The sequence below is a fragment of the Nicotiana tomentosiformis genome, chromosome 6 (assembly GCF_000390325.3).
Source record: "Nicotiana tomentosiformis chromosome 6, ASM39032v3, whole genome shotgun sequence".
Classification (NCBI taxonomy): domain Eukaryota; kingdom Viridiplantae; phylum Streptophyta; class Magnoliopsida; order Solanales; family Solanaceae; genus Nicotiana; species Nicotiana tomentosiformis.
This window is the reverse complement of record NC_090817.1, coordinates 98,238,164-98,295,030: the sequence shown is the minus strand read 5'-3', so window position 1 is coordinate 98,295,030 and position 56,867 is coordinate 98,238,164. Positions and strand designations below refer to the sequence as shown.

At 37.2% G+C, this 56,867-nt stretch overlaps 3 protein-coding genes across 5 annotated transcripts; all 3 read right to left on the bottom strand.

Moving 5' to 3' along the window:
- Positions 1-4,166: 4,166 nt before the first annotated feature.
- LOC104086581 (F-box protein SKIP16) lies at positions 4,167-10,082 on the bottom strand. Its single transcript, XM_009590889.4, has 5 exons — positions 9,737-10,082; positions 7,364-8,086; positions 7,041-7,259; positions 5,846-5,949; positions 4,167-4,609 (listed from the first exon to the last, which is right to left on the bottom strand). The coding sequence occupies exons 1-5, from the start codon at positions 9,938-9,940 to the stop codon at positions 4,531-4,533; spliced, it is 1,329 nt and encodes a 442-aa protein (XP_009589184.1). The 5' UTR covers positions 9,941-10,082; the 3' UTR covers positions 4,167-4,530.
- Positions 10,083-12,871: 2,789 nt separating this feature from the next.
- Positions 12,872-25,910, bottom strand: LOC104086582 (flowering time control protein FPA). Of its 3 annotated transcripts, none has more exons than XM_009590890.4 (6): positions 25,445-25,910; positions 22,124-22,369; positions 21,014-21,154; positions 19,487-20,355; positions 17,584-18,974; positions 12,872-13,133 (listed from the first exon to the last, which is right to left on the bottom strand). In XM_009590890.4, exons 1-5 carry the CDS (start codon positions 25,688-25,690, stop codon positions 17,603-17,605), a joined length of 2,874 nt encoding a protein of 957 aa, XP_009589185.1. In that variant the 5' UTR covers positions 25,691-25,910; the 3' UTR covers positions 12,872-13,133; positions 17,584-17,602. The 3 variants fall into 3 exon arrangements, with proteins under 3 accessions (XP_009589185.1, XP_009589187.1, XP_009589186.1); XM_009590891.4 differs by having other exon boundaries at positions 13,059-14,137; XM_009590892.4 differs by lacking the exon at positions 21,014-21,154.
- Positions 25,911-26,506: 596 nt separating this feature from the next.
- LOC104086584 (probable hydroxyacylglutathione hydrolase 2, chloroplastic) lies at positions 26,507-33,103 on the bottom strand. The gene is made up of 8 exons (XM_009590893.4): positions 32,944-33,103; positions 32,088-32,270; positions 30,000-30,203; positions 29,304-29,427; positions 28,039-28,139; positions 27,426-27,500; positions 27,237-27,335; positions 26,507-26,958 (listed from the first exon to the last, which is right to left on the bottom strand). The coding sequence occupies exons 1-8, from the start codon at positions 32,998-33,000 to the stop codon at positions 26,812-26,814; spliced, it is 990 nt and encodes a 329-aa protein (XP_009589188.1). The 5' UTR covers positions 33,001-33,103; the 3' UTR covers positions 26,507-26,811.
- Between the last annotated feature and the right edge of the window lie 23,764 nt (positions 33,104-56,867).

Below are 56,867 nucleotides of genomic sequence, written 5' to 3'. Positions count from 1 at the left end.
CCTTAATGGATACAAAGGCGTTCGAACTCTTGAACAAATCCTTTATTTTATGCAAAGGCATTACGAAACAAAGGGTCTCGATAATATTGAACCTTTAAAATCCTAATGGGTACGGAATCGTTCGAATTCTCGAGCAAATCCTTTATTTCGTGTTAAGGCACAAAAGAATTTATAAACTTTTCAAGCCGTAAAAGGGAGAAAGCCATTCTTTTTGCCATGGCCATATCGGCCTAATTCAAGAGACTAAAGGGCCAGTTTATTTTTGAGTTTGAAGAAATCATCCTCACTCAATTAAAACCTAAGGGTCACCTTATTCCGAGTTCGAGCAAGTACTCACTCGATTATAAAAACTACACTAGTTCGGTTTCGATCAAAATGCCTAAGCCTCGAACTTATGAACAAAACTTTCACAAGGCATAATAAAAATAATGACAAGTCGGGAAGGAAATAGATTTTTATATATATATATATATATATATATATATATATATATATATATATGAATATTTACAAGGTCCGATCAGGATCCTATACAAAAAATCAAAAGTGAAAAATCCTAAGGTTACAGATCTCCTCCGGGGGCAGCTACTTCTACATCGAGGTCCTCCCCACTCTCGGACCCGCTCTTGCTGCCATCATCACCATCATCATCGGAAGTGGCCAGCGCTCCAGCTTCGGCTTCATGCTCTCTAGCTTCTGCTATCTCGTTGGTAAGATCGAAACCTCGATCGTGAATCTCCTCGAGGGTTTCTCTCCGAGATTGGCATTTGGCAAGTTCAGCAATCCAATATGATCAAGTGTGAGCGGTCTCGGACGCCTCTCTCGCTTGGACTTGAGTGGCTTCGGCATCGGCCCGATAGACGGCCATGATCGCATCCGCCTCGGCCTTTGCATTTCAGCTTCAGATTTGGCCTTGGCAAGTTCGGAAGCCAACCGAGCCTCGAGCTCCTCTATTTTCCTTGCTTGAGTCGAGATCTTCTCCTTCATGCCTTGAAGTTGAGTTTCGACCGATGATAATTGGGCTCGAGCACCCTCTTTTTCTGCAGTAAAGCGGTCCATACCTTCTTTCCACCCCAAAGACTCTGCCTTTATCATGTCGACCTCCTCACAGAACTGCTCGATCTCTCGATCTTCTGCTGCAACTGTGAGATTGAAATGTTAGCCACCATTCCCGAATCGAGCCCATGAACTTTTAAGATTTTCATTACCTGCTCGATCAGGTCTGTTTGATCTTGGTGAGCCTTGGCCAACTCGGCTCGAAGATCTTTGATCTCTTCCTCTTTCTACCCACTAAGAAGTTTGAGGGCATTTCTCTCCTCCGAAAGCCCTCGGAAGTCAGCCTCATATCGGCTCAGCTCTGCCCGAGACTTGGAAAATGCCTCCTGATGAAGAGCTAAAGCCTATATGAAAAACAAAAAAATTTTAGGCAGAAAATGGAAGAATATGACATCAATGAAGGGAATCGAGACTTACCCGATTCAGGGCTCATTGAGCCCTGAAGAAAAGACCCGATGCGTCACTAGGGCCGGCAGCATCCTCGATACCTCTAAACAAATCACGGAAGGGGTCCTTTCCCTCGTGAGCTCCGTCTACCTCGAGGGTCCCCAAAGCCCAGGCTTCCCGAATCGCCCCTTCGGAAAAAGTAGGGAGAGTGGGCGAGTCTCCGATTACTATTGCCCCAAGTGAGTCACTTGGGGCGTTCTCCTCAGTTCGAAGAGCTTCAGGGCCGGTCCCTTCAAATATACCCACCATTTGTTCACTTCGGTGGGAGGCATCATCGATCCAACTGTCTTTGGGGCATCGATGGTTTTCATCGCTCGGGTCACCAGTATGGAGCCGTCATTTTCTTCATCTTCATCTTCATCCCTTAGACGTCGAACATATTCTTCGGTCAGAAGGATGATGTTCTTCCTCGGCTTATGAGCCGTCCTTGTCTTAAGTTCTGGGTCCTCGGGAGCCGAGGCCCTTTTTCTCTTATTGTCCTTCGCTGATTTCGGAACCGGGGCCGAAGTCTCTTCCTCACCAGACGGGGGCCTTATGACCGCATCTTTGCCAAGGCCTACACGCAAGAAAAATTGGTTAAGTATAAGAAAGACATTTTGATCGAATCATCAAAGACATGGGAAAGGGGCTTACCATGAGTTTTGGCCTCCCACCGGCCCTTTGATAAATCGCGCCATGAGCGCTCAACGTACGAAGAAGTCGAGGCCAGGTCCTGAACCCAGCTCTTGAGGTTAGGAATCGCACCGGGCATCCAAGCGACCACTACAGTATGGAAAAGGATATCGATAAGAAGAAGCAAAGGGGCAAAACAATAAATAAGAACTAACATTGGGATTATACTTATGCTTCTTAATCCATTTCTGAGGAAATGGCATCTTCTCGGCCGGGATTAGGTCGGAAGTTCTCACTCGAACGAACCGGCCCATCCAACCTCGGTCCTTGTCCTCGTCTATGCTCGAGAACAACACTTTGGTGGCCCGATGTTGGAGTTTTATTAACCCGCCTCGATAGAGGCGGGGCTGTATAACCTGATGAGGTGGTCGAGGGTGAAAGGCATCCCTTCGATTTTGCTCACGAAGAATCAGAGCAGAATAACAATTCGCTAAAAAGAATGATGGATTTGGCCTAGGGTTATTTGGTACTGACGACAAAAATCAACGACGACGGGGTCGAGGGGGCCCGGCGTGAAAGGGTAAGTATAAACACTTAAAAATCCTTCCATATGGGTGGTAATGTCTTCTTCCGGAGTCGGGATCACCATTTCTTTGCCTTTCCAGTTGCAGTCTTTCCTTACCTGCTTAAGGTACCCTTCAGTTATCGAGCATATGTACCTCGACACTGGCTCGCATCGACCAGGAATCAATGAGGCTTTATCAGTTTTGAAGTCAGAAGTGATAACACACCCCTCGGGAACACACTCTTCAGGTCGTGACTCCACCGGTGTTTTGTCGCCGACCGGCCGTGATGAAGAAGCATTTTCCTTTTGAGGAACAATCTTTGATGTTTTTGCCATTTTTGTATGGATTTGAAGTTAAAAATAAATGAAGATGTTAATATTCGGTGTTTTGAGAAGATGGTAGCAATAAAAATCGTGGATTTGAAGATGAAGAAGTTAGAAGATATAAAAAGCTTTGGAGATTAGGAATCTAAAAGTAAAAGTTCGAAATGGTGGAGAGAGGGGCTATTTATAAATTTCACAACGACGTTTCAATATTGGCGGTGGCCGACCATCGACTGACGCACATTTAATGCCTAGGAAACTGTACAGACGGGGCGCTTCAGTCACTTCCGTCACTTACGTCACAAGGATGACGTCATGACAGGACGATGTATAAAATCGAAGGCTCAATTCGTTTCTTGTCATTATACTCAAAAAAATGAGGGGACTATCTTTATGCGATTAAAATCGGGCCCACTCAATTTTACTGTATGACCGAGACCGGGGAGTGCATCGAAGGACGACTCCGAAGTGGATCGGATCGAGATACGAAGACAAGGTATCGAGATCGAAATTCGAGGCACCTGCCAAGATTGAGGCCAGCAGCAATCGAGACCAAACAAGACAGTCATCGAGCAATACCGAAGATAGCGTAATAACGGAAAAGCGAGTTATCCGCGACTGGTCGAAGATCATGGCAGAAATCTCGGAACGGATCGAATCAAGAACGGTTGTTTAGTTAATCATGAGATTTCCTTCTGTAATTAGAATTGTACTATATATAGAATTCATCTACTATATAAAAGGGGGTTCTAACCATTTGTAGGGCACGAAGAAAAAAATAATATAATTTTCTTTCTCGCTCACGCTCTTGTTCTTCAGCTTATCGTATTTTTATTGTCCTTGCATCCACCAGTTCGAGTTCGAGGGTATTACAACTCAAGGGCTGAGTTCTACTCAAACACTGATTTGATTTGCTTTATAATTCAATTCTGTCTTTAATCTTCATATTTATCAATTGGTATTAAGTGAAATCACGTCTCTTAAAATTCACATTATAAGTTTAATTATTATCCAATTTCGAGGGTAAACAGTATCGAATAAGGAGATTTGTTGCTTTGATTGAACTTATCTTGCCAACTGTTTCTTTCATTTGTCATGTTATAGCCAGTTCATGCTTGATGCACTATTAAATTTATCCAATATAGTCGTCTGCCAGCCAAAACAAGACAAGGAGCTCTAAAATTAGATTTTAAGGAACTTAAAATCCACTAGTCTTTGACAGTATAGTCAAAAATAATTTTCTGCACAAAAAGGAACATAACAGTAAACCAAAGAAGCACTCAAACAATATCACAACCTAAAGGGGACAAAAAGCTAAATCCCCCATGAGAAGAAAAAAGATCACATTAACAACAAAGAGTAGGATAGTACTTATTCACTATAGAAAACTGCATAACTTAAAAGAAGCCATGGCTCTCCCTCTCAAATTCTGGACATTCCTCGGCGACTTGCTGAGAGCTTAACGACAACTTCCATTCCTGGCCCAGAAGGAAAAAGACGAAAGCATTCCCTTTGACTGAGTTCCATCAGAAGATATACTCTGGCACCAACAGGGGAAATCTTGCCACCTCTGCTTCAAACGCACTACCTTTTGGATCTGCTAATCTGCAGAGAAAGAAATACAAACATGTTTTACTAGCCAGCCAAGAACAAAAGTTATCCAACTCTTCCAAATCACTGAAGTACTCTATACAGCAAAAGGCATCGCAAAGTAACAATTGATTAAATGCAAAAAGTAAATATGAAGTGATAAAATTGACAAACTATTGGACTGACATTTCCTGTTCCTTCATAGACTCAGATGTATACCAACCTGAACATCTACAAAATGGAGCTTAGAGATTCCATATACCTGTATAATGATGCACCTAGCCTTTGGGTAAAACTCAATGAAGAAGTACAATAAAAATTCTGTTGTCTTCATCTATTATTTATTCATTAAATCATTGTGACCAAGTGTTGAGGCAGAAAACAGCAGATCCGGTTTTCCTAGTTCAAATCTGACTACTGCCTTCAGTCAAATGAAAAAAAAAAATGGCCACGTTCTCTTATTTTCTTCTGTTATAAAATATAACTATTAGACGACTATATCATATGGGACATTCTCTTTTGAGAGTGAAATCTCACCACATAAAAGAATGGACAAACTCTTGTTGCAGTGGAATAAAAAGCCTTAAATATCTTTTTTTTCCTTTTATAACTGTAGTGTCTGGACCAGCTTGTGCACACCTCGACTAATTTCACAAGATACCTGCTACCTCCCACTAGCAACAGGTAACAGGTAACTCTATCCACCAAGGCTTGAATAGATGGGAAGAAATCACTTAGTGTTTTTGTCTGCGCTAGAATTTTAACATGAGACCTCAGGTTCTCAACCCACTAATATCTTGTTCAACTAATCGTATCTATCCTGCTCGGACGCTCTCTGACTATGTCGAAAGACTGGCTTTGCCCTACCACTTAAAAGCCTACCAAATGCTCACCTGATTATTTAGGTCAAAACATGTCACTCCAAGGACACATATTTGAAGCTGCTGTTTGACCACATCACTCCAGTGAATTGCCAAACTTTGAATTGCTTCAAGCAATGTTTTCTATGAAGCTAAAAACCTAGTAAGGCTGCAAAACTGTTGTTTCACTTCAAGATCAAAATAAGACCATATCGGATTAGGATCTACAAGTTGGCCCTGTAAAATGGGTGTATGCATGAAAGAACTGCAATTACCATCCACTACAGAGTACAGAGTGAATGTGAAGGTGTAATAACTAATAATAAACTCATTTCAAACGAACAGATAGAACTTCATCCTGATGGTGTAGCAATTGCAGTATGTGACATACCTCCCTGGTACAAAAGTAAAAGCTCCTTCAATTGAGCCTGGTGAAGATGACTGTGCCGTGCAACTTTCATAGACAAATTCCTCACCTGGTTGCAGTAGTGGAAACTGCAAATATGAGAAGAAGTGCAAAAAATGAGATGATCTCAGCACAAATGGAGGCTGGGGCCAATTGGTCCAATATTGCCCAATACAAATAGAAAGAAAATGCAGCAGCTCCCATAGTTAACCTTTGTATCTCTGGGAAAAAGGACTATGCATGTCGCTCAAAAAAGAGGCCACTGGTGCAACTAAAGGAGAAAACAGAAATTCAACAAGTGCGGTAAATGAGCTTAAGGAAATCTGCTTGTTCTTTCATTTTTTAACAATAAACAAACATGTTCCCTCAAAATCTACTATTTCTGTTTCTCATCTATCTTCCTTTTTTTTTGGTTGAGAAATCAAATATTATTTCAACAATATCACCACCAAGATGGGATCAAAAACTATTTACAACAAAAGAGTGTTTCCACCACCATTTCATACAAATAATCCCACCCACTACATTGTGTTCTTTTTTTCTATTACATGCTGATTTCATCTCAATTCTCAAACACTCTTTTGATTTAGTGTTGAAATTATTCAGGTTAGCTGAATATAGATCACCAACCTTGGTTTGGGTGGGGGAAGGGGGAAGGAAAAGAGACTGCTGCTGTTAATTCAAGGTTGAGTTCTTTGATATCTAAGGTAATTTTTTTTGCAAAAGTCTGACAGAAATATGAGAGTTTTGAGACGTCCAAAAAACTTTTGCGAAACTTCAGATTTTAGTCCATAAAAGTAAATAGCTGACAGCCTAAAATGCCTTTCCCTCTCTCCTTCGAATTAAATGAATAATCTAGTATTTCTCCATATCTCTTATACACATTAACCCCATAAAAGATCAACGTAAAGATACTTCACAACTGACTAGAGCACTAACATATTCATAATGAACTTAAAGAAAAAACATGAAAGAACCCAAGTTCATTCATCTCTGACGAACATGTCCCCTTCTTTCTTTTCCAAAGAAAATAAAAGCATCTTATGACACACGAGAAAGGTGCCCACGATGATTTTACTAGATAAAGCTGACAGTTGAAAGTATAAAGAACAACAGTAAGCTTCGACATTTTAATTACTAGGGATTATTTCCTCATCAAACAACTTCATTAAAATGATACCTTTCCTATCACTGCTTCTCCATTTACATCATCTACAATTCTGTTATTGCAGCGGATGATCCAACGTCTCCAATATAGCTGGCAAGAGCTGAAGGTCATTCCATTCATTTTGCATCCTTCAGGTGAAAGAGACATGCGGATAGAATAAGCAAACAAGAACTTCTCAGAATCATCTTGAAGGTTACTGAACTCTGGGACAAACACAGAAGAAGCACGAACCTGACATGATTTAACTATTAGTCTTCAGGATGAAAATTAAAACCCTAAAACAACTGACAAGAGCAATGTCTATTTGGTTTGCTTCATGGTGTCAGAACAATTACCTTTACACCATTTGTTACAGCAAGAGAACAAATTGAAGGTTCTTCTGGAAAAAGACTGATACTTCTGACTTTTCCTTCTTTACGGACTTTGATCATGCCATTTTGCAAACGGCGGCCATGTTCCTCTAGCCACAAGAGCATGGCATCTTGTTGTTGACTGCCTTTTACATCATGAACCGAACTTATCAAGACATTCGGTACACAAGGGAGCATTTCTCCATCAGTTGAGAGATTCCTAGTACCGACATAAAGTTGACCATTGGAACAGTTGAGGAAGAAAATCTTTTCATCGTAACCGCAAGAGGCTGCTACAACGACGTACTTAGATCGTTTGCCAAATCCGAGATGTCTGATAATTTCTTTAGTTTCTATTATCATCTGATGTAAAGGCAGCAAAGATACATTCACTAGATGGTCATAAAAGGAGTAGCCTCCTATGAGGCCCAACAAATTCCCAGGCGCGCTTCCACTGAACTCCTCACTTGTTAGTTCTTGACCATCACAGAATCGGTAGAGAACCCTAGTAGGAAGAGGCAACTTCACTTTTAAACTCTTCTCCAACTCCTGTATTTCTTCCTCAGATGCACCTTTACGCAATGTAGAGGAAACTTCAGGGAAATTTATTGCTAGCCAGTCTCTTAGTCCGCCCCAACATCTTTTAACTCGAGTGACCAAAGGCCATGGGTAAAGATTAAAACACTCCCGCCACGTTTGATAAGATGCCTAAGTAAACAATATAAACATGACAAGATGTCAGAAGTGTTTCAGGAATGCAAACTAATGGCGCATATGTCTGAATGCATGCAAATGCAAGCTGTGAGGGAACATTTACACAGAATGTACATTTACACAAGCAGTGCAGGGTTAATGTATTAACAAGATCAAAATAGACAAGAAGCTGTTAAAAATGGCACATCAGAGATTAGTCTCAACCTAGAATAACCGGACACTTGGATAACACGTATTGCCAGACAAATGTTTCACCTCCTCATTCTCCAACATCATAAAGTAGGTAACACATGAAAATTAATCTTACAACAACAACAACCCAGTAAAATCCCACTAGTGGGGTCTGGGGAGGGTAGTGTGTACGCAGACCTTACCCCTACCCTGGGGTAGAGAGGCTGTTTCCAAATGACCCTCGGCATCCTTCCCTCCAAGAACTCCCCACCTTGCTCTTGGGGTGACTCGAACTCACAACCTCTTGGTTGGAAGAAAAAAAAAACTGAACAGAAGCATCCCCATTTCCTTTCTTTGCAAAGCTTAAATCATAAAATCTAGTGAGCGTGCATAACAGAGCAAAATGAAATTCACAAAATAGTCTGTCTCTTTCAATCAAGAGGAGAAAAGGCAGATACTCTTATTCAATTGTATTTCTCAAATTTTCTACTTTGCATAGAAGAACATAAAAAAAGGCAAACATTGTATCACTTGTCCAAATACTGAGCCTACATTTGATGTAGAGGTCTAGATTACTTTTCTTCTTTTATAGATTGCAGATAGATCAGGTATACATTATTCCTGCAATGTTTTATGAGTAGAAATGGAGAAATACTATTCTTGTGTAATATTCAGCATTTGGTTGAGCATAGATGCATATTATAATATGAGGATAGAGTTGATAGTTGTTGATAATCTAAAAGCAAAGGGAGAAACAATGTTTAAGCATCCGTTGGAGCAATGTAATAGCAGCACAAGGCGTTCATATTAACAAAAAAACTAACTCAGTAAGAGAATTTAGTTTAAAAAGTTTCTATCTTGAAAACATTTTAACACTACCAAACACCTAAGAATACGAAGTACATTATAACATACAATCAAACCCAAGTTAGAAGTTAATTTGCTTTAATCCAATCCCTATTCCACGATCTTTTGTGTTCTCAATCATCACATTTAAAGATGTTTACAATGAATTGCTCTTCTAAGTTTTTCCTTTGTTTATGTTTTTCTTGTGGGGTTCTTTATTTTTATTGATATAAACTAGTACTCCCTCCGTCCCAATTTACCCTTAAATGAATTAATTTAAGGCCACACAAATAACATTGGTTTATTTTAGATCAAAAGTTTCAAAAGTCTTGTTTTCTTTCTTAAACTCCATGTCGAGTCAAACACCGCCACATAAATTGGGATAGAGGGAGTACAACGAAATTATTAGCTCAAGGAAGAAACAATCAACAATCACTACAAAAGAATGCTTCAATCACTTGTAATTATGTTACTCCCTATATCCCTGTACCAGTACTAATTTCAAATAACAAATATTAAGATACGTCTAAATTCACACCAAATATCAAATATTTCATTTTTTAGGACTAAAAGATTACTACTTTAGAATAAAACCTCAGTTAAATGCGTAAAATTGAGCAGCTATACCTTGAAAGAAGGCATGGGATTGTCAAGTGGGTCAAGCGGGGAAGAAAGGTCAAGATCATCAGCACAAAATCTGGACCAAAGCAAATCATCAGAAGCCCAATTCCTAAACCTCTTACTAACACAAGCTACTGATGCAGCATCTTGAGGTGCTAATTTGGATATGATTATATGCATCGTTAACCCACCCAAGCTTTCTAGATCCATCTTTTTCTCCTCCGTAATCCGCCGCCGGAGATTATTACAGCACCGCCACTGAAAGATAATACAGAACCGCTGCTTTGCTATTGCACTTACGTAGAGCTCTTTTGTCGGAATTAAAGCGATCGTTGCTTTGTCATATGCTATATGTTAGGTTGGAATAGAAAATGAAAGGGGGTCAATTAATAAATAATCATTTCAGTGAAAAACGATTTACAATAATTATCTCACATTTTTCTTTTTCTTTTTTTGAGAAGGATCTTACTTTTCTTTATTCGTAAAATAATGTGAAAAAAAATTAAAAATTTAAGTTTAATGAATTTAACTATTAATTATTTTTTAATATTGACACATTATATTTTAAAATTAGAAATTTAAATTTAATATATTTTGTAATTGTTATATATAAATATATAAAATTAATATTCCATATTAAAAGTATTGGACATTTTCCCCTTAAAACCAGTGATTATTCTCTTTTGTCCAGCTTGGTAGTCTTGCTAGTTAGTATACCGACTATTCTATTTTGTCCGTTTGCCGTCCCATCCCCTACTTCTTCCACGTGTTCAAAGTTCAAAGACACAACTCATTTCATCAAAATAATACTTCTATCTATAAGAAAATTGGAACAAGTCAATAATCAGTGTTCAGTTGAGAGGGACAGTTAAAAGTGACTAATCAGGTACTACTACAAAATAAGAAAGAAGTATCCCGACTTGACCGAGACAAAATCGAAATATCACCATTACTTTTACTTTTTTAGGCGACGTACGCGAGCAAATAATTTTTGATTATATTTTAATTTTTATTATTTTTTATTATGTAATATTTTTCAAATTTTAATATATATTTTTTAGCTTTGTTACACTTATATATATATAGGGTGAAAATTAATAATAATTTAAGAGTTCACTTATTACTATTAGTATTATTTTTATTTTTATCTTTATTTTAAAATAAAATAAATTAAAAAATCAAAAAAAAAATTAAATATTTTTTTAAAAAATTGGATGGAAATAAAAACAAAAATAGGAAAAGTAGAAATATAGAATTAAAAAAGTAAAAGTAAAAGTAGGTGAAAATTGTTTAATAAAAAAAGTAAAAAAAAGTGAAAAATTTTAAAAAAAATAAAAGTAAAAGAATGTGAAAATTTAAAAAAATAAAAAGTAAATAAAAGTTAGAATTAAAAAATAAAAGTAAAGGTAGCTGAAAATTTTAGAAAAAAGTAAAAGTAAGTAAAAATTAAAAAAAAGAAAAAAAAATTTTATTCGTGTCATTCTTTCGAAAAAACAAGCAGCTTCACCCCCCAAAGCCACCAGCCCTTGACCACTTTTGAACCATCATTAACCCCGAGAAAAAACTCCAAAAATAGCCACTAAATCATCGGTTTTGCAAGGTCGATTGAGGTTGCAAGTTGAGATTTTCCGCTCGAATTTTCTGCGGTCCGAAGGGTCCAATTGAGAGCTATCCAATCATTGAGTGGTTGTAATTTAAATCAATAATAATCAATACAAAAGTTAACTTCTCTCTCTATTTTATTTTTTCCCTTCTTCTTCACCTGAAATTGCAACACAGCAGCAGCAGCAATGGAGTAATCCTAAAGCTTTAAAGCTTTAATATCTTCTCATACTAATTGAGAGAAACTTTTCAGCTCAAAACAAAATCTTTTTTTCATTCTCCACCGTTTATTTCTAATTTTTTTCCTGCTTTCTTGTTCACATTTTTGTATTCAATTACAAGTTTTTGAGCAATAAATGTGGAAATATCAACAATCCTCATCTTCTTCATTGTAGAAACCAAGTTTTGGTTTTTCTGGGCGTTGTTGTCGGTCGTCTTCTTCACCAACGAAGCCAAAATGCCATTACTCCCTCTACAACCTCAATATACTGAAGAACTCCATTTCTTTATCCTCAAAATTCGGCCACAATCGAATTTGGAATACCAAATCGGCATCTACTTACAGAACCCCAATTTGCGAAGTCCCATAAAACTAAATTAAATGTTGAATTGCAAAATAATATAAGAAAAATAAGAGAACATCTTTTATCTACTACCAACATAATGTACCTAGGCTTGTAACAATGGATGACTGCACTCACAAGTGCACATACTTCTGATCCTTTCACCAGTAAAGCTTGATATTGACAGGAGAAGAAGATGTGAAAATTAAGTGGGCCCACATTATTTTAGGAAAAGAAAAAGAAAAAACTTAATTTTAAGTACTCAACTCGCGTCTCAGAGTGTATTTCACGAGATGGGACTGACATGGTCGGGTGTTTAATTGATCTTCAAGTGTCTTGCTGAAAATAACCTCAGGTTAAGGTGTTCAGTTGATCGTTGAAGACAACTTAAAGGAGCTTTATGTATTTCGTCACTTTTCTATGTCGAAATATCCTTAAGAATATTAACCGACATACATGTCGAAACCTGAGTATCTGAAATTAAAATGAGTGCGGGTATTTTCACCCCAATATTTCCCTGCTTTTTTATTCTCCTATTTTTATTGGCAAAATAGATCCAAAACAATTTTTTCTAAATAAACTATATGTCCAAACACAACTTCAACTTAAAAAAATTATTTTTTAACACTATTATAAAAACTATTTTTTTAAATTTCAATCAAATTTATGTCCAATAGCTAGTTAGATCTCTAGTTGGGAGAAAACTCTTTCTTTAAGTAATTAAATGTTTGTGTGAATGATTCGAAACCAACTTGATTGTCAACAAAAACAATTTTTGTTTGCCAAAAAACAACTACAACGATCTTGATAATAAGATTAAGGAAACATCTCATTAATTTCTACGAACTGTCAAACACTTTTCCATGTTTTGGTCAAATTCATCTGTTCCGATGGATATGCCTTTAATCTGGCCTTTTAAACAAACACTGCACTTAAATGTCTAACAAGAAATTGAAACACAGAAAGAGAGAGAAGAGGAAGTTAAACCACCAAAAATTGAATTTCTGAACGGTGTTTTCGCCCTTTTTCTTTCGTAAACAGAAAAGAAAAAAAAAAGAGAGAGGAGGAAAGGTAAAAAAAGAACAAATACCTAACAAAAAGAAAACAAAAAGGCAAAACACAGAACATAACTAAAAGACCAGTCGGCATATTGAAGGTTGAACTATCGCAAGCAACTATATATTCCATTTCTTGTGCCTTTTGTCCTGAAATCTTGGTAACGATGACACGCCAGCTACCTACCACACCAAAGAGGAAAGAAAATTTTAAGTTAGTTTATAACTTTGTATATATCTCGAAGAAACAAAAATTAGAAAAGTAATACTTGACAAATTTTAATTTTCAACCATAAGACTTGTAGCCGATTGACAAGGGAAAATGTACAAGTATTATCAGTTAAACGAGGTACAAATTCCAATTTTTTCCTGAGTACTGCTGGCTTGTTAGACATTTTCACGAAGTAAATTTTTAATTTTTTTTTTCTATCAGTATCTCTTATTTTGTGGAATATAAAATTAAAAAGCCAGCTCAAATCAACTTCACTCTTATGCTCTGTCTTCACATTCTGCCTTCTTCAAAAATAAATTATTTTTAGCTTTTGGGTCCCACATGAAAGAGTCAACGCAACAACACCCAAATGACTCAAAATTTAGCACGTTATTGCTCCAAAAATCCCAACTCATTGCCTAAATATCGGAGTATCCAATGATTGTCAGCACTATATGCGATACTACCAATAATAGAACCCACCCAACTGCTATAACTGCAGATTCAGTCATTCAGATAAGATTGATGTGAATATTTCCAGCTAGGTTTTCGCATATGTCAAAAGTGTTCCAAGTACGTACAATAACCCCGTAAAAAAATGTATCCATTTGGCACTGCGATTCGAAATAGTCTAAGTGGTAAAAAGTGAAAGCAGAAGGCAACACTACTTGTTTGTTTGATTCGTTCAATTGGACCTTTAGACAAATCCAAGCTGAAAGTGAAAGTAGAAGGCATTACTACTCTCATTCATTTGATTAGTTCAATTCAATTGGCCCTTAAGACAGAATCCTACGGTGAAAAACGTTTAACACAAACGAGGAGGTTGATGCATGGTTGCTTAGACTACAGTGTATATACGACGTTTTACAATCTTCATTTGACAGGATCATTCTCATCCACTGCACGGAAGAAAAGGACGGTAAAAATTGATGCCTGGGTTGCTTGAAGCGAACAAGTTTGTAATCAGTCCCCTAATCTGTGGTTATCAATAAATTGTAACGTAGGTGAGAATTCCATATTTCGCCAACTTCCTTGTCACAGTTTGATGAAGAGGAATATAATTTTTTTTTTTAAAAAGGAAAATATCAGGAGATAACCATTTCTTTCGAGAACAAGAGCTCGGGTTGGAACGTGGTTCCGCTCGTAGTTTATGAAGCTTTCTGTTTCATGTTTAAATCATTTTGCTAACTTGTAACAATCTTTTCTGAAATCAATGATTTAGCTAAGACCATGTTTCTCATTGCAAAAGTTTCTTCTGTTCAGTAATATTAAGATTATATGGTGAGAGAAGGTACTGTTAGAAGATAAATATAGTAGTACTTTTAGTAGCTCCTCCAGGCTTTCGTATTCCAGACAAGCAATCAAAGGCTGAATTCAACTTCACAGCATATATTGTGCTGATCAGGACACTCTCACCCTAGCTCCAGGGGTAAATCTAAATAGCCAGATTAACCTAAAGTTTCTACTGGAGAGATATAAAGGGAAAAATTACAGGTTGAGGGTAAACATACAGTTCCTGACAACACTCATTCAAGAAATCATTAGGTCCAGTAAATGTTGCATTCTGAAGCAAGAAGATCCATCATTTTAAACTATTTAGGTAAAGATATGCTAGATACCAGAGCCCCTAAAGTATAAGTTAAGTAAGGCTCTGCAGACCATACAAGTGCACGTCGAACCAAAGGAAAGGTTTTGTTAGGATATGGCAGAATCTATACAATGGTTTAAACTAACATATCATCCAATTTTTCTTCTAAATAGTCCACACTAACAATTCATTCTTCCTCTTCAAAGAGCGATTTTCTTGGGAAACGAAATTGGAGATTTTTGGAAAATGGGAGGACTATTGTATTCGCAACAGCAGAATAAAATTTCTGCCGAACGAACATGGGAAAGAAGCACTAGGAGACCTCACCTATTTGGCTATTTGACTGAAAGACATCAATTGTAAATCAACAAGCCATATTATTAAGTTGGTATTGGAAACCAGTTTGTTCAGGAATACATTTACGTACTACTCCAATAGCGAGTCATAATCTAGAAAAGATATTAAGCAGGTACGTTTAGATTGAATGATCTTTTTATATTTCAAGCGAGTTCTGGTCATTTATTTTTAGCTCCTATCCTTCCATTTTTTTGAAGGTAGAAAAGTTCAAAGGTTTCCATTTATCCACATCTCTTTGGCTATTTTGCTTTACTATGAAAGAAAGTTAAAACTTACCTCGACTCTTTTGCCTACCACAAACTTGAGTTTCACGTGGTTATTAGAGCAAGCTAAGTTATAGACACCCATTGAACATCCAAAATCCTCCAAAGGGGCCCGAATCTGGAGAAAGAGTCTCAATTACTTAAGAACTCACTTAGCTTCTAGCCTATCCAGCTTTAATAATGATCTCGTTTGCTAAACTCAATCACATTGTCGAATTGGTGCATCAACTGTTGTTATTGACTATATAGTTTGTCTTTTTTTCCTTATAGTGGTGGGTGAAGCTTAAAAAGCTACTAATTTGAGAGGACATTAGGTGATTGGAGTTAGATAGCCATTATTCCCTTGGAAGATAACATTTTAAGTCCGCGTGCATGTTTTGCAGAGCCAACCAGCTATATCAAATTATTCATTTTTTTTTAAAATGGAGCTGTATCAATTTATTCATGTAGTGTAAAAGATGTATTCATTTACTTTATAACGATGCCCAGAGGTAAGAAACGACTTAGCGGAATGCTTCTTAAATGTGCAGGAAAAGCTGACAGCAAGAGTACTCCGTCCCTCTTCTTTTATTTCCGTGGTTTCTCTCCTATAGGTAAAGGGAACTATATCTGACTTTTATAGGGATATAGAGAATTCTATTACTGAAAACATGAATATCAAATTTTGCTAGTGCTCTAGCGCAGAGTTTTGGATAGTTTTAATGAGTTGGTATCTCATATATCTTAGTATATTCCTAAAATATATATTGACGAGAAGGCATATTTAGAATGCAGGAATATAGGTTTCAGGAATCAGTAAAATTATAGGTCCATAAAGCCAATTTACAACTCGATCCAAATAAAGGTTCCTTACAGGTTCTACAAATAGCAAATATATATCAACTACAGACGAAATACCAAATCTCATCAGATCTCAAAGTGAGCTACATTATCATGAGTATAAACAATGCAATCCTAACTAATGCATATACCCAATATGAAACAGAAATAAAAGTAGCAACAAAAATATGATGATAAAATAAGCACTAACAAATTATGCGAGAAATTGGGGTAATCACACATGCAAAAATGAGAAGGCTCTCACTAAACCAATAATAATGAACTATAAGAGACAAATAAGATGATAGCATATTTAACTAATAATATTATGTTAGCTTGGAGCACAAGAAGGCGAAGATCCAGAAAAATAAAGTATAATAAGCATGGGAACAACAATCAATAGAAATAAATGGTCATATTGAGAAAGAGATCTGCCTCACAAAAAGCAATGTCACAGGAAAAGAGAGAGGATCAATACTGAGGTTCACCTGATTTACAGAATTTCAGTGTAAGAAAGGAAAGCCAATAGCTCCAGAATACAACTGCTTCCCCACCACTAAAGCTCAACCTAAAGTCGAAGGTATGGTGCAAAAGGTACATGCTAGACATCTAATAGGGACCCTCATAAATTTAGGATGCTACGAGAACAGGAAAGAGCGCACTAGCAAGATCAAGCTTAATTGTTTCCTTTTGCTTTCACTTTGGTGCATACCGGAATTTAGTGAAGATGCTGACAGCATCATAGAATTTATTAGCTACCATAAGGAAGAGGGTTCAATGAATTCCCCCGTTAGAATTTATGGCTCCCTTCAAAATTACGGATGTATTTCTTTGCTTTTTGCTGTACATATTCAGCACGATCTTATTGCTGAATTATACCTTTACTGAACTAAAAATGACTCCTGGAAAATTTGTCACAACACTAAGGAGGCTACAGGACTAGAGAAATAATTCCAATAATTACCAATTTCACAAGCAATTGCATTCCAACTTTTCACGGTTTTTTTCTACAACTATTCAAGCTTTTCACCTCAAGCAAAACTTTCTCAAATGCCGAACTTTACACCAAAACCATCAAGAGTCTAGATTTTCACTTCTCATCCAGGCCTCTAGATACTGAAGGTTTCATGAAATGGGAAAAGTCCAAATCATAATTCTCTTCCAAAAAGAATTACTAGCTAGCACATTGATCCTCTCTCTTTCCCTTGGACAATGGTAGTTCTTTTTTTCAAAAAAAAAAAGGGGGGGGGGGGGGGGGGGGGCAAAGGCGATGGACTAAGCACCGAAACCAATTAAGAAGTTGGAAAGACAGGAGAGCACGTTATGCACAAAAATTGCTCAAAATGGAATTTTTTTTAAAGAACAATCCGCATGAATCAAGAGTTGAGCAGTTACCTAGCTTAAGGAGATCTTCTCAATGATTGCCTGACCCTTGCCCACTTTGACTACTTGGCTTCTGCTTGTGTATCTGAGAGAGTAGATTAGCTGCAAATAATAGAGTTGCCTGGTAGCGTTCATTCTTGTCAACCTCTGATTCTGGTCCCTCCTGTACTGATCCATAAAGTGCAGATTGCAACTGATGCATTTGAGTTGCGAGCCCCATCCCAGAGGTAACAGGCATGCCAGCCTGTGGCTGAGGAACATTAGCACCATGAGTTTGGTTGGGCAATGAAGCAAGATTTGTTGGTTGCTGAGAGACAGATGAACCATACAGTCCTAAGGCATCAGCGCTATGAGTCCCAGAACCACTCACAGCATCCTGATGTGTTCCAAGCTGACGGTGGCGATCAACATGGGGCTGAGCTGAGAGCTGTGTACTTTGAGAAATCATGGTCGATGTCAATGTCTGGGGAGGACCACCTTGTGCTCGCAAGTTTAGGCTATGCTCTTGCATTTGGCTAAAACCAGTGGCCCCTTGAGAATAATGGTTAGGTGTGTTCAAGCCTGCTGGATGAGCTTGAAGCTGTGGTAAAACTTGCGTATGGTTGTTAAACTGGCTACCAAACTGTGCCATGTGATCGGCAGCTTGACCAGGAGCTTGAAGTTCATATCTCCAAGATTGTTGCTGCACTTTACCAGGTGCAACAGCAACATCTGATGCAGGCATCCCGGCAGATGCTCCGGCAGGCACGGTTGCCCCTTCCACACTTGATAACTTGTTAGCTGGTAGCATCTTTGCTAGGGTTGCAATAAGTTCAGGTGTTAAAGTGACCCCTGCTTGGGTTGACGCTGAAGTATTGCTTTGATGCACAGGATTCACAGGGTATGCTGCAGTATTACTTGGCTGCGCAGGATTTGCGGGGTGCGCATCAGTTAGAGAACTGACGTCTTTTGAAGGCAGCTTCAGATCTTCTCGGGTAACCTGATTATAGTTCATCTGTGAAACCCTTTCCATGGATGGTATTGCATCATACGCAGGTTGAGAGGATGTTATCCGTGGTGCATCTACATATTGAGGTTGATTGGACTCTGGTGGCAAAGATGTGTTACCAGGTATATGATGTGCAAACTTTAAAACCACCCCATAAAGACGCTCTGGACCAACAACTTTCAGAACTTTCGTAAGGAAGTCAGAAGGTGGCACCAAGAACATGGTGGTCCCATCACCAAATTTTGCAACCCCAGCACGATCTTTTGAACCCAGGTACCTCAAAAACTCTGTATACGAAGCAAAATCCTCTTCGCTATCCGGCAAGAAATAAACAATATTGAACCCAACAGCATCTGCGTAGTGTTTAGTTAGCATGTCTAATCCTGTTCTGGCGGAGCAATTGACTACCTCAGGACTGCAGAAAATAACATTTCATCACTTGACTGTTCCTTATTTATTTTGTGGTGGCATTTGAGTGCTATATCACAGGACTTAAGTATATTAAACCTATTAGAAGTAATAGGGTGCATGCAACTGAATGAAGAAAAAATAATAAAAGTCGTACACATTAGTTCCAAGTTAGTGGTACCACGCAAGACCATAAATATTATTTAAGAAAAATTTCAAGTAGCCAAAGAAGAATCATGCACATGCCAATGCTAGCAGCAAGTTATCTTGATAACCTTTTCTCGAACATATTTCAGATTAAGTTTCACAATAATTCTGTGAAGAAACCCGCACCCCCCACCCCCAAAAAAAAAAATCCAACAAAAGGTTAGAAATCACTGTAGCGATCAATTGAAAAGCAAATTTGGAAAGATGAAAAGTGACCCCCATCAACAAGCTGAGAAATCTGTACAGTGTTGAATCAGTGAGGCAATTCAAAAACCTGATCTTTAGCAAACAAGAAAAATACAAAATACTTACATCTCCGATTCTATCCTTTCCCCAATAGGCACACAGCGAGCATGACAAACAGGTGTTCCACCCTTGGCGATAACGCCGCGCCATATATAGTCATGACCAGGAGCTCGACCATCTGTTCTTTTAGGAGGGAGAGAACTATCATATGGCAAAGCCCCATCAATCCTTGATCTTTTAGTTTCCCTCTGATGTTGGCTAGAATCGAAAACATCCCAGCCACCAAGGGCAGATCTATTAGGTGGTTTCTGCTCACCTGAAGGAGAAGAAAGCACCACCGGTGTTGGAGATGACTGCTTCCAATTTGGACCTCCAATCACAGTATGAGGACTTGTGTCTCGCAATTTCCGAAGCACTGGCGAATCAGTAAATTCTGGGCCTGAAATAACAGGGTCAAACCTGCCTTGCGTACCCAAAGGCCTTGCTGGGACATCAGGACCATGAATACCATAAGGTGGCAAATGCCCAGGTACATTAGAAGCCAACATAGGGCGACTATGGCCAAATAAGCCCATCTGTGCTTGTTGGAATGGGTTTTCATTGGGATAAAAATCAGGTGCTGGGCCCATAATTGAAGGATGATACTCCAAGAAATCTCTGCCAGGTGCAGGACCACTGCTTGAATATTCTATTGTGATTCTGGGATCATTGAAAAGCTTGCCCTGCAACCCCTCTTTAGCACGCTGGGCTTCCTCTATGCTTCTAAATTCAACCAATGAGTAATTTCTATCATAAAATGTTTTTATTCCATCAATCTCACCAAACAAAATCATAGCATTGTGTAGCATGTCTTCATCAACATGGACAGAGGGTGGATAACTTATACACAAAACTTTACTAGGTTGTCCACTTTGTCCCGCTGGCAACTGGAATGGCTGCGCAAAAGAAGATGCTCGAGGTGAAAATTAGGACTAACAAGCATATATTTCATTCAACATAAAACAATCTTAACCACCCAATGTTCTAAATTCTAATGGAATATCTATACTAATCATAACCACTGGTCAACCACCTAGTTTTCTAATGTCATATCTATACTAACCACTAGCTTCAGCATTTGGCACACACCACACCAAACTTTGGCAAATTGATGCAAACAAGTAACAGTACTAACAGGTAGTTTGGTTGGACACATTAAGGAGAGTTAATCCCAGCATAAAATTTCCACATAATTTGCAACATAAAACTCTGTATTACAAATGTAATCTACAATTTTTGGTTTCGGCATAAAATTCTACAAAACTATTGGCGCCTTTGGTTGGTAGTATTACCTGAAAAAGTGTATCTAAAGACAGAAATGCCCTTAAAGTAGGCAATCTCTATTAAACAATCCCTGTATTATCATTCACAACAAATCTTACATCATTTTTCACCACATAACAAATCCTACAATTCACCAAAAAACCCTACATTATCATTCACCACACAAAAAATCATATTATCATTTACCAGATAACAATCCATGTGTATAATCCCATTAACCAAACCACTCTTTAAAAAGATGGAAATCTTTCAAGGAAAAAGGAGCATTACATGTTGCCTTTTGAAGCCAGCATGCATAGGATCAGAGTAGTTCCTGACAAAATCTTGAGGCATAACCCGAGTGTCAGGATGGCCAATGCTCCTATTGGGATATTGTACATCCCTCATCTCCCGAAACTCCGGTCCTTGCTCCTAAAAGATTTAAGAACTCATTTTTTTATGAGGAATGATTTTAAAAAATTAAGAAACCACAAATCAACCAGAAGATTACAGGATGAACCTAAAAGTTGTGTTAGCAAGAAACAATCAATCAATCAATCAACTAAACTTCCACCCAAACTAGTTGGTTTCAGTTATATGAGTCTTAAACATTCTATCCAATCTATTTAGGAACGCATGCTAGGTAGGCATGCACCAAAGAACTCAGCATTCAGAAAGTTTATCATAATCAAACTATTTCTACATTTGTTGTCAATCTACCCACGACCCTCTTCCTTTATTCAGACTTTGGACCCACTATGCTTTGCTAAGCTCACATACGCAGAATTTACCACACCTTGGCTACACCAAACACTAAGACTATATTTTCCTCTTCAACTCAAACTTTGATTCTTAATGTTAAGTTCCACATTGGTTGAGGAGATTGATTGTGTCCTCCTTATATGGTCTTGGGCAACCCTCCCTCAAGAGCTAGCTTTTGGGGTTTAGGCACAAGGTTTATTTCTCACATGGTATCACAGCCAGGCCTATCGATCCATATTGTTATATTTCTCAATGTTGGGCCCCAGTGTCATATTATTCATGCTCCAATTATCTAATCCTGTGTGCGGGGATGTTAAGTCCCAAATAGGTTGAGAATGGATTGTAATCTCGCTATGTGACCTTGGGCAATCCTTCCCTCAAGAGCTAGCTTTTGGATTTGAGTTACAATTTACAAATTGGATTCTATATGCCTTGTACCAGCAAGGTGACTGTCGCGCAAAATTCTTTCTATAGAGTATAGACACCAAAACTCATTTACGAAAGCTAAAATCAACATCCTTCAGGTTGACAACTACTTCCATGATCATAGTATATTTTCCTCTACAAAATCTACTACTCCAGAAAACGAATCAAATCTCTACAGTAAGAGTAAACCATGCTGTAGAGAAAATAACTTACTCTTCTAGCAGGTTGTGACCTGAGATAATCCACGCGGATCTGTTCACCGCCAACTTTTTTGCCATTCATGTTCTTCAGTGCTTCTGATGCATCTTCCAGTCTAGTAAAATCAATATATGCGGTATTGCGATCCCTGATGAACTTAAATTCTTGAATTTTACCAAATCCCTTGAACTGATCTTCCAATTCTTCTTTTGGCACGGACTTGCTAATCCCAGCTACCCACAAACTTTTGCATGGCTTAGCCTGCAAACCAGACAGCATAACTGTTGTTAGACTAACTACCTGACACAGTGCAATGCATAATGAGAACCACAGCAGAACAAATAACAGACAGGTAACCTAATGTCTGTAAGACAAAATCATGCCGGGCAAATAAACCAGCACTTGGACAACTATAACAAAATCTAAAATGTTTTCAGTCATCAAAGAATAGGAGTTGAGATACCCATAGCGTTAAAGGAACTCCACAAACATACAACACAACAATAATGGCATAGTGTTGCCACGTGAGCACAAAATACAGAGTGCACATTAACCATCAGTAAAGACGATCAAGTCGTTAAATACAGGTGGGGCTTCACAGAATAATCTCCAAGTCAATTTAGCATTCACATAAAAGTTTGTAACATTCTTTAATGAGCATATCCCGAAACAATACTATGCCATATATACTGGCCAAAATCTCAGTCCCAACAAAAAAATGAACTCAAGTTAAGAGTGACATTGAAGAACCAGACAGACAATGTGAGGCTAAGTACCAAATGCCCATATAGTAGACATGATTGTATGTGGTTAACAAATTCTAATGCATTGAGGTCAACATAAGGAGGAAAAAGTCAAGCTTCGGAGCAATTTATTGAATATTTCTTTTTCCTATAAGTAATTAACCTTCAATTCTCATGATAATGTCCAAACGTCAAGATGAAAGGGGAAAATCATTTCAAGAGGTAGAGCCGGTGAATAGTTTGTAGCAACGGACATGTCCTGTTTTTGTCTATCCCAAGTATTGTATCCATGACGTGTATACTTCAATTTGACTTCCCCCCAAACTACCCCTATGTGTATACATCTTCTACCAACCAATTCAATTAATAAACACATCACTTGAGGATCCCAAAGGGACCAGCTACCTCTGAGGTGGCATGCATGTAGCATGTATGATAATCAAGAAGTACATGAAGATTCACGCCAAATTTATAATAGCTTGGAAAAGATATGATACCCTCCTTTGATGAATAAACATATCATTATTTTGAAGAGAGAGCTAGCTCAAGCCATCAGAAGTGTATGTAATCCAACAAAAGTTGTAGTTTGCTGACTATCCGGGGCATTTTTTAGTGCTTGGATGTTCATTCTTCCTATCTGCTTACCAACTATCTGCTCTTTCTAATGGTTTATAACCTTCACTTATAATATCCAGCTATACCTTTAGCAACTAGAGTTGTAAAATATGTATCACCAGACACCCACTACATCCAAACTTAACAACCCTTTAATCCCAAAAGTAAATACAGGGAGTCACCATATATGCATATCATTTGTTTTTGTTTTATACCAAACACGTTTGTATAATAGAATATCTTAACTTTCCTTCAGCTAGGCTGTTTTCCTGTAAGGACTGGTTCTCTTGTATTCCCTAGAAAGTATCTCCAATAGGTGGTAAACCAGGGTTATTTTCAGAAAGTATTATCAAGTCTTAGCCATACTTGTGAAAGGTGAAAAGAATCTCCTGAACTTCATTTCCAGAGGGATGCTTATATAAGTACTAATTCTTTTCATAGATTTACATAATAACGCCTAAACATTCACATATTGATTCTTCTCTTTTCTTCTATTTGGTGGAGACATAACAGTCGATGCACTGATAAGTGAAATTTACTTTATACCCATCTATATTGGACTTCGTTGACATATAGATATTCCTTATTGAGAGTAAACATTCGTTTCTAAAGGTTGTTCCATTTACTTTCATTTACTAAACTTTTAACAAGTAATCAGTGTTAGATAGAATGAAACTTCATCAAACATTTTCAAAAGACTTGAAATATTAAAGACAATTTGAGTTACTAGATACCCATATTTTGGAGCGATGGCTAAACTACTACTCAACTAATTAGCATTTGTTGTATAATTAATTAATTACACGTATCAATTGATCTCAATATCTATTAAAATGTTACGGGAATTGCATTTGGAGGATAAAGCATCTGAGAACCCTTGAGAAAGGACGTGGACACAAAAAAGTCCAGAAATCTCCATCAGTTAGAATGGATATATACAAATAAAACGGAATCTATATAACATATATAGTACGTGGTTAACATTTACGTCGCAATTGATTTGCATTTTTGATGGTATTGCAGCTGGGCGATTAACGTTCTGGTTTTTTTCTACAAAAATCTGTTTCAAGGCAATCTAGTTTCGAACAACAAATAGTGCCTATTGCAGATCGTGCTCGTGGTCTTGGATGTGTGAAGCGATCCGTACCGTTCCAGTATATAATGAAATATGCTCTCTTTTTTCTATTTTGGTTACCTTTATGCTACACAACATATTGGTGGAACTTGGTATAAACTTCGAATAAAAATCCTAAAGCTTTGCAAATTTGAGCAGCTTTTGAAGTCTAATTCAACTTTAATTCAGTTGCGCAGTATTCAGAAAACTCCATAAAGGTTATTTGCCTGGTCTAATTTTGTTCGGTTCATAAGTTCAATGTACCAATCACCGATTTCGCAGCTGATAAAAATATTTCCTCTTCAACACAGATTGGTAAATGTTTGGGAGGGAACTGCAAATAGATGTTGGCCAGATCTCCTAATTGCAGAAATTTGATTTCAACGATTTCGGCCGAATTTACGATACATTGCTTCTCTAATAGCGTATTCGCATTAGAACAAAATCGGCATATTTCAATTACTAAAATAATAACATCCATAAAGTGAAAAAATGTCTCTCTACCCGTTAGATATCCAACCCTCCCCAGATCCAAGTTGTTGTTGACTTGTTGTTGTTGTCATAGGTAAAAATACTTGTTGTTGTTGTCATAGGTAAAAAAATACTTTTTTTCTTCCTATATTGTTCATCTATTTCCTTTTTCTATTTTCTACGCATCTACTTATCTCCGGCGTAGATCTCGTTTGGCTAGTCATTTTATCTTTTGTTTTGATTTTTGAGTGAGGGAAAAGGCTTAAGGGCTTCCTGTAGATGATCGGGAACACACAAACGTTGACGACAAATACTAACAAAAATAAATTTATAAACATCGATGAAAAAACAACAAAAATCCATCTGATTGAACATAAAAACAAAAAAACAAACCGGTTTTGCGAACTCAATCCTAAGTGGATTGCCGTGAAAGAAAGATCCTTGAAGCGCGTCCTTAGCCTCTTTAGCGTCGTTGATGTTCTTGAAATAGAGAAAAGCGAAACCACGAGCCGAATATGAGGTTACGCTATCAACCGGCCCGTACTTCTGGAACAGACCCGTTAGATCGGCTTCCGTTACGTCGGGGGTTAGATTACCAACCCATAGATTATTAGACGGCATCTCTCCCGGCGGCGCCATTATCGAACCCTAAAAAACTAGTTTAACACGAAAAAAAAACTAGAAAAAATTATTAGATTGAGATTTGGAAAACCGAGAAAAGAGAGAAGAGAAAATTTTGATAGCAATAGAAAATCAGAAAATAATTATATGTATTTGAGAAAGGCGTTTTTCGCTTTCGGTTTGCTTAGAAGAGAGAAGAAGAAAAGAAGAAGAAGAGGAGGCGCCGATAAGAAAGAGGGAATTATGTGAATCCAATGCTATAAGAAGTCACATCTTTTTCGGTTGTATTTGTAAATGGACAACTTTAACCCTCTTGTTTGTATTATTTCCTTGGCAAGTTATCCTTCCTTCCATTTGTCCTTGTGGGGACACGGCGAAGAAACATCGAGAAGTCTAACCAAATTAAAATGAAAAATCAAAATGTGCACATTTTATTAAATTTGGTTTTGGTGATTAATAATATTCTTTTGGAACTAAACTTTTGTATTAATCCCAAGCAATAATCTTTACAAAGCCATAGTTAACTTGAATCAGAAATCTATCTATAAAATTTAAAACTATGTCTCAGACTTCTAATTCCGTACATAGTAAATAAAAAATCAAAAGAAATTGGTATTGTGTATATGCATAAGAAAGATAATGCAAAAGTTAATTTCCTCTATGAAGAAATCAAGTTTTACTCTGACATCAATTGTTTCAATTAACACCTGGAAAGTATTTTCATAATGAACTAATGAAATTCGGGGAAAACATAAAAGCAGTGTCCAGTTAGGATTCTGGTCATGTTCTCTCTTTCCTCGTCCTTTTCAGAATTCAAACTGCAAAATGCTACGATTGAAAGAAATGGTACACACATTCATTATAAAATGAAAAAGTAAATTTCAAACTTGATCCATAAAATAAATACAGTAGTAACTAAAAAGCATTTCTTACTGTAACAACTCTGTCGGGTCAAATTTAAGCGTATGTGATATGTTATCAGAAAGACAGAGAGTCCAAGGCAGAATCTGGACTCTCCAAGTTAAGAGAAACATGAACAGGAATCAGGTATTCCTTGTCTGTTTTCTCACTTGTAGATGTACTTTCCCTATACAAAAATTGTATCTAACACATTGTCTGGGTCATTTATAGGCGAATTCCTAAAAGTTATCCTTGGCACGACGAATGGCTCCCAAGGCTTCTGTGTCATCAGCAGTGGGTGGAATGTTTAGCAACTTCCGGATTTCTGTACTTGAAGTTCGAAGAAATGGATTGCATAGCTTCTCTGCTTTGAGCGTTGTTGGAATCTAAAGCATCAAAAGATATACTTAGCAAACACTGACAGTTAGCAGATAAATATTCCCAAAAAATAGAGGGGAAGATATACACATACTTTTACCTATTACGCATAGTTTTTTTTGTGTAAAAATCAAAAATGCAACATAGATATTACTGGATTCCTCAACCTAGGAAGGTAAGACACCTAGGAAGAAATTCATGAATCATTCGAATCATCCCAAAATATTTACAATTTAGCTAAACCGCTAGATTGTTCTCATTAGAGTTTTCAGGAAAAGAAGCTTACCGTTGGCAAGCCCTTCTTGCGGAGATTGACAACTTGTGCGGCATATGACTGCAATTCTTCATTACCAGGTTCTACAGAAAGTGCGAACTTTGAATTGCTCTGTTAGAACATGTCAAATAGTCAGGTCAGAAGCAGCTGTCAACGCTATCTAAGTTATCACCGAACAATAATGTTCAAAAGTTAATTTACCAATGTATACTCGTGGCCACAGTAAACATTTGTATCGTCTGGTAAGGACATGATCTTCCTCAATGAAGAGAGCATCTGTAACATAAAGATTATCTTTTTTAGTAGTATTTATTATTTACGGTCGGCAAGTGCCCTCACGAAAGTCTTTCTGCACAGCGGACCTAGCTCTGTTAAGATAGGTGATGCATCATTCATTCACATTCCAATTTCAGATTATATAGCAGACAGTTTTAGTTCTTGTTCCACCCAAACCAAAGCAATAAGCATAGTATTTAACACCGGGGTATGATAGGTAAGAGATATTTCTTCCTATACTACCACATTTTAAACTTGGCTAGCTCACTCCAAAAACTTTTATGGTTTTGATAGATTATATAATTTTTCCTGGCAACCCCAACCACCGAAACCCCCTTCCGTTGGGCCAACAGTGGCTTTTTCTATTTTTTACTACTAGTTTTACTTATGCTACTTAATCGGTCTGACTTACTTGCTAGTTGAGAACCATCAACATCTGAAGCCAAATAGAAAAGAACATACAGAAGCTCAATAAAAGAAAAATAAAATGCAAGACAAACTAGATGCATACGGCCCACAAAATAGAACTCTACTTTACCTGCTGAGGAGTGCCTTCGAAAAGCTTACCACAAGACAAGCTGAATAGTGTATCTCCTGTGAAAATTGTCTTTGACCTCGGGAAGTAAAAACTGATATGCCCTGTCATGCATTTTTTCGTATTAGTAATGTTGAGGAGATATTTCAAGCAAATAAAAACACATAAGATCAAAAAGATAACACAGTTTAGATCAGCAGTAATCCCCACTTTGCCCTCAATATAAATTTCTCGTCAGAGATCAGTGAAAAGAATAAACAGTTGTAGTGAAGAGCGAAGGGACTACATCTCTCCCAATTTTAAATGACACTATCTCTATTTTGGAACATGCCAAAATGTTTGACATCATTCTATTCATAATATCAACTTTCAAAAGTTTCTCAATTCGCATCTATTTTAACTAATTATTTAAAGTTTTGATGGTTATCTCTTTCAAATAAACTTCTCAAATACTACACTAATATATTCATCCAATACCAGTCATATATGTATTTACTAGTCAAACTAATCTTTTAAATTTCGTATCCAATCAAATAGTGTGACATAAAAAGAACACGCCCAATCAAATGGTTTTACATGAAAGTGGAGCACGTGGAGAGATTAATTAAGCGTTTGAATTATTATACAGCTCTATTTAGTGGAATACATTTCTGATAAAAATACCTCTTTCCTTGATCTATCATCTCTCTCCTTAATCTCCCATGAGTAATTGGACATAGGACAATAATTATCGTGGTAAAATGTCAAATCTCTCATTTGTAAGATGTTATTATACTAATGGATAAGAATTTTCTCAATGTGGATGTACTGGTTAACCTACTCCCAACCGGACTTAGTAAACCTACACTAGATGGATATTTCCCACAGCACATGACCAGCAAGTAAAAAAAGGGCAGCCGGGTGCACAAAGCTTCCAGCATTCACACATGGTCCGAGGAAGTTCCGCACCCCAAAGGGAATGATGTAGACAACCTACCCTAATGCAAGCACACATGACGAGCAAGTAATATGAAGGATTAGTAACTACCTAAAACCACTCATAGAATGAGAAAATCTACACAAAAATGGTTCTCTGCTCCCAAAATGGAATTGATATTTAACCATAAAGGGAAGCAGGAAAAGAAAGACGGAAAACCAAAAGACAAGAACCGTGCTATTTGACAGGGAAATAGATGTCTGTTCTGTCATATAGCCTCAAGAGCAAAAAAAAAAGGACTATCAGACAGTTCAAGGAAATCTTCAAATGATATCAGGCACTAATATACAACCTCGCGTATGACCAGGAGTCTCCATGACAAGCACCTCATGGCCTGCGAACATCCATTGGTCCCCATCATTTAGGGCTATATCAATACCAGGTATTCTATCACTGTCTACTCCAGATCCAATTACCTACAAAATCACGTAAAAAATGAAAGCCTTTTTGACAAAATTTCAGCTGACACAAATATATTGACCCTTAATCTGCTAATCAAAGAGAAATTGCCTGTTATAGTTATACAGGATTTTTTAAGTGTAAGTTTAAGTTAATTCTAATTTCTACCCAGTTCTAAAACCAAAATCATTGAGCTTGAAGGAAAATAGTTTTTGGTATTTTAGTTGTCTTTTTGGATTTCATTCTAGATTCGGTAATCTAAACCAGTCCCCCCAGCAATGCCTGGCAAAGATACTAACAGAGAAAATTGTACAAACAGCACTTAAAGTATTTCACGAGATTTATGGCAACAGAAATGAAGCGCTAAAGCAACTGTACATTCCTTCTTTTCAAGATCACTCTGTTGAACCAAAACCTGTAACCGGATAAAATCCAACCCCCGTCCTAAAAAGGAGGGGAAAAAAGAACCAAAAGAAAAACATTGAAAATGGAAACAAAAAATGAACCAATCGAAGTACTCAGAAAATACTAGATTTATGTTAATAGCTGCAATTCAAATCACTGCGCCAAGAGGAAAACCTCATCATACCTTTGCCCCATACCTTGCTTTTAACTCCATGTTGCCACCAGTGTGATCATAGTGATGATGTGTGTTCAAAATGTAAGTCAAATTGCGGTTGTTTCTACTAAGTGCATCTATAACAGGAACAGCTTCAGAAGGATCCACAACACCAACTGTTCCAGTATCCACATCGTGCAATAGATATGCATAATTATCCTGGAGACATGGTATCTGGCAATAGACAACAGAAAAGATGAGCAAAACCTATCAGGGTTTCTCAACATAGAGATGGAAAGCTTTGTTACACTATAAAGTCAAGATGTAGATTTCCTATTTGTGCTTTCTTGTTCAGAAATAGAAAGCAGAAACACATAGGGAAAGAAAGTGGAAGAAAAGCAAGAAATTATATTATTTTTTCTCAGCTAGTAAATCTGCTTCCTGAAAATAAAAAAGCACGAAATTTCCCATCTTTCCCACCCAAAATGAAAGTAGCACACTACCATTTCTGTGAGCTGAGACTTAGATATTTGATTATTTTGTACTAGCAACACTAGTGTAAGAGCATTATGCCTTTCTTATGGTAAAATTTATACAAAAAAGATATTACCCAGTAAGAAATAGACGAACACGTCTGCATATCAGAGAATATAAGGCGCTAAAGAAAGGAATCCCATTCAAGAAGTTCATCGAATTGTTCATACAAGTTGGAATGTCATGAGCACGCCAAATAGATTCAGTCTTCAGTTCAGTCCCTACAGCTATTGTTAATGCCCTTGATAGATCTTCCGTTTCAGTCTTCAGTTCACTCACTATATATATATATATATATGTTCTTTTTTTTATAACCGTGGTGTCCGGACCAGCTTGCCTCTCGAGTAATTCCACGGGATACCTGCCACCTCCCACACAGGTACTAGTTAACTCTATCCACCAAGGCTCGGATAAATGGGACAAATTACTTAGCATTTTTTGCCTCCACTGGGATTTGAACCGGAGACCTCATGGTTTTCACCCACTTCATTGACCACTAGGCCACACCCTTGGGTGCGTTCAATCACTATATTATAGCCCACATTTTACAGCATACTGGACAACTACCCAACTCCTCCTATTCAGGCCTCTAGAATTTCAATAATTAACCAGTTGTGCAGCAGTTACTTCAGAAACGGTGGGTAAAAAACGCCCATCATATTCCAAAGATGTTGAACATCAAGATCCATCCTTTGAAGCTATCTCCCACGGAGCAGGTGAACATATGATAGACAAGCAGCTTTGCTATGGCAACTTTCGAGATGTCACTTAGTTATACAGATAACTCTCAGGAGGATCTGTTAATTAACTCTAACAGCTGACTATCATCAATTACGGTGATCTCAGGGGTATACAAAGGCCATTAATACCAAATTGCAACACTACCCGTCACACTTGGCGTCTTCATATAAAGTAATCATTTTTGCACATTACCACGCAATAGGAAGGTGTGGAGGTCGAGTATTAGGGTTGTGGGTTGACAGGTAGTCGAGAGTTTCTCCTAGTCTCACCAGCAGTATTAGTACTAGTTTTAGTTTACTATTCCTAATTCCTTGTTTGTACACCGTGTGTCATTCTTACCGGTAGTATCAGAACTATTCTTGTATTTTCCTATTCCTAAATCTTTGTTATTACATGGTCATTTGCTTTCATTGTCCTATTACATTGTTATTGCTATTGTTTGTTTATTGCTCCCTTTTCTGTTCTTGAGCCGAGGTTCTACCGGAAACAGCCTCTCTACCCTCATAGGATAGGGGTAAGTTCTGCATATAAACTACCCTCCCCACACCTCCACTTGTGGGATTTCACTGGGTTTGTTGTTGTTGTTGTTACCACGAAAATATGCTCTTCTTACTGGTCTGCTCGAACAATTTTAAACCCCTCTAGCATCAGTACTTTCTATCTCAATCACTTGTTCGAGATAAACTTACAAAAGAAAGAAAGGACATTCAGCAATGTTCTAAAGCCACTAATGGGTGAAATATTTTTCCATTGAGAGGAAAGAATAATTAAATGTCTCCAACACTAAAATGACACAACAAATAACATTATACGCACATAAAATGCATGTTAATGAGGACTCACCAGTTCGATTTGCAAACTAGAAGACGTACTGGTAATGCTACAGAGATTAGAAACTCCAAGCGTCCGACTAACTCCACGTATGGTCTTAAACGGCATTGAGAAAAGCTGCATAAATCCATAGAGGAGATTCTTCCTAAGAGAAAGCTGTCTCAAGCCAGGCCATACACAAACCCCTGTCTGAGTCTAAGAAAACCAACAAAAAGAATTAAGTCAAAATGCAAGCCAAAAGATTAAAATCTAAATACTAATAAAAGCAGCACATGTAACTAAGCCACCACCCCACCCCAACCCCAACCCCAACCCCCAAAAAAAAAAAAAAAATTATGAAGCAGAATAACAAAAAGAGTCCCACAAGAAGATCAGATAGAATCAGTAAATAACTGACGGAGAAGCAATTCTTGTAAAACCTTAAACCTTAAAATCTCAGACCAACATAGGAATTATCAAAAGCTAATTAAGGATACAATAAAAAGTGAAAAAGATCCCAACTTTAATACAAATCACTCATACATTTATATATATCGGTACTCAAATTACACAGTTGGTGAAGACTTCACAGTAAATTCATAACTAGCAAGGAAACATGAATTCAATTTAGGGAGAGCAAAAAACACACGGGCGAAATAAATTCATCATTTCTCCAATTCACTTCAACTATTTTCAGAAACCGCAGAATACTTCAATTCATCCACGCCAAATAAAAAATAACCATAGTCTTCCAGACACATAACAAAGCTGTACTGTAAGTCGTAGTTTTAGAATACTCTACAAATTACCAAAAATATTTAAAGAGAGCTATGTACACAAATTAAAGGGGCGGAAGATAGAAAGGGAAAAAAAAAAAAAAAAAAAGAACCTTAGAACAAGGGAAGGAGGCCATGGCGGAGGGTGCAATTCTACAGAAGGTTTGCATAATTTCGTATTTGCAATAAAAAAGTTGTGTAGAGGAAGGCAACGGTGGGGCTGTCGCACGCTTTCACACACCCACTTTGTTTTTCGGCTTTTCGGAATACTTTATATCAAATTGCTAATTACTTACAAGGCATACAAAAATCTTCTTAGAATATGCTCCCTTTTCTATTCTTTAAAAAAATATTTTACTTAATCTTATTTTGTTATTCCCACCATATATACTCTCTTTGGGATACCGATTAATTCATATTCAAGTCCTATACAACAATCACCACATAGTGAGTTACCACATGGCTTAATTCCTAAGTACCACGGGTTGAGATTTGAAAGATTCTATACATTTTATCATGACGTCAATAATAAAAAATTTCGTTAATATTAGTTAGTTAGTGCAAGTTAATAGAACTAGAAATCAAGTACTTTTACACTAGAAAAAAATTATTCTATGGCTTTGATTAACTCAACTTATTACTTCATTTATCCAAAAGAATGTTTTTCTTCTTCTTCTTGAGCTTAAAATTAAGTTTTTGACCAACATTTTAAAAGTCAACTTACTGCCTATTTGGTATTAACGAAATGCATTTTTTTTTCTTTGGTGACACATAACTCTGAAGTTGTAAGTGGAGGTACTGAGCAATCCATCTCGTCAACATGGGCGGAGCCAGAATTTAAAATTTATGGGTTCAGGTTTCTAAATTTTTTAAGTTACTGGGTTCTAAATTAATAATTTATACATGTATAATAAATTTTTTAAAACAAATACATAATTTGAACGAAAGCTATTGGGTTTGATCGAACCCGCAAGTTATACTCTCCCTCCGGCCCTGCTCGTCAACGAAATGCACTTATTGTACGTGCTAGTGAAAAATTTATAAGTATGTGGATAGAATAGTGGCATCAATTGATCGGGAATCAAATGTTAATTTACTAAAAAAATGAAGGCTTAATTTTGTACTTAGAAGGTATTATGTATTCAGTGGATGTCCACGTGGGGTCATTAATTACCTCCAAAGTGGAGTATGAATTTGTCATGTGATTGTGCGACCTCACATGAAACGTGTCCCCATTAACCAAGGCACACAGTAAAGGCCGGCATCATTAATAAAAATATCAACTTCTTATCTTAAATTATTTTGAAAAGCTAGTCTCTTGAGATTATTTTAAATTTTAGTGGATAAAATTATAGATATATAACATAAGAATTAGTTGAGGTGAGGATAAATTGACTCAACAATCAAATAACATCGTATTGTTATAAAATAAATATCGTAAAATAAACACAAGTATAGAGAGAAATTGATTTATTATTCAAACTTCAAACTTATATAAATAATGTACTGAATTCTCTTCTATTTATAGAAGAAAGGAAGATGTTGTGTAAGTTGTCACTGCAAGCTATTGTGTAAGCTGCTTGTAAGCTGCTACTGCAAGCTGCTTGAAAGTTGTTGTTATACCAGATATAGATAATCTTCTACCATTAGTAATATTTATCCATAACGGAGTAGCGAAAGGATAAACTTCTTCAGGAAGCTTATTTCCAATAGAGTACTAAGCAGATAAATATATTTACGGCGGAGTCTCATATGGATAAGCTTCTCCAGGAAGCTTATTTACAACGGAGTACTAAATGAACATCCATAATATAATATATTTATAACACTCCCCCTTGGATGTTCATTAAAAGATAATGTGCCTCATTAAAACCTTACTAGGAAAAACCCCATGGGAAAAAATCCTAGTGAATGAAAAAAGAGTATACATATTTAGTAATACGCATAACTCGTTGTCTCATTAAAAAACTTATAAGGAAAACTTTGTGAAAAAAAATATAGTAAGGAAAAAAGAGTACATCACATATTTTACTCCCCCTGATGAAAGCCTTATTTTAAATATTTGAGTCTCCGCATTCCAATCTTGTATACCATCTCTCAAAAGTTGAAGTTGGCAAAGATTTAGTGAATAAATCTGACGAATTGTTACTTGAATGGATTTGTTGCACATCAATGTCATCATTTTTCTGAAGATCGTGTGTGTAGAATAAGTTTGGTGAAATGTGCTTCGTTCTATCTCCTTATAAATCCTCCCTTCAATTGGGTTATGCATGCAACATTGTTTTCGTATAAAATTGTGGGTCTTTTCTCACATTCCAAATCACATTTTTCTCGAATAAAATTAATTATTGATCTCAACCATACGCATTTCCTACTTGCTTCATGAATAGCTATTATTTCAGCATAATTTGAAGAAGTGGCAACAATAGATTGCTTTGTGGAGCGCCATGATATGACAGTACCTCTACATGTAAACACGTACCCGGTTTGAGATCTAGCTTTATGGGGATCAGATAAATAACCTACATCTGCATAACCAACAAGATTTGCACTATCTTTGTTAGCATAAAACAAACCCATATCAAGAGTTCCCTTTAAATATCGCAATATATGCTTAATCTCGTTCCAATGTTTCCATGTAGGAGAAGAACTATATCTTGCTAGCAAATTGACAGAAAATGCTATACCAGGCCTTGTAGCATTAGCAAGATACATTAGTGCACCAATTGCACTGAGATAGGGTACCTCGGGACCAAGGAGTTCTTCATCCTCTTTTGGAGGTCGAAACAAATCCTTATTCACTTCAAGTGATCGAACAACTATTGGTGTTGTCACGACCCAAAATCCAACTAGTCGTGATGGCACCTAACCCAACCCGCTAGGTAAGCCAATTACTAACTATCCAATTCCAATAAAATTAATAAAGTAATTAATTAAAAGAAAATAGATAAAACCAATACATTTTCTCAAGAACTGGTAGTACAAATCATGAGCTTCTAAGAATAGAATTTACAAAACTGATATGAAATAATACATCATCTGTTCGAAATGTACATGAACAGATTATTATAAATCTAAGGCTACCATGAACAATAGGCAGCTACAACCGGAATGCAGGTACATCTTCATATCCAGCTCCCAATGAACACAGCAACATCAGCAACCAACATCTGCACGCAGGGTGCAGAAGTATAGTATGAGTACAACCGACCCCATATACTTAATAAGTAACAAACCTAGCCTTAGGTTGAAAGTAGTGACGAGCTTGTACCAAGGTCGGGTCCACAACTAATAGTCCACAACAGTCCATAACCACGTAAAGCAAATAATACAAGTATTAACTCAGAGTTAAAATGCTCAGCTAAATCATGATTTCAAAAAAATAGTTCTTCCTTTGAAGTACATGAGTGGAAACCCAAATCGTTTACCGAAGTTGCCAAAAATATGAATAAGTTTGAAAATAATAATTTCCCAAAAATTATTTCAATAATAAATGAGATATTTCATTTTCTTTTCAGATAACCCGTGTAAAACAAATGCATCACTATGCCCATCTGTCAACATGTGTAAGAAATCATGAATGATGTGATATTGTACAGTATGAGAAAAATACGTCTCTATACATGCATGTTATATGTGCATGTCAATGCGATGCAACTCAGTGATAAAATCATATGCATACTCTAATAGTATCATTTCACTCAGTCATCCCAGTCACCTAGTCCTCTCAGTCAGTCAGTTCTCCCAGTCACTCAGTCCTTCCAATCGCTCGACACTCGGCACTCGACACTCGCACTCAGTAGGTATCTACGCTCACTCGGGATGTGTACAGGCTCCGGAGGGGTTCCTTCAGCCCAAGCGCTATAATCTGCACGGACAACTCACCTGCTGCACGGACAACTCACGTTTTATAGTATCAATATCTGTATCTTCATTGACAACTCACGTGCTATAACAAATCTTATAAGGCCTGCTGTAGGTGGGCAGTCCCGATCTACATAATAATAAAGTATATAAAGCCAATATAGCCTGCTGCAGCGATCCCATAATTATCCTCACAATCAGGCCCCCGGCCTCACTCAGTCATCAATCTCTATAGTCTCTCTCTCATGGGCTCACAATATCATAAAAATAGCCCGAAAATGATGATATGATATATCAATAAATAACAACAGAGACTGAGATATGATATGTAATGACACGAATATGACTGAGTATAAATTTTCAAATTAAAACAAATAATTCACAGCAATATGACCTCTGTGTGTCCCAATAATACTGTCACATAGCCTCAACATGATTTTTAATATGATTCTCAGCTCAATTTCCTTAACATAAAACTACATAGAAAATGCCAAGATTATTTGACTACAAAATTCTACGGAAATAATTATGTCACAATTCTCATAGTGCACGCCCACACGCCCGTCACCTAGCATGTGTGTCACCTCCCAATAATTCACATAATACATATATTCAGAGTTCATACCCTCAACTCCAAGATTAGAAGAGTTACTTACCTCGAACAAGCCGAATCCAATGTCGAGCAAGCTAAACAATGCTCCAGAAATTCCATTCTGCGCGTAACAACTTCTGAACGGCTCGAATCTAGTCACAATTAATTTGATTCATTCATCCCAAATTATAGAAATTTATTCCATATCAAAATACTAATTTTTCCATAAAATCCGAAATTACACTCAAAAATTGCTTGTGGGGCCCACATCTCGGAACCCGACAAAAGTTATAAAATATGAACGCCCATCCAACCACGAGTCCATTCATACAAATTTCATCAAATTCCGACATCAACTCGACCCTCAAATCTTCAATTAAATTCATTGAAGATTTTTACCATTTTCAACCCAATCTTTACCCATCTGAACTCAACAATCTTTCCATAAACCTTATTGATATGTATAAATAATACGATTACACCCAAAAATCATACTCTTAATTACCCATCTTTACCCAAACTCGAAATTGAAGACTAGGGGTTAGAACCTTACCTCTTGGGTGAAGATCTTGTGATATTTCCTTGTTGGATTTCAAAACTTAAACAAGATCTTGATGAACAAAGCACTTGAGCTTTTTCCTCTCTCTAGAACACTTTCTCTTCTCTCTAAAAATGTCAGATTTTTGCTCCAAAATGAGTCCCAAAGCCTATTTATCAAAATAGGATCGGGTTATGAAAATATAAAAATTAGCAATCCGAAAGCAGGTCCGCGGTCGCATAATGGACCGCATAATGGGTATGCGGGTCGCAAAATGGTTGCAAAAATTGGTGCCCAGAACTGGGCTGTTCTGGTCCATTCTGCGACCAGTTTGCGGTCGCATAACCACTTCTGCGATCGCATAATGGTCTCAGAATTGCCGCAGAATCTCATTTTTCCAGCCTTTGGTAACTTGGTCATAGCTTCTTGTAAAAATGTCCAAATGACGAACGGTTTGAAGCGTTAGAAACTAGACTCAAATATATTTAATTTGATAGGTAATACATCATATAGCACTTCGTATCATGATAGTTATGCTCATTTGAAATTAGGTCTTGTGCGAACTCACTTGAAACTTTAGTATATTATGAAATCTCCAACTTCTACATTCGATGCCGAAACCTATCGAATCAAGTTCGATTGACCTCAAATTTTGCACACAAGTCATAAATGACATAACAGACTTATTTCAATTTTCGGAATCAGATTCCAACCCCGATATCAAAAAGTCAACCCACCGGTCAAACTTTCCAAAAATTAAACTTTCGTCATTTCAAGCCTAATTATACTACGGACCTCCAAATAATTTTTCGGACACACTTCTAAGTCCAAAATAACCATACAGAGCTATTGGAATCATCAGAATTCAATTTCAAGGTCGTTTACATATAAGTGAATATCCGGTCAACTTTTCCAACTTAAGTTTTCAATTATGAGACTAAGTGTCTCGTTTCACTCTGAAATCCTTCCGGACCTGAACCAACTAACCCGATAAGTCATAAATCAACTGTAAGGCATAAATTGATCATTAAATGGTGGAATGGGGTTGTGATACTCAAAACGACCGGTCCGGTCGTTACATTCTCCCCTACTTAAACATATGTTCGTCCTCGAACGTGCCAAGAGTTGTTCTTAACCTTCAAATCTCTATTCCACCTTACCACGCATATACCCGGGGATGATCTCACGTCACCCTATTCTATATAGTTCTGACCACACAACATAACTGAAAATCATTAATTTAACCTTAGCCCCAAAACCATGGATCCAAATTTCTAACATCCAAAATTCTTTTCAAGACCCGAATCTCACATCTACTCACTGTATAAGCCTGAACAAGTTGTATCCAGCCACAACCATAATCCCAGATATAATCACATAACATACTACACAACTCGCATACTCGTAGCACCATTTCTGATCACAATAACTACTCAAAACCAATCAAGTACTAGTATAAAACCCCGCATTCAACATAACCTCATTCTGAAACCTTCGTACACTGCCAATGATGAAAGAAACAATCAAAAACTCATAACCACTCATCAGATCAACTAGCCATGGAGCTCTCTCGCCTCAAACAGAACCATAATCCTCTCCTAAGTCGACTTTCAATATCATCCTCCCGGATATACCATAATCAAGCCTGATAGTACCCATTCTAGGTCCAATGACCTTATATTATTAAGCACAACTATCTCACAGACTCGCCACATTAATATAACTCAAGCCACAAATTGCACAATCTGTGTACCCAAATATGGGAGATGTCTCAAGGAAGAGAACTGTATTGTAAGTTCAACAAGCACCACCACAACCACAATGTTACAACTAACTCCTCAAATATCGTGAAGAGGATAACCGTAGATGCATGTGCACAATTGTAGAGTAAGGAAATTAATAGATCAGATAAATTATTATAGAAATATAATTCCCACACACGGCACGGACAACTCACGTGCCAATAATATGAATCGCCCGGCATAGTCACATGCCTCCAGTCCCAGCATATCATACAAGAGCAATTAAACAAGTACACGTGTATATGATAATGAAATAAGATTCTCATGCTCCTGGACTGGTAGAAATAGTACGTCATAGTGTAAGCACGTGCAAAGTCTGCTATCACACTTCAAGTATAGCCCAGAATTAGTAACTATCCCGTTTATTTAGGGAATCATCTTCTTTGTAACCTCAAGTATAGCCCAGATAGTTTACAACAAAGGTACGAATACAGAAAACATTATAACTTTACGCTTAACAGTCAACTCTAGGCATATAATAGCCTAAGTATTCTTCCGAATATGAATACTTGCTCTAATGACCGCACATGGGCTCAAACCTCACATATATGCGCACTCGTAGCGCATAGCTATCACAAATAATTAATGCAACTAGTGCCTCCACCGAGTTTTAAATAAAATAGTCACCTCAAATAGGTCGCAACCCCGAAACAATATACTTTTGAGAACTCCTAGTCTCCAAATTCATCGAACACATGAATCACCGTAACTGATCCCAACTCCAGCACTAAAATGACTAACACATCTTCCATTCACGATAATCCCATGAGGAATACTTTCATAATTTTTTCGTGCCACATAGCAATAATTTGAATATCAGTAGTCTATTAACCAGGTGAGTACTGCAATACCGATGAACATCTGTAAGTCAAAACACAATGCGCCTTCTGAAATGCGCACCCTTATCAGGAATTACTGAACAGTTATAACATTCATCGAAATATTTAAAACTGACCATGATGTCCAACATTTGTTACCTTCTCTTCAAGACTGAACTGTCACCTTGTACATGTAAATCCTAATCCCGCACAACACACCACATCTATTATGCCATCATGTAATAAGCACAAGAATCCCATTATCAACTCTGAGTCACCAGCAAATTACATACCTGGTTAGTTAGAAAACTTTCTCTTGCTTCCTTCTAGGAGAAAATCACAATACACAACACGTTTCCCACACCAGTAGAAAATATCCGATTCAAATCATGGTAGAAATTATCAAGAACACTTTGAAATCCATATGCACATAACCAAGCTATTAGAACTATATTCCTCTAACTCGACCAAACCACATAGGTCACCAAACCCAAAAATATTGCCACCAAAACATTTATACGAGTCTCACCACATCATAATTACCCCTATAAATACCACAACCGAAACACCCACTCTGAAAATACTTTATTTGAGTCCAAGGCTATTTCATTCACCTTCATGATACCGAAATATAAAATTCATAATGATATATAAAAATGCCACAAATCTCGACACCATCCAACTTAAATCTCAGATTTTAGCCATAAACAAATCCGCCAAAAATTCTCAATTGTTACATATTAATCTCGAATCCATTAGAACTTTCTCGAGAGTCACCCCCTTTGTTCAAATCCACGTTACACCGCCAAAATTGGCCAAAAGACACGTGCCCCATTAGCACAACAACACTTAAAGAAGTAACTCTACTTTAATATCACCTATCAAATTCATACTCTGTGCGCACTACATCATTCACAAATAACAACTCATTCATCCCACGATTTTCATATACTCATAAGTGTAATATAACCCGTATCCAGGAATTTCCTTATTCGAGTTATCCTTGATCTTAACTTCTGCAAGTCATAACTAACCCACCAGTATGCCTCAGCCCAAAACTAAACCATTACATATAACCATGAAATTGAATTATCAATAGCAGGCTCTCCCACTTGGCTCAAAGCCATAGATTAAAACATCCCATAACTCACAATAACAATACTCTATTACTGCCATAATGCCACAATCAGTTCAACGAAACTTCTTCTCAAACTCATGCAACGCCAACCATAAAAATACCCTAAATCATCTGCTAAGCTCGTAATCATTCTCTTGATACTCAAGTCAACTTTCTCAGCCAGATTCACATTCAAATCTCCATATATACGCTCTGCTGGCAGAAAAGAAACTCTTCACTCATATATAAGGAACATACCTACGTAGATTACTCCGCAGGGGATAACCCACCTGCTTAGCCTCAAATTGGTATCTTGTTATACCCTTTCGCAGTCACAATTACTACGCAATCACTTAATCTTTCCAAGTCCAAACTTATTAACAAGACATGAGAATTTAGTTTGTCCCAAAATTTAACAATATGAAAGATCCTTCAAAACATTCATACTCGAGACTGTACGTCACATCAAATCGAAAATCAAGCACCCAATGGCCTTTCCTTTACATTTCAAGGAAACACTTCTCGTCATATTCAAATCGTCTTAACACATCCCGCGATCACATCATACCCATCACACAACCATTCCACCGCTCATCGAGCCACAAATTCCACTCGTAGGGTCATTACCGGACATATGGGTCCAATTGTACAAGTTACAACTGAAGCTATCGAGATTAAGCTGCGGTCTAACCATGGCCTCAAGTCCTCCAGACTAGCCCATCACCAATACACAAAATACTCACCTCGAACCTCGTCCATGGAATCACAAGCCGGCCATGCACATCTGATACCGAGCACTCATGTGTGTATACGAATGCGTGGAAGGAATTCAAAGAGTTATATTTCAAGCCGAATCAATTCCGCACGATAAAGAAAGAAAGATGGGAAATTATCCTAAATGCCATGTAGCCTATCGAAGATAAGTATGGACGTCATCATACCGATCCGCAAGACTCTACTAGATACTTGCTCATGACTTGTAGAACCTATGAACCTAGAGCTCTGATACCACCTTGTCACGACCCAAAATCCAACTAGTCGTGATGGCACCTAACCCAACCCGCTATGTAAGTCAATTACCAACTATCCAATTATAGTGAAATTAATAAGGCTATTAATTAAAAGAAAATAGATAAAACCAATACATTTCCCCAAGAACTGGTAGCACAAATCATGAGTTTATAAGAATAGAATTTACAAAACTGATATGAAATAATACATCATCTGTTCGAAATGTACATGAACAGATTGTTATAAATCTAAGGCTACCATGAACAAGAGGTAGCTACAACTGAAACGCAGGTACATCTTCAGATCCAGCTCCCAACGAACACAGCAACATCAACAGCCAACATCTGCACGCAAGGTGTAGAAGTGTAGTATGAGTACAACCGACCTCATGTACTTAATAAGTAACGAACCTAGTCTTAGATTGAAAGTAGTGACGAGCTTGTACCAAGGTCGGGTCCACAACCAATAGTCCACAACAGTCCATAACCACGTAAAGCAAATAATACAAGTGGAGGGGCTTCTTTAGCCCAAGCACTATTATCTGCACGGACAACTCACGTGCTGCATGGACAACTCACGTGCTACAGTATCAATATCTATATCTGCACGGATAACTCACGTGCTATAATAAAGCCTATAAGGCCTGCTGCAGGCGGGCAACCCCGATCCACATAATAATAAAGTATATAAAGCCAATATGGCATGTTGCGGCGTACAGCCCAATCCCATAATTATCCTCACAATCAGGCCCTCGGCCTCACTCAGTCATCAATCTCTCTAGTCTCTCTCTTATGGGCTCACAATGTCATAAAAATAGCCCGAAGATGATGATATGATGTATCAATAAATAATAACAGAAACTGAGATATGACATGTAATGATATGAATATGATTGAATATGAATTTTTAATTTAAAATAAATAATTCAAAGCAATATGACCTGTGTGGGTCCCAATAATACTGGCACATAGCCTCAACATGATTTTCAATATGATTCTCAACTCAATTTCTTTAACATAAAACTATATAGAAAATGCCAAGATTATTTGACTATAAAATTCCACAGAAATAATTATGTCACAATTTACATGGTGTACGCCCACACGCCCATCACCTACCATGTGTGTCACCTCCCAACAATTCACATAATACATATATTCAGAGTTCATACCCTCAGCTCCAAGATTATAAGAGTTACTTACCTCGAACAAGCCGAATCGAATGTCGAGCAAGCTAAACAATGTTTCAGGAATTCCATTCTATGCGTAACAACTTCCGAATGGCTCGAATCTAGTCACAATTAATTTGATTCAGTCAACCCAGATTATAGGAATTTATTCCATATCAAAATACTAATTTTTCCACAAAATTCAAAATTACACTCAAAAATCGCACGTGGAGCACATCTTGGAACCCGATAAAAGTTACAAAATATGAACGCTCATCCAACCGCGTGTCCAACCACATAAATTTCACCAAATTCAGACATCAACTCGACCCTCAAATCTTCAATTAAAGTCATTGAAGATTTTTACCATTTTCAACCCAATCTTTACCCATTTGAACTTAACAATCTTTCCATAAACCTTATTGATATGTATAAATAATACTATTACACCCAATAATCATACTCTTAATCACCCATCTTTACCCAAACTCGAAATTGAAGACTAGGAGTTAGAACCTTACCTCTTGGGTGAAGATCTTGTGATATTTCCTTGTTGGATTTCAAAGCTTGAACAAGATCTTGATGAACAAAGCACTTGAGCTTCTTCCTCTCTCTAGAACACTCTCCCTTCTTTCTAAAAATATTAATTTTTGCTCCAAAATGAGTCCCAAAGCCTATTTATCAAAATAGGGTCGGGTTATGAAAATAGAAAAATTAACTATCCGAAAAGCAGGTCTGCGGTCTCATAATGGACCGCAGAATGGGTATGCGGGCCGCAAAATTGTCGCAAAAATCGGTGCCCAGAACTGGGCTGTTCTGGTCCATTCTGCGACCAGTCTGCGGTCACATAACCACTCTGAAATTCTTCCGAACCCGAACCAACTAATCCGATAAGTCATAAATCAATTGTAAGGCATAAATTGAGCATTAAATAGGGGAACATGGCTGTGATACTCAAAACAACCGGTCGGGTCGTTACAGGTGTACTCAATGGGCGCGCTTTGTCCATGTAAAAGCATTTTATGACTAGATAAAGATTGATGGATAAAGATTCCGTTTGCTAAATGTTCAATTTGCAGACCAAGACAAAGTTTTGTCTTTCCAAGATCTTTCATCTCAAATTCTTTCTTAAGATATTCAATTGTCTTTTGGAGCTCTTCTGGAGTTCCAACAAGATTTATGTCATCAACATAAATAGATAGTATAACAAATTCTGAAACCATTTTATTTATAAAAATATATGGACAAATAACATCATTTATGTAATCCTCTTTCAGCAAATATCACTGAGGCGATTATACCACACGTGCCCATATTGCTTTAAACCATACAAAGATCTTTGTAATTTGATTGAGTACATTTCCCGATATTTTGAATATGCATCAGCCATTTTAAATCCTTCCGGGATTTTCAAGTAAATTTCCTTATCAAGTGACCTGTATAGATAAGTTGTAACCACATCTACTAGATGTATTTCAAGCCTTTCACGTAAGGCTAAACGAATAAGATATCGAAGTACGGGTGAATATGTTTCTTCATAATCGACTCCAAGGTCGTTGTGAGAATCCTTGTGCGACAAGGCAGACCTTGTATCTTTCAACTTTATTTTTATTATTTTTTTCACAAAAACCCATTTATGACCAACTGGATTTATATTAGCAGATGTTTGGACTACTGGTCCAAAGACCTCTCTTTTAGCAAGTGACTTCAATTCCGATTGAATTGACTCTTGCCATTTTGGCCAATCAGATCTTTGTCGACATTCTTTGACAGATCGAGGTTCAAGATTCTCACTATCTTGCATAATGTTAAGTGCGACATTATATGCAAAAATATTATCCACCATTATTTCAGATCGATTTAAATTAATCTTATCACCAATAGAACGTATTAAAAGTTCCTCACTCACTTGAGTCTCGGGTTCATTAATTTTTTCGGGAATCTTAGAACTAATCAAATCATGGGTCTCTTCAGGAAATCCCTTCATAGTATCATTTTGATCATTTGTCAATTTTCTTTTTCTAGGATTTCGATCCTTAGAACCCAAAGGCCTACCACGCTTCAGGCGTGCTTTAGGTTCACTAGCTCTCATGCTAGTAGATGGTCCTGCTGGGACATCAATTCGGATAGGCACATTCTCTGCATAGATATGTGCCTTAGTTATCCTTTTCAAATTAGTAAATGCGTCTGGCATTTGATTTGCTATATTCTGTAAATGGATGATCTTCTGGACCTCCTGATTACATATAGGGGTACGTGGATCAAAGTGAGATAATGATGAAACTTTCCACATAATTTCTCTTTTGATTTTCATTTTTCTCTCCCCTTAATTGTGGGAAATTTGTTTCATCAAACCGACAATCTGTAAATCGAGAAGTAAATAAATCTCTCGTCAATGGTTCAAGATAGCGAATAATAGAGGGTGATTCAAACCCAATATATATTCCTAACCTTCTTTGGGGGCCCATCTTACTGTGCTGTGGTGGTACTACTGGCACATATGTATCATATTCAAAAATTCATAGATGGGTAATATTTGGTTCATGACCAAAAATTAATTGTAACAGAGAATATTTATTATAATGTGTCGGTCTGAGACGAATAAGTGATGTTGCATGCAATATAGCATGGCCCCAAATAGTAGTGGGCAATTTTATTTTCATAAGTAGTGGTCTTGCTATCAATTGCAGGCGTTTAATAAATGAATCTGCAAGGCCATTTTGAGTATGAACATAAGCTACAGGATATTCAACTTATATCCCAACTGATAGACAATAATCATCAAAAGCTTGAGATGAGAATTCTCCAGCATTATCAAGGCGAATAGCATTTATAGGAAAATCTGGGAATTGCGCCCTTAATCGAATTATTTGGGCTAGTAGCTTTGCAAACGCCAGGTTGCGAGATGACAGTAGGCACACATGAGACCATCTTAAAGATGCATCTATTAGAACCATAAAATATCTAAACAGCCCGCTTGGTGGGTGAATAAGTGCACATATATCCCCATGTATATATTCTAAAAGGGTAGAGGATTCAATGCCAACCTTTATCGGTGATGGTCTAGTGATCATTTTGCCTTGATAACAAGCATCACATGAAAATTCATTATTTATAAGAATCTTTAGGTTCTTTAATGGACGCCCACTCGAATTTTCAGTAATTCGGCTCATCATTATTGATGCATGATGGTCCAAACGGCCATGCCAAAGCACAAAAGTATTTGAATCCGCAAACTTCTGGTTTGCGAAAGAGTGTGCTTCAACTGTACTAATTTTTGAATAGTATAAGCCAGAAGATTAAGTTGGTAACTTTTATACAATATATTTCTCGCAAGAAATATTCTTTGTAATATTCCACGTTTTTCATCTATTGTCTCAACATGATACCCATTTCGGCGGATATCTATAAAACTCAACAAGTTTCTTCGGGACTTGGAGGAGAACAATGCATTATCGATAATAAGTTTTGTTCCCTTAGACAGAAATATAATAGCTTTTCCGGAGCCTTCAATCAAACTTATATTATCAGAAATTGTTGAAACAATTGCTTTTTCCTTATGTAAATAAGAAAAGTATTTCTGATCCTTGAATATGGCATGAGTTGTTCCACTATCAATTACACAAATATCTTCATGATTGGTCTTTGATACAAACATAATTTGAGGATTATCCATATTCTTCAAAATGACATATATAAAATATATTATAGTAAACATCATTATCAAAGCATAACTTTTATTTATGTACAATAATTACATAACTATACTATCTATTACAAACAACCAAAATTAAAATATTTACATTTCTACAGATTCATCACTGATCACATGACTTGTTTCTCCTTCCGGGAGTGTAAAGTAATCAGCTATATCCAAATACATGAAGTCTAAATTATCTTCAGAAATAAAATTTACTTCAGCATTTTTCTCTGTCTTCTTCAGGGAGGCTTGATAAAGCTCAACTAAGTGCTTTGGTGTACGACACATACGTGACCAGTGCCCTTTTCCTCCACATCTATAGCATGCATTTTCTGCCTTTGTTGCTTGCACCACTTCATGCATTTGTTCTTTCCTTTTCCACTACTGGTGGTGAGGAGGGTTCTTTGGTGCATTATTATTACCATGATTAGAATTTCTTCCCCGACCACGGCTATGACTACGACTGGGGCCATGTCCTCTTCCACGCTTAGCTTGGTGGAAGTTCATCTCATTCACTTTAGGGAATGGACAAGAACCAATAGGTCGGCTTTCATGATTTTTCATTAATAGCCTATTATGTTGCTCAAATTTAAGAAGATGTGAGATAAGTTCAAAATACTTTTTGAATCCCATCTCTCGATATTGCTGCTACAGGAGCATATTCGAGGCATGAAAAGTGGTGAGAGTTTTCTCCAACATATCATGATCAGTAATATTATCACCACATAATTTTAATTGGGAAATAATTTTGTACATTGCAGAATTTTACTCACTGATAGATTTAAAATTTTGTAGCCTTAAATGAGCCCAATCATATCGTTTCTGTGGAAGAACGACACCTTTAGGTGGTCATATCTATCTTTCAAATTATTTCACAGTATGACTGGATATTTAACAGTAAGATATTCCATTTTCAGGCCCTCATCAAGGTGATGGCGTAGGAATATTATTGCTTTGGCACAGTCTTGGTTTGATGCTTGATTTTTGTCTTTAATGGTATTTTATAGACCCATCGCATCAAGATGAATTTCAGCACCAAGCACCCAAGACATGTAGCTTTTGCCCGATATATCCAGGGCTACAAATTCAAGTTTAGAAAGATTTGACATTATTTAGAAAAAGAAAGTTCGTACCTCTGATACTTTCAAAGTATTTGCTCGAGATGACAGAGTCTCGTGCTGATAACGTGTTATAAAATAAAGACTGTAAAGTAAAGACAAGTATAGAGAGAAACTGATATATTATTCAAATTTCAAACTTATGTACATATTGAACTGAATTCTCCTCTATTTATAGAAGAAAAAAAGTTGTTGTGTAAGCTGCTACTGCAAGCTGCTGTGTAAGCTGCTGCTGTACCAGATATAGATAATCTTCTACCATGGGTAATATTTATCCATAACGGAGTAGCGAAATGATAAACTTGTTCAGGAGACTTATTTCCAATAGAGTACTAAATAGATAAACATATTTACGGCGAAGTCTCGTATGGATAAACTTCTTCAGAAAGCTTATTTACAACGGAGTACTTAATGAACATCCATAATATAATATATTTATAACACGTATAAAAAAATAAGTTATATTTAAAATTTTCAATTAAGAAAAATAAAAGTTTTTTTTGTGAAGAAAATCTAGTATTTTTTCGTGAGCACATTCTAGAGGAATATTGGTAGCTGTTAAGTTTTTTCTTGGAGTGTGTGTTTGGGGAAAGCCAAACCAACTAAAAGATGACAACTCGGGTATAAAGATTTTGCCTGTGAAATCCTAAATCAACAAGAGATGGTCCTGAGTATAACTTTTTAGGTTGCGTGGCAAATGATTAGGTTGGTTATTAACTAATTTTGGAACGTCTCAACTCACATAAAAAATAATATTTAAATTCTTGAATAAATTATACTCCTTCCCCTTCAAAATAATTGATGTTTTAGGCTTGCCATAATATGGATTAAGAAATTCGCATACTCCTAAAAAGTCAATATCACGGTCTCGACTATGCTGCTGCTAAGGTATTGTTCGTGTTGGCTCGATCTTTGAGGGCATTTAAAAATTTTTCGGCGTCACGATCTTTTTTCTTGGACTTTTGTTTAAAAGGGTGTCTCAACAATTGAATCCTAAACTTGTTTTTATATGGTCCTTAACTTTTCTCTCTACTCTAATGCGGGACTTGCCTATGCAAGCTTCAGAATCTACGCCTCACAATTTTATCCTTTTGGGCTTTAACCCAAAGCCACATCAATAGTTGAATCTTGAACTCGCCCTTATATGACTTTTAGGTTTCTTCTCTCATTTTAACGTGGGGATTTGCCTAATCATATAAACTTTGTAACGAACCTCGTTTCGAGTTCAGCTGCAACTGATTTGTTAGTTGTTACAATAATATCTCTTATCATATGATTTGTATTCACAAAGAGCTATTAGGTGATCTGATAGTATAATATTTTATATACATATATTATTGTTGTAAAGAAGTTAAACTTAAACAAAAAGCATTTAAACTATATACACTAGTTATATAAATTTTTTACATCTAGTTAATTTTTAGAGCGAGTAACTGACCTTATTTTTCAAGTTGTTAATCTCAATTGTATGAATGGTGCTTTGTAATTATCTTTTAAATGACATGATTGTATAAACGATTATACATTGTAGGCTCTAATGGAGAATCCAAGTTTTCATTTCCTAGAAGGAAAAAAAACAAATGAGAAATGAAAAACATCACATGTTCTATTTATAGTTTTCCTCTTTGTTTGCTAACAACTCAGCGTGGAACTTGTATTTTTTCATCTATTGATTCCATTCCTGCCATAGACTTTCTGTCCTCTCTATTTTGTTATTAACTATAGAGCTACATACCTATTTGTTATATTGAGAAAAAAAAATAGATTCAATTTTCCATTCAATCAATTTACAAATAAAATAGAAAACAAATGGATGTGGGTCAATGGGGAATATTATGTAGTTAAGAGTGTCGGTGGGAAGGTAAGGGGAAAGAAACAAATCCTCCAATGAGTAATGACAATATTTATTTTTCCTAACCAGAATATATTAATTATACTATGATTATATACGATTATACATATATTATATATAAATTATATATATTACACCGTCAGTTATCTTTTAAATTAAACGATTGGGTGAGCGGTTATTTAGGTTAATTCTTGTAAGTTAAATCCATATTTTGATGAGATTCTTGTTTACAAATTTCAACTAGAATTTGACAAAATATATGGGCCGGCCTGGCATTGCATAGTGGGCTCAAGTTTTGGGTCATATGTGACTCACTCCACAGGTGGTTTCCTCTATTTCTCACTGGAAAAGCTTTATATAGTAGTCTTCAAGACAAAAGTGCAAAAGACCATTGATTCATAATTTATTTATTTATTTGGTAGTAATACTTTTACTTTTGTGATTTATATCACATTTGTAGAAAGTTCCTTATTTTTTAGATTTGTAAATGGAAATTCATTGAGATGAAGTGTGTGTATGTCTTAAATTCATATGAGAATGTGCAATTGTATTATAGTATTACCTCTTTATTTATTTATTTATTTATTAGGCTATATGATTGTAACGATTTAAGATAAGTTTCACGTTACATTTCTATTTTTTCCTAGGGAATCTTTAGAATTCTCACTACGTAGTTTTCAATTCGCCTCTGACTATCAAATAAAATGTGAGTAGCCCGTTCAACCCGTGTAAACACATCGGTTTCTTACTAAAGGAAATATTTCTTAGCAACTTGGATAACTTGGAATGATATTTGTCCTGCATATCACTAGGAAGAAAGAACTCATACCCTGAATTGGAAAAAGACAATAACGATCTAGGAAATAATGAAGTATGTGAATCGATTCCCTCTTTGAATCCAGATCTTTTAACATAAAATAAAGAATAAGAGACTAACTTATGTAAATTCATGGCTTTATGACCATATGACTAGTTTGCGTTTCTTTTTTTTCCTTTTGCATTACCTTTGGGTTATAAATTTTTTAATTTATCAGTCTTACAGCTAAATTATTTGAGTTAATGTAAACACCGGATACTGATAAATATTTTTCGACCTAATAGCCTATTAGGGTTCAACATGGCCATTACTAAAATTTCTTCACTTGTCTTTAGGTTTCATGCAAAATTATTCTTCCCATTTTCTACTTTTGTAAAAATTTCTCTTTTTGGTTAATTTTATGTAAAATACTTTTTGTACTAACGCTAATCCATAATAGTTCAATAATGAGTTGAATTATGTGAAGTTGACGTAGAGGGCCATATAGTAGGTAAGCCTCTAAATTTGAGGGGTTTATCAGTAGTCGCACTTAATAGGAAATATTTGGCTAAATAACAAAACAATAATGACTGTCATACCTCTTTTTCAGGGAGGGTCAAAAATTATATATTTACAATGACTTGATTTGAAATATCCCTCATTTTCGAAATTGACATTGCCTATATAGTTTACACCTTCCCTCACTATCTATTTAATGTCTTAAACTACTCTAATTGTATAAACATCATTTATGCTATTAATATATATCATTTCATTTTTTGGTTATGAATACTGATGGATCAATTACCTAAACCTCCTACCACGTCAACACGATTTTACTTTTAAAAAGTGGATAAGACTACCACAAAAAGAAAGAAGAATACATAGAAAACTATAAAAGAGATGATCTCTACTAGAGGCAGTGATAAGATTTCAACCTTACGGATTCTGAATTTTAAAAAGACAACTTTAAGTGTTAATGATTGAGTTCTAAATTTAATATTTTTACATATATAATAAATTTCTGGGTTATTTAATGTTATTTTCAGGACGAAGAGGATGCCAAATGAGTGAAGGTGGAGTACGATAGTTCCGCTGTTGAAACGATCCAGCTGATCGTTTTGAGTATTTTAGCCTCGATTCCTTATTTATTGCCAACTATATGCTATATTATAGTTATGTAACTTGCCGGGGTATTTGATTTGGTTTCGGGTGAGTTTCAGAGTAAAATGGAACGTATAGTCCCTAAGTTAGAGGTTTAGGTTGTAAAAGTTGACAGTAGTTTGAATTGTATGAAGATGACCCCGGAATAGAGTTTTGATGGTTCTAATAGTTCCGTATGATGATTTTGGTCTTTGGAGCGTGTCCGGATATTGATTTGGAGGTCCGTAGGTCGTTTCGGCAAGAATTGACGAAAGTTGGAAAATGGAAGATTTTGAAAAGTTTGACCGGGAGTTGACTTTATTGATATCGGGGTCGGATCCCATTTTCGGAAGTTAAAATAGATCCGTAATATCAATTATGACTTGTATGTGAATTTGAAAGTCAATTAGAGTTGATTTGGTATGAATCGGCAATCAATTTCGAAATTTGAAAGTTCATAGGCTTGAACTTGGGGTGCGATTCGTATAATTTACGTTATTTGATGTGATTTTAGCCCTCTAGTAGGTCCGTTATGTATTTTGAAACTTGTTGGTATATTCGGACGGGGTCCCGAGCGGCCCGGGTGTGAATCAGATTGAAATCGGATCATTGTTGGACTTAGTGTTTTGCTGAAGTGCTGATGTTCTGGTGTCATCGCATCTGCAGAGGGTTTGGCCGCAGGTGCAGACATGCAGGTGCGCCATGGTCATCGCAGAAGCAGAGGAGCCCAGCCCAGGCCTTGGTTCGCAAGTGCTGAGCCTGGGCGCAGATGCGCTTCTGCATGTGCGAGCTTCTCTTCCGCAGAAGCGGAATTGGGAAGGCCTTGTGTAGGACTGCATGTGCGGTCTAGTCTCTGCATAAGCGGGCTCGCAGGTGCGAGCAATTTGTCCGCATAACCAAAATTTTCCGACCTTAAGTAGAATCCGCACCTGTAGTGGTTTTTTAGCAGGTGCGACGTCACAGTAGCGGCACCAAGGCCGCATATGCGAGGATCGCTGGGCAAAAATATGAAATTCGAGGGTTTTAATTCATAAATCATTTTGAACTTAGAGAGCTCGGTGGGAGGCGAATTTTCGAGGGGTTTTCAGAGAGATCATTGGGGTAAGAAATCCTAACTCGTTTTTGGTTAATTCACTTGAATCTATTGTTAATTTCATCATTAAATTAGTGTTTTGGAGTTAGAAATTGAGGAAAATGGTAGAAACTTCTTAGACTAAATTTTTGAGTTTTGAAAGACGAATTGAGGTCGGATTTGAACAATATTTCTATGGTTGGACTCGATATCGAAGGGGTGTTTGGATTTTATAATTTTGGTCGGGTTCTGAGACGCGGCCGGGTTGATTTTTTGGATCGACTTTTTAAATCTTTGCAAGGATTGTAATTTCATTGTTTGAATTAGTTTCCTATAGTTATATTTATAGAATGAAATTATTTTGGCTAGATTCGAGCCGTTCAGAGTTGGATAATCGAGGAAAATGCCTTCTAGTTGATTATTTAGCATGGTTTGAGGTAAGTGACTTGACTAACCTTGTATTGGAAAATTTTCCTTTAGGATTGGTGTTGTGTGTGATAATTGTGATATGTGGAAGCCGTGTACGCAAGGTGACGAGTGTGTACACGGGCTAAATATGGAAATTTTTGGTTTTATCTATGTAGATCTCTTTCATGCCTTAATTGTGTTGCCCTAACACGTTATAGTCATCATTTTTGTCTAATTTCACATGTCTACTTGTCTTATCTCTTACTTGCTAATTGCTCTACATGTCTAGTTGAAGTTCTTGTTTCCTTTATCCCATATTCAATAATTAACTGTTGAATTATTTACTTGAAATTACTATTCTTGAAATATCTTGTTGTTGAAAATCGTATTGAGTTGCAAAGGCCGTGATTCCTATTGAGGCAAAGTGTTAAGTGGTGAAATATTATTCTATCGAGTTATTCTTTCGATTGTTATTGTTAAGATTTTGTGTACATTGTGGTTGAGCCGAGGGCTCCTTATTGTGAACTTTTATTATTGTTTGGTTTCTCCTGCAAGTTGTGATATTGGGCACTTGAGATGCAAGTTGTGATACGTCGTGATATTGATACGCATGCGGTAGTATAAGGTCTGGGTGTTGAAACGCATGCGGTGAGATAAGGTAGGCTTGATACACGTGGCTAGTAGGAAAACTACTAGAAGCCTTGGGAAGAATGATTTTAAAACTAAATGTGAAGGCTCTCGCGGTGATACATAGAAAAAATATGAGTTACTTTTGTGATTTGGGACTACGAGGCGGTACCTCGGTAGTGTCCCTCGTTGATCTTTTCTCTATTTGCTGAATTTATCTTGGTTGTTTGTTACCTTAACATGTCAATCCTTGTTTTCCTTCCGTGTTGTATTATTTGCCTTGAATCTATGTAGTTAACTTTTGGTAAATTCCTTGTTTGTTTCATTTCCATTGTCATCCATTGTATTGTTATATCTTTCATCATGTTTCTTATTATTTCTAGTAGGGCCTTGACCTGACCTCGTCACTACTCTACTGAGGTTAGGCTTGACACTTACTAGGTACCTTTGTGGTGTACTCATGCTACGCTTCAACACATCTTTTTGTGTAGATATAGGTATTTCCTGTCAGTCCCGACACTAGTGAGCGGAGTTTGCATTTAGATACTTCAAGGTACACCTGCCCGCATCCGCAGGCCTCGGAGTCCCCTTCTATCCCTTTTATATCTTTCATTCTTTACTAGAGAAAGTTGTATAGGAATGATTTTGGTATTGTTATAGAGCTTGTGACTTGTATTACGCCGGGTTTTGGGCTATAGTATACACATTGAGCAGTAGAGATTTCCCTTTTATTATATGTTGATGAGTTTTGAGATTTTTAAGTTATTGTATCATTTACTTCCACATGTTGTTAGGCTGACCTAGTCTTAGAGACTAGGTGCCGTCACGACATCCCATAGAGAGAAATTGGGATCGTGACAAGTTGGTATTAGAGCTATAGATTCATAGGTGTTACATCAGGTTTAGTATAGTCTCGCGGATCGGTACAAAGACGTATGTCCTTATCTTCGGGAGGATATGGAACTTTAGGAAAAGCTTCACTTCTTTGATTCCTTATCGTGCGAAATTGTTGATTTCAGAATTCTAAATTTCTGTCTTTTTATTCTCTCACAGATGGTGAGGACACATACAGTTGGATCGGATGACTAGACATCCGCCCCCCTACTAGAGTCGCGAGGCTGGGGTCGGGGTACAGGCCTAGGACGTCTATGTGGTGCAGCCAGAGCACTTGCACGAGCTGCTACAGAGGAGCCACTAGTAGCTCCAGTTGGAGAGCAGACACTTGAGACGCCTGTTACTGCCCTAGCACTCCAGGAGACCCTCACCCAGTTTCTGAGCATGTTTGGTACTCTGGCTTAGGCAGGGTTGATCCCACTAGCTCCTGCCACCTCTCAGGCCGGGGGAGCAACACAGACTCCCGTCGCCTATACCCCAGAGCAGTAGGTCCAAGTTGACCAGGTCCTAGAGGTCATATCAATACAGTCAGTCGCCCCAGTTCAGCCCGAGGTTAGGGCAGTAGCTTTTGAGGCGGAGTAGCTCAGGATCGAGAGGTACAAAAAGTACCACCCTCCTACTTTCAATAGTTTGGCATCAGAGGATGCCTAGGGTTTTCTTGAGGAGTACCACCGTGTCCTCCGTACTATGGGTATTGTGGAGTAGAGTGGGGTGTCTTTCACCATGTTCCAGCTTAAGGGAGCGGCTTATCAGTGGTGGTGAGCGTATGAGTTTGGTAGTCTAGCCAAGGCAGCTTCACTCACCTGGGTTCAGTTCTCAGATATGTTCTTGAGAGAGTTTGTTCCCTAAAGTCTTAGGGATGCATGGCACGCAGAGTTTGAGAAGTTGCGCCAGGGTTCTATGACTGTATCGAAGTGTGCAGTCTGATTCAGTGATTTATCCAGGCATGTACTAGCCTTGGTTGCTACTGTTAGAGAGCGAGTTCATCGATTTATTGAGGGTCTCAACTCTGGTATCAGATTCAGCATGGACCAAGAGTTGGAGATGGACATCCCGTACCAGCAGGTAGTGGAGATCGCTAGGAGATTGGAGGGTATGTGGGCTCGGGAGAGAGAGGAAAGGGAGGCCAAGAAGCCTTGAGATTCTGGCGCCTATAATCATGCGCGTGCCCCAGTTGCAGCTCGTCATGGTAGGGGCTATGTGAGTCGCCTTGTTCATTCAACGCTTCCAGCTTTCAGCAGTATTCAGGCCACTCCTAGGCCCCAGGTTCCCCATTATGCACTGCTATTGTCTAGTGCACCTCCTATACGGGGTGCTTTCAGCGGTCAGTCCAACTGATCAGGTCCAAGCCAGTCACAACAGCCACGTCCTCCGAGAGCTTATTTTGAGTGTGGTGACACTCGTCATATGGTGAGGTATTGCCCCAGACTCAGGGGTGCACCTCCACAAACTACTCAGGCTTTGCGTATTCCACCGGGTCCTCATGCCATGGTTACTGCACTAGTTGCCACTCCACC

Excerpts from the sequence above, each read along its gene's own strand:
- LOC104086581 (XM_009590889.4), bottom strand. The coding sequence starts at position 9,940 with ATGGATCTAGAAAGCTTGGGTGGGTTAACGATGCATATAATCATATCC. Across the intron at positions 8,087-9,736 it reads ATCCCATGCCTTCTTTCAAG|GCATCTTATCAAACGTGGCG; the intron begins GTATAGCTGCTC and ends TTGTTTACTTAG. Across the intron at positions 7,260-7,363 it reads CTGTAACAAATGGTGTAAAG|GTTCGTGCTTCTTCTGTGTT; the intron begins GTAATTGTTCTG and ends AAATCATGTCAG.
- LOC104086582 (XM_009590890.4), bottom strand. The coding sequence starts at position 25,690 with ATGGCGCCGCCGGGAGAGATGCCGTCTAATAATCTATGGGTTGGTAAT. Across the intron at positions 22,370-25,444 it reads GGATTGAGTTCGCAAAACCG|GCTAAGCCATGCAAAAGTTT; the intron begins GTTTGTTTTTTT and ends TCTGGTTTGCAG. Across the intron at positions 18,975-19,486 it reads GAAAGGATAGAATCGGAGAT|TCCTGAGGTAGTCAATTGCT; the intron begins GTAAGTATTTTG and ends TATTTTCTGCAG.
- LOC104086584 (XM_009590893.4), bottom strand. The coding sequence starts at position 33,000 with ATGCAAACCTTCTGTAGAATTGCACCCTCCGCCATGGCCTCCTTCCCT. Across the intron at positions 29,428-29,999 it reads AAGCAAGGTATGGGGCAAAG|GTAATTGGATCTGGAGTAGA; the intron begins GTATGATGAGGT and ends GTGATTTTGTAG. Across the intron at positions 26,959-27,236 it reads GCAAGAAGGGCTTGCCAACG|ATTCCAACAACGCTCAAAGC; the intron begins GTAAGCTTCTTT and ends TTGATGCTTTAG.